This window comes from Oryx dammah, unplaced genomic scaffold, assembly GCF_014754425.2.
Source record: "Oryx dammah isolate SB20612 unplaced genomic scaffold, SCBI_Odam_1.1 HiC_scaffold_28, whole genome shotgun sequence".
Classification (NCBI taxonomy): domain Eukaryota; kingdom Metazoa; phylum Chordata; class Mammalia; order Artiodactyla; family Bovidae; genus Oryx; species Oryx dammah.
The window spans coordinates 12,365,529-12,437,617 of NW_024070212.1; the positions used below are offsets into that span (position 1 = coordinate 12,365,529).

The following is a 72,089-nucleotide window of genomic DNA, read 5'->3' on the forward strand; positions in this document are numbered from 1 at the left end:
TTAAGCTATGATAATATGTAATCAATGCATATATTTTTAAAGAGGAAACTCTAATTTTTTTAATATCTAATGGAGAAGCCATTTAGAAATGAAAGGACTAGAATATATTCATTTAATGAAAAATAAATTTATAAAGGACTTACCCACTCCAGTACTCTTGCCTGGAAAATCCCATGGGCAGAGGAGCCTGGTAGGCTGCAGTCCATGGGGTCTCAAAGAGTCGGACATGACTGAGCGACTTCACTTTCACTTTTCACTTACATGCATTGGAGAAGGAAATGGCAACCCACTTCAGTGTTCTTGCCTGGAGAATCCCAGGGATGGCGAAGCCTGGTGGGCTGCCATCTATGGGGTCGCACAGAGTCGGACACGACTGAAGTGACTTAGCAGCAGCAGCAGGAATTAAAAGTGTTAGTTGCTCAGTCATGTCCAACTCTTTGCAACCCCATGGACAATAGCCCACCAGCCTCCTCTGTCCAAGGGTTTCTCCAAGCAAGAATACTGGAGTGGGTAGCCATTCCCTTCTCCAGGGGATCTTCCTGACCCTGTGATTGAACCTGGGTTTACTGTATTGCAGGCAGATTCTTTACCTTCTGGAAGAATTAAAAAATTAAGAACTGTAAAACACAAAAGGTAAATGCCAGGTGTATTGCATCTATGTCAATAATACTAAGAGTGAATGAATGATGTGGTCCAAACAGGAAGAAGTTTCACCTCATATGAAATAGACAAATCCTGATCTAAGTATGTACTATGTAGAAGAAGCAGAGTGTATTTTTTTATTATATTTTTAATTTGATTTAATTTATTTATTCATTCATTTTCAGCTGTGCTGGCTCTTTATTGCTGAGCATGGGCTTTTTTCTGGTTGTGATGCTTGGTTTTCTCATTTGCAGTGGCTTCTCCTGTTGTGGAGCACAGGCTCTAGAGTGCTGGCTCATTAGTTGCATAGCAAGTCCTCAGTTTCTCTGAGGCATGTGGAATCTTCCTGGACCAGGGACCAAATCTGTGTCTTGTGCTCTGGCAGGCAGATTCTTAACCACTAGGCCACCAGGGAAGTCTAGAAAGCACACTTTAGATGAAAGATACTAAGAGTGAAAGTCCAAGTGTGTGATAGATATACCTGTGAATGACACCAACATGAAAAGAGGCTGTATAAATATTGTGCAAAATGCCCTTGAAAACAAAAAATATTAATAGAGATATTGAGGAATATTATATCATTCCCAAAGTCTCAAATGTTATGGCTTGCATCTGAAGTGAAACCTAAAAAAAAAAGGTGTAGCCTTTTCATGCCTCTGCTAGCAAATGAGGGAGACTGAAAATCAGTACCATATCTATTGACCTTAACAGACTTTAAAGATGACTCACCAAACCTGATTTGAGGAGGAAAGGAAAGAATAAAATTTAAAGTAGAGATGAATGAAATGGGGAGTGGAAAAATCATAGAGAAAAACCAGTGAAATCAAAAGTGAGTTCTATAGAAAAATTAACAAAATTGACAAATCTTAAGCAAGGTTGATCTAGGAAAAAGAGGGAATATTCAAATTTATACAGTCAGGAAGAATGAGGGATATTACTATGGACATTGCAGAAATAGAAAAAGACTATGAAAGAACTCAATGAACAAGTATATGACAAAATCTAAGACGATTTACATGAGACACATAATTTCCCTGAAGGAAACAAATTATTGAAACTATGAAAATAAAACAAAAATAAATAAACCAAAAAACCCAAAATGAAAATGGAACTACAAAAAGTGAAGTGCTTGAGGGACTTCCCTGGTGGTCCAGTGGTTAAGAATCCCTATTCCAATGCAGAGGATAGGGCTTGGATCCTTATTTGGGGAACTGTGATGCCAGTGCCTAAGGGCAACCAAGCCTATACACCACAACTAATACCTGATGCAGCCAAATAAGTATATAAATATATTTTTAAAAGGCGAAGTGTCTGAATCAGTAAACCAGAAAACACCCATAAAATAGACCTAGACCGCACCTCTGAGTAGATGACGTCTATACAAAGTTCTCCAAAAAAGTTTTCAACAATATATATTACTGTTCACAAAGTCTTCTCAAAGGAGACAATACTTCACACTTATTTTGTGCGACTGTTACTACTATAATATGAAAAGTGAAAAGTTAACTACCAAAACAAACAAACAAACAAAAACTCAATCCTCAAAAACAAAAACTATACACCTGAGACTTTCCTGGTGGTCCCATGGCTAAGACTCTGAACTCCCAACGCAGGGGGCCTGGGTTCAATACCTGGTGAGGGAATGAGATCCCATATGCCACAACTAAGAGTTCACAAGCTGCAACTGAGGGTTCTTCTCAAATATGAGTTCTTCATGAACTTTGACCCTCTTTTTAACACTGATAAGGCTTCTCTCCAATGTGAGTCCTTTCATGGATTCAAAGAGACTTATGGTTTCTGAATGCTTTTTCACAGTGTTTACATTGATAGGGTTTCTCTCTGGTGTGAAATCTTTCATATGATTGAAAGCTTTTATGACTGCAAAAAGCTTTTTCCACATTGTTTACATAGGATTTCTCTCCAGTGTGACTCCTTTCATGGAATCAAAGAAAAATGTGGTATCTGTATGATTTCTCACAGTGTTTACATTGAGAAGACAGGGGAAACAGCATTTTGTACTTAGGAAGCGCACAATATATAAGGGTCTTCATTCTACAAGGACAATGTTCTAGATATATCTATGCAACAAGATCTCATGTAAACACTTGTTCAAGCAAAAGTTACCAATGATGGTAAAAGTGGATAGTAAGCTATATGCCAAATCGTTGGTAATGACTTCATGAAACAGAGGGACAGTAAGAGCTGGAGGGCGCAGAGATGGAGTGCAGGAAAGTGAAATAAAAAAGTACCTCGTGGTTTGAAGCTGCATGGAATACTCCAGAAATGGGAAGACGTCTGAGTGTGGCACCAAACCAGAGGAGCAGGACAGGGTAATGGCCAGGAGCATATGTGTTGCGATCAAACAAGACGGATTCAAATAAATGGGTCAAAAATTACATTCTGCCCCTCAGTTCAGTTCAGTTCAGCTCAGTCGCTCAGTCGTGTCTGACTCTTTGTGATCCCGTGGACTGCAGCATGCCAGGACTCCCTGTCCATCACCAGTTCTCCCAGTTTGCTCAAACTCATGCCCATTGAGCCGATGATGCCATCCAACCATCTCATCCTTTGTTGTTCCCTTCTGTTCCTGCCTTCAATCTTTCCCAGCATTAGGGTCTTTTCAAATAAGTCAGTTCTTCTCATCAGGTGGCCAAACTATCGGAGTTTCACTTCAGCATCAGTCCTCCCAATGAATATTCAGGATAGATTTCCTTTAGGATGGACTGGTTGGATCTCCTTGCTGTCCAAAGGACTCTCAAGAACCTTCTCCAACACCGCAGTTTAAAACCATCAGTTCTTCACTGCTCAGCTTTCCTTATGTCCAACTCTCACATCCATACATGGAAAAATTATAGCATTGACCAGACGGACCTTTGTTTGCAGAGTAATATCTCTGGCTTTTTAATATGCTGTCAAAGTTGGTCATAACTTTTCTTCCAAGGAGCAAATGTCTTTTAATTTCATGGCTGCAATCACCATCTGGAGTGATTTTGGAGTCCCCCAAAATAAAGTCTCTCCTTGTTTCCCCATTTATTTGCCACGAAGTGATAGGACTGGATCCCACAATCTTCGTTTCCTGAATGTTGAGCTTTAAGCCAACTTTTTCACTCTCCTCTTTCACTTTCATCAAGAGGTTTTTTAGTTCCTCTTCACTTTCTGCCATAAGGGTGGTGTCATCTGCATATCTGAGGTTTTGATATTTCTCCCGGCAATCTTGATTCCAGCTTGTGCTTCTTCCAGTCCAGTGTTTCTCATGATGTACTCTACATATTAGTTAAATAAGCAGGGTGACAATATACAGCCTTGACGTACTCCTTTTCCAACTTGGAACCAGTCTGTTGTTCCATGTCTGGTTCTCACTGTTGCTTCTTGACCTGCATACAGATTTCTCAAGAGGCAGGTCAGGTGGTCTGGTATTCCCATCTCTTGAAGAATTTTCCACAGTTTGTTGTGATCCACACAGTCAAAGGCTTTTAGTGTAGTCAATAAAGCAGTTTTTTTTTTTTTCTTTCTGGAACTCTCTTGCTTTTTTGATGATCCAGCAGATGTTGGCAATTTGATCTCTGGTTCCTCTGCCTTTTCTAAATCCAGCTTGAACATCTGGAACTTCACAGTTCACCTACTGTTGAAGCCTGGCTTGGAGAATTTTGAGCATCATTTTCCTAGAGTGCAAGATGAGTGCAATTGTGCAGTAGTTTGAACATTCTTTGGCGTTGCCTTTCTTTGGGATTGGAATGAAAACAGTTTTTCCAGTCCTGTGGCCACTGCTAAGTTTTCCAAATGTGCTAGCATATTGAGTGCAGCACTTTAGCAGCAACATCTTTTAGGATTTGAAATAGCTCAACTAGAATTCCATCACCTCCACTAGCTTTGTTCATAGTGATGCTTCCTAAGGCCCACTTGACTTCATATTCCAGGATGTGTGGCTCTAGGCGAGTGATCACACCATCGTGATTACTGGGTTGTGATGATATTTTTTGTATAGCTCTTCTGTATCTGCTTGCCACCTCTTCTTAATATCTTCTGCTTCCGTTAGGCCCATACCATTTCTATCTTTTATTGTGTCCATCTTTGCATGAAATGTTCCCTTTGTATCTCTAATTTTCTTGAAAAGATCTCTAGTCTTTCCCATTCTGTTGTTTTCTCTATTTCGTTGCACTGATCACTGAGGAAGGCTTTCTTATCTCTCCTTCCTATTCTTTGGAACTCTGCATTCAGATGGGTATATGTTTCTTTTTCTCCTTTGCCTTTCACTTCTCTTCTTTTCACAGCTATTTGTAAGGCTTCCTCAGACAAATATTTTGCCTTTTTGCATTTCTCTTTCTTGGGGATGGTCTTGATCACTGCCTCCTGTACAATGTCATGAATCTCCATCCTTAGTTCTTCAGGCACTCTATCAGATCTAGTCCCTTGATTCTGTTTGTCACTTCCACTGTATAACTGTCAGGAATTTGATTTAGGTCATACCTGAATGATCTAGTGGTTTTCCCTACTTTCTTCAATTTAAGTCTCAATTTGGCAATAAAGAGTTCATGATTTGAGCCACAGTCAGCTCCTGGTTATATTTTTGCTGGCTGTATAGAGCTTCTCCATCTTTGGCTGCAAAGAATATAATCAATCTGATATTGGTATTGACCCTTTGGTGATGTCCATGTGTAGAGTCTTCTGCCCTACCAGCTATCAAACAGTTTTTCATCTGTAAAATGGGGATAATCATAGAATTTTCCTCATAGGGGTAGTGACAAGATTACATGAAATAACATAGATGAATATCTACGATATAGAATACACTCAAAAAAGTATTTGTTGTTGTTGTTCGTCATTCAGTTGCTAAGTTGCATTCAATTCTTGTGACCCCATGGACAGTAGCACACCAGGCTCCTCTGTCCCCCACTGTCTCCCACAGTTTGTTCAAACTCATATCCACACTTTGACTATATGGACCTTTGTTGGCGTAGTGATGTCTCTGCTAGCCTAAACAGTTTGTTGTCTGTAAAATAAGGACAATCATCAAACTTTCCTCATATGGATAGTGAATAGATTATATGGAATGATATAGGTTGCATACCTACCATATAGAATACACTCAGAAAAATAATCGCTACTCATATAACAATACAAAATCCATGGTGTCGAGGTTTTCAGAGAATGGCAAATAATCCATTGTTCTGATTATAACACTTAGGTTTGGATTACTTCTCCATCAGCCCCATGTGTACAGAGATAATATCCCTTTTGCTCACTGCTGGATTTCCATTGCCTTGTCCAGTTCCTAGATATGGTTAGACAAATTCCACAAATTCCTGCTGAATGAATGACTCCAGTCTGTTCCTCGTTGGAATGTGTAATCAATGTACAAAACCTGTCAGTTTTGCCTTCTCTGCCTCTTGATTACCCCTTTCTCAAGCCTGCATCCTCTCAAACCAGAATTGAAACAGACACATGTACCCCAGTGTTAATTGCAGCACTGTTTACAATACCTAGGACATGGAGGCAATGTAGATGTCCATCAGCAGATAGATGGATAAAGAAGTTGTGGTACATATATACAATGGAATATTACTCACCTATAAAAGGGTACCCTTTAGAGTCAGTTCTAATGAAGTGGATGAAATTGGAGCTTATTATGCACAGTGAAGTAAGTCAGAAAGAGAAAGACAAATACTATATTTTAATGCATATGTATGGAATTTAGAAAGACAGTACCGACAATACTACATGCAGGGCAACAAAAGAGGCACAGATGGAAAACAAAGGAGAACAGATTTTTGGATTCAGTGGGAGAAGGCGAGGGTGGGATGATTTGAGAGAATAACACTGAAACATCTACATTACCATAAGTAAAATAGATGACCAGTGCAAGTTGGATGCATGAAGCAGGTCACCCAAAGGCAGTGCTCTGGGACAACCCAGAGGGATAGGGAAGAAAGGGAGGAGGGAGGGGTGGTTCAGGATGTGGAGACCACGTGTACCTATGGCCAATTCATGTTGAGGTATGGCAGAAGCCGTCACAATATTGTAAAATAGTTATCCTTCAATTAAAATAAGTAATTTAAAAAACCCATATCCTCTCAAGTAGAGATACTTACTGATTTAGTACTTCTAATTAATTCACTGTTCAATAATCCTTTATAAAACATGTCTGATGAGTTTGGCACTGTTAGAAATTCTGCGTGATGTATGGTGAAAATAAGATGTCCCCACTGTCATACAGATTCTATTGTAGAGAAAGGAAAGTGAACAAACAAACAAGTGAGATGATTTTAGATAAATACTCTGAAGAAGTTTAAGTATCGCTATAGCTTGCTCTGCCTTCTCTCCAGTCCTTCTGCTTTACCTCTTCCAGAGTGCTCCAACAAAGTTATAGCTTTTAATCTTGTCACTCCTCCTCTTGAAACATTTCCGTGGTTCCCTGTTACTTTTATCTTGAAACTGTAGCTGCTTACCACTCATAACTTAGACCCTGTCTGCTTGTCCAATCTGATTTCCCTTAAATTCTCTACCTTCCAGAACCACTCTCCTACCCAGCTGAACACCCAGTGCTATTTCTTCACATCTGGGGCCTTTCTGTCTCAACTGGCCTCTCCATCATCTCTTGCCACATAGAAACACCTTTCCCTGGCTGACTCCTATATTCTCATCCAGTTTTCTCAAGCATCACTTCCTTTGCTACACACTCGCTCCTGCACACTGACCCTACATATTGGGATGGGTGACCCTTCTGCCTTTATGATGCCCCCATGTGTATTTTTAGTATTTACACCCTGTATTATAATACTTTCTTCAGGTTTCTGTTTATCACAACCCCCAAATTAACTTCTTGCTATCAGATACTATTTTAAAAATTCATCTGAATAGTCCAAGCACAATGACCAATATACACAGACATTTGCTAAAAGACTGTTATATTTTTAAAATAAATTTTAACAAAAAAATAATAAGTGAATCAGAATAAAAAACAAGCATTGCTTTTGAAAAGCCAAAGAATCTCTGCTCTGTGCTCATCTCTGGCTCTTTATATTTTTACAGCTCCTGTCGGTGGACAGTTTGGTGAGTTCTCCTTTCGTATATTCTTCAGTGTTGCTGGATAAGAGTGTCTCTCTAATAAATATGAAATACTTGTGACAATTGTCTGAGGATCTCTAATATCTCCTGTTTCTCTTGCTGACATCGACAAGGATGTGAACGTGTTACCCGGTTTGCTGGCATTGCCCTATGGCCTGGATAGCTACACATCCTCAGACCCTCCCCGGAAATGTTCAAGCAGCTACTGGCTGTCACTGGGCCCTGCACTTACTCCTATTGCAAACGAACCTCAGATCACAAGGCAGGACATCTTAACTTCATGTCAAATGTTTAGGACTTGGGATAAGATGTTCTCCAGTCATAAAACCCAAAAAACTGCTCTGAAAACATGACAGTGGGAATGTTTCATTCTCTACAGTTTTCTCTCCAGGAAATGTGTGGAGAATAGAGCATCCAACAGATGGGCCCTTAAAAGGAAGAAATGCACAATAAGAAGAGATTGGGGGAGAAGATAAATTGTCTGTATCCTACATTTTTTAGAGTTCTGACTCTTCATCGACATTTGTTTGGATCAGAGGGTATCCTGGATATTTGAAGACCCATGAATAGCAAGAACTGTCTACAACCTCTCTCCTGTCCAAAATCAGATGCATCACTGTTTCATCCTTATCTAGATCATCTCTGGATTCTAGCTAACACCTTGTCCATTCCTTGCTTTACCATAATTATCTATGATGGACTTTTTATTTATTTATTTATTTTAAATAGTGAAACAGTTAAGTGTTTATTAGGAGGAAAAAGGGTACAGTGCATGTGGATATATACATGGGCAGACTCAGAGAGAATCGTTCCATCACTTACATGGGGCATTTCTTCCTGGTTCCCTTTGGCCAATCATTTTGATTTGCCTGGTTCTGAGTCTGAATTTGGTATATCTAAGGATCCTCCCATGTGTGTGTACACATCTCTTAGCCAAGGTGGATTGTGGTGAAGAGACCTATGTGTAGAGTGAGCATCACTCTTTTTTTTTTTTTTTTCTGATAGGCAAGAAGTAAATTCATTAATATAGGATGCTTGTAAGAGATGCAAACAGACAGATGAGGGAACCCTGTCCCGAGGATTGAGTGGGTTACAGTTTTATAATGAAAAAAAGAGGAGGGGAGAAGACCTCTTCTTCAAGTACATGTAGCTGCAAACATAAGGCATACATCATTAGCTCCTCCCTCATATTTGGCAGAAAATTGTCTGACCCTAGAGGTCAAACTAGGATTATCATATTAGTGGAAGGGTGGTGACAGTTCTTCCATCTAGTGGCCTGGGGCATATCTTGTGGTTTTGTTTATGGTTTTATAATTAAGCAAGCTTGCTTCATTGAACAATGTTCCAATAGCTTTCTTGGGCTATCATTAACTTGCAATGGCCTCCCAAAGTTTCCTAAGTTTCCTTCTCTATCTATAGTCCCCTACTAGGATCATCACTCTCTTTTGACTTTCAAGGAGCTTTCTAGTTGGGAGGGCTTTCTTGACTTTGAGAATGAGAAATATGTGGTCTTATCTTTATCTTTTTCTGTATATCATCTATAAAATGAAAGTGTTAAGCAAGTTAATCTCTCAAGCTTTTGTCAGGGCCAAAATCTTAATATGATTATCCCTTTTTTTGTGCAAAGTGCAAAACTGTGATTTTAATAACTCCTTGTGAAGTTCTTATGAGTTTATGAACATGATAAAGTGGCAGAGGATGACTTTTTCCAGAATCCAATTCTATAACAAATTAACCAATCATTTTTCCGATTGACATTTGGCAGCGAATCTTACTGGTATTGCAATCTTGAAATCTCTTTGCTCACTGCTGTCTCTTCAGCAGTCACTTTCTCCTGGGTGAGAGCTCTGGTTGAAACAAAGCCATGAACAGTGACCTTCCTGGGGGTTTCTTGGGGATCCTCCAAAGTCAAGGCCTCTGGACTGTGCCTCACAAACCACTGTGATGAGAACTGTAAGCCACTCCACCTCAGATTCTTTCTTTTTCCTCCACAGCAACTGAAATAAAATCTGTAATTTCCCTCCATCCTCCATGGACCACTCTCTTCAAAGGAGAGACTGTGACACTGACTTGCAAAGCATTTCCAATCAAAGCACCACAGAAAATAAAATGGTACCATTGGTATCTTCCTGGAGAAAGACAATATATGACAACAGAAAACACCTATGAAGTCCGTGAATCTGGAGGGTACAAATGCCAGGCCCAGGACTCACACTCAAGTGATCGTGTGGACTTAATCTTTTCTGCAGGTGGGAAAGAAATGAAAGAAAAAAAAGTTTAGGAATAATAAAGTGACTCAAAACCCAGCTGCATTTACTAATTCAAAAGCTATAGAAATAGGGCCCAAGAATTTATATATTTTACAAGCTTCTCAGGTAAAAGAAAATTTGAGAAGCAATTTATTTGAATGGTTTCTGAATCTATGTTTAGTTTGAGGCTTATAAAATTTATTTGGAATAAAAATCTATGTGAGGATTTATTAATATTTTATAGATAGGTAGATAGAAGATAGAGAGGGAGTAATTTCCATTTCTGTCCTAAAACCACCTATTTTGAATGAATTTGAGGCAGTATCTTTCTAGTTATAATATAATGCTCTTTAATTTAGGGAACAAGGAACAGTATAGTAGCAAAGAGCTAAGAAAATGTTTAGCCTTTTGACCTGACAATTTTTCTCTTAAGAATTTACCTTGTCTTAAAAATTTACTGAAATAGTCATAGATATATACAACCAAAATTGAAGAATCTTAAATAGTCAAGAAGAGAAAATTCATTAAATAAATTATCTTACTGCCATTGAAGGAAAATGTTGTGGTCATTGAAAACCAGGTTAAGGAGTGATATTGATGACATAGGAAAGTATTCATAGTAAAGTAAGTGAAAAGCAAGCTATCAAGTGGATAAATATTTTAATTTCATAAAAAGAAATATATACAGACTCATATACATGCACATAGATAAAAGAACTGGAAAAATATATGACAAAATCTGGTGAGTTGATAAGGTTAATTTGCATTTCTGTTTTAAGCATTTTCTCAAGCATATGTGTTCCTTTTAAAGCCAGGGAAAAAAAGGGATTTCCCTGGTGGTCCAGTGGTTAGGACTCTGCACTTTCATTTCAGGGAGCATGGATTTGATCCCTGGTTGGGGAACTAAGATCCCACAAGACATGTGGCATGGCCAAAAATAAATAAATTAAATAGATAAAATCAGAAAAAAAGAAATGATGATTACTTTAAGCATCCTTTTCCCTAGTTCCCAGTCTTATAAAATCTTTTAGAATAATAGTGAAAAGAGGGGAGAAACAATCTGAAGAAACAAACAACTCCCTTGCGTTTCCTACAGCCAACCTGATCCTGCAGGCTCCATCTGTTGTGTTTGAAGAAGACTCCGTGGTTCTGAGATGCCAAGCAAAGGCAAACATAGTACTGAATAACATGACATTGTACAAGAACGGGAAAATCCTGAAAATCCTTAACAAAACTTCTGACTTCCATATTCATCAAGCAAGTATGAAGGACAATGGTGAATATTACTGTAGTGGAGTTAAAGATACTCACTCGGTTTCTTCAAACAAAATTAAGATCGTAGTCCAAGGTACAGTGTTCTTTATTTTGTGAAATAGATTAGTCAAAATGAGGACTCCTGAGATTGTAGAGGATAAAAAGGGTGGTCTGAAATACTACTGAATCTCAGGGAGCATTCCTACAAGGAATAGAGAAAGTACTACTGTGCTTTGGAGGATATTAGTAATCAAAGGCAGCATCTTTTCCACCTGCTTTTGTATGTGCTGCTTGCGGCTGCTAAGGATGAACTGTGTTTTTCTCCAAAGCAGTTCCAAGCCTCACTTCCCTGAGAAATATCGTGATCCTTCTCTCTAGAGCTGTTTCCAAGTCCCGTGCTGAGAGCCAGCTCTACCCAGCCCACTGAGGGGCACACAGTGACCTTGACCTGTGAGAGCCAGCTCTCTCTACAGAGGCTAGAAGGCCAGCTCCAGTTCCGCTTCGTCAAACCATCCACGACATCAGAATGGAGAATCTCCCCAGAATTCCAGTTCTCTCCCATACGGAGAGAAAACTCAGGGTCTTACTGGTGTGAGGCACGGAGAATGAATTCCCTTGTCCAGAAACAGAGCCAGGAATTACAGATACAGGTACAAGGTGAGTGCTAGTGGGTTCTGAGATTTTCCAGAATGGGGCTGGGAAGGGCCGGGCAGAATGACACAGCAGTTTGTTTTTCTTTTAGTACTGTGAGACACAACTTGTTCTTTTTCCTCCAAAGTTAGGCTTCCTTGACATCATTTTTTTTTTTTCCTGGTGGGCCTGTAGGCATGGACTTCCCAGGTGGTGCTAGTGGTAAAGAACCTGCCTGCCAGTGCAGGAGACCTACGAGCCCTGGGTTTGATCCCTGGGTGGGGAAGATCCCCTGGAGGAGGGCATGGCAACCCACTCCAGTATTCTTGCCTGGAGAGTTCCATGGACAGAGGAGCCTGGCGGGCTACAGTCCATAGGGTCACAAACAGATGGACACAACTGAAGCGGCTGAGTACACACATGTACACTATAGGCATAAACCACAGAGCCCTTTGATTGAGCTAGATGGATTCTGCTCAGCCAGATGGACAGATTCTTAGAATGCTAGATGCCTGGAGGTGAGCACTTAAGAATAAGAAAACTAAAGGACAAGAGCTTGGGGAGCAAATATCTCTAACTGGATGTATTTAGGGATGATGTTGTTCCCACTGGGCTTCCCTGGTGGCTCAGATGGTAAAGAATCTACCTGCAATGCAGAAGACCTGGGTCCGATCCCTGGGTTGGGAAGATCCCCTGGAGAAGGGAAAAGCTGTCTGCTCCAGTATTCTGGTCTGGAGAAGTCCATGGACTGTACAGTCCATGGGGTCACAAAGAGTTGGACATGACTGAGTGACTTTCACTTTCACTTTGTACCCACTATTGCTTTTTCCTAAGTCTCTGAAACTGTATAGGTCTTCAAGCATGAATGCCACCCAATGGTCAAGTGCCTCTTCGGATTTATTTTGACCTATTGATATCTCATAGGAGCACTAGGACGAATGCAGATCTGGGGTGCATGCTCTCGTGAGTGAGGAAATAGTGAAAGTGGTTAGCATTCTCCATCAGTTTGCTCCCATTTCCAAGCAAAAGAGATGGTTTCATGTTTCTTCCAAACTGTCTGAAATTGAAAATGTTAGTTGCTCAGCCCTGTCCAGCTCTTTGCGACCCCATGGACTGCAGCCCACCAGGCTCCTCTGTCCATGGAATTCCCCAGGCAAGGATACTGGAGTGGGTAGTCATTCCCTTCTCCAGGGGATCTTCCCAACCCGGGGATCAAACCCAGGTCCCCCACATTGCAGGCAGATTCTTTACCATCTGAGCCACCAGGGAAGTCCTTGAAACTGTCTAGATATTAGGTATATGGTTTGGACTGGACAACTGAGAGGAAGCGGAGAGGTTGTCACTCAACAGTTGCAACACAGCGATTTCTAACATAGGATCTCCCTTCGTGTTACTGATGGAACCCAGACCCCAATCCTACTCCTTATCTGTTCCCAGGTATCTTCCCTTGTTCTTCAAGCCTCCAGGATGACTCAAAACAGCATTGCCCTTAGCCAATATCCTAGTGTAAAACCATAACCACCTGGAGTGTAGAACACTTTCATCCCAGATCTTCCTATTTTAGGAGGACTGTCACAGGTCCACCTCCTCTGACCATCTAACTGACAGGCAGAGGTGTTAAGACGTGCTTACTCCAGGGCAAGCTTGCTGTATATGTCAATGATTGATTTCCAGCAAAGCACCAAAGTTGTCCCAGCTTCAGAACAAGTACCTCCAGTGCCAAGTCTTCCTGTCCTTTGCCATCCTCACCACTTCAGTGTTGGGCACTGGGTGTAATTTCCAGGATGACTGGCCCACGTTCTGTCAGGTAGGGCATGAGGAGAGGCTGGGCATTTTATTCCCTGTGGAATAAATGGTTCCTGGTGGCTCAGATGGTAAAGAATCTGCCTGCAGTGTGGGAGACCCGGGTTTGATCCCTGGGTTGGGAAGATCCCCTGGAGAAGGGAATGACTACCCGCTCCAGTATTCTTGCCTGCGGAATTCCATGGACAGAGGAGTCTGGTGGACTCTAGTCCATGGAGTCACAAAGAGTTAGACAGGACTGAGCAACTAACACTTTCAATTTCAGGAACTGGCTCCACCAGTTCATTAGGAATTGAAGTTCTCTCAAACCATTGCCTCTCCAGCACTTTCTCCCTCTTTCCAAGCAGAAATCTCAATTCCACCCCAGGTCAACTTCCCATCAGGTCAGCAGACTTAGCCCTTCCCATTCTGTGACTCTTCTGTGTCTCATTCTGTGACACTCCTATGCCAAGAATCCCACATGTCATTTTTATTCACTTAGAAATTGTTCCTGATATCCGAATACACTCCCATTCAGAGTTCGTGTTTGAAGGTCAGGAGATGGTTCTCATCTGCTCAGTAAATGGATTTCCAAGGCCCACCACAGTCTCTTGGTACAAAAAACAACACAGACTGCGGAAGGACAGAGAGCTTCAAACTTCCTCAAAAACAGAATTCAAGGTCCCTGTGGTGCAAAACAGCGATGCTGGAGAGTATTACTGTATTGTCAGAAACGGTCGCTTTTCCGTTAAGAGCAACTCAGTGATCATCAGTGTGAAAGGTGTGTCTGCCAACTATCATTTGCAGAACAGCTTTTAAGATTTTGTAAAGACCATGATGTGGTTGAGTGGGAGTGGGTGTTGATTGTTGCCAATAATTTACTGCTATGAATAATCTGCCAGAAGTTAGACTAACAGCAGGGGGATTTAGGGGTAGAATGGGTTGTGGGAGCTTTTGGAAGCTCCTAGAAATGGAGGACAGAGAAAGTATTCAATGACTGGCATATGTGTGGGATCTTCATATTTAAAAATTTCTTTTTAAATGAAATGGTTCCTGAACAAATAGAATTTTAGAGCTGGAATGATCTGGGACCATGTCTCTTGATAAGAGGGCCCTCTTTCTCTTGTAGTAGGTCACATTCTCTCTGTGTCCTCACATAACCTTTCCTCTCTGTCCTTGAAGAGAGAGAGGTCTCTGGTATCTTCCTCTCCTATCTGTAAGGATGCCAGTCCTATCTGATTAGGGGATCAATCTTCTCTTATGACCTCATTTAACCTTTGTTGTTGTTCAGTCTCTAAGTTGTGTCTGACTCTTTGCAACCCCATGGACTGCAGCACGCCAGGTTCCCCTATGCTTCACTGTCTTCCAGAGTTAGTTCAAATTCATATCCAAAGAGTCAGTGATGCTATCTAACCATCTCATCCTCTGCCACCCCCTTTTCCTCTTGCCTTCAATCTTTCCCAGCATCAGGGTCCTTTCCAATGAGTTGGCTCTTCGCATCAGGTCGCCAAAGTATTGGAGCTTTAGCTTCAGCATCAGTCCTTCCAGTGAATATTCAGGATTGATTTTTCTTTAGAACTGACTGGTTTGATTTCCTTGCAGTCCAAAGGACTCTCAAGAGTCTTCTCCAGCACAACAATTTGAAAACATCAATTCTTCAGCACTCAGTCTTCTTTATGGTCCAGTTCTCACATCCGTACCTGGCTGACTACTGGAAAAGCTATATCACTGATGACTCTACAGACGTTTGTCAGTAAAGTGATATTTCTGCTGTTTAATATGCTGTCTTTTAGGTTTGTCATAGCTTTCCTTCCAAGGAAGGAAAGTAAGCGTGTTTTAATTTCACGGCTGCAGTTACCATCTGCAGTGATTTTGGAGCCCAAGAAAAGAAAATCTGTCACTGCTTCCACTTTTTCCCCCTTCTATTTGCCATGATCTTCATTTATTGAATGTTGAATTTCAAGCCAGCTTTTTCACTCTCCTCTTTCACCCTTTCATCAAGAGGCTCTTTAGCTCCTCTTTACTTTCTGCCATTAGAGTGGTGTCATCTGCATATCTGAGGTTGTTGATACTTCTCCTGGCAATCTTGATTTCAGCTTGTAATTCATCCAGTCTTGCATTTCACATGATGTGCTCTGCATATAAGTTAAATAAGCAGGGTGACAATATACAGTCTTGTTGTACTCTTTTCCCAATTTTGAACTAGTCCATTGTTCCATGTCTGGTTGTAACTGTTGCTTCTTGACCTGCATACAGGTCCCTCAGGAGACAGGTAAGGTGGTCTGATATTTCCATTTATTTCTTAAAAAAAAAAGTTTTATTTATTTATGGCTACACTGGGTCTTTGTTGCTGCATCTGGGCTTTCTCTAGTTGCAGTAGGGGCTACTCTTCATTGAAATGAGGGCTACTGTTTGTTGCAGCAGTAGCAGCCTTCTCATTGCAGTGGCTTCTTTTGTTAGGGAGTATGGGATCTAGGTGCTTGGGCTCAGTAGTTATGGCAAACAGGCCTAGTTGCTCCATGGCATGTGGGAATCTTCCTGGACCAGGGATCAAATCTGTATCCCCTGCATTGCAAGGCAGATTCTTAACCACTGGACCACCAGTAAAATCTGATATTCCCAGCTCTTTAAGAATTTTCCACATTTTGTTGTGAACTTCCATCCATCATTCTTCAGGCACTCTACCTACCAGATCTATTCATCACCTTCACTGTATAACCATGAGGGATTTGATTTAGGTCATACCTGAATGGTCTAGTGGTTTCCCTTACTTTCTTCAATTTAAGTCTGAATTTTGCAATAAGGAGCTCATGATCTGAACCATGGTCAGCTTAAGGTCTTGTTTTTGCTCACTGTATAGAGCTTTACAATCTTCAGCTGCCAAGAATATAGTCAATCATTTAACCTTAATTATTTCCTTAAAGGCTCTATCTCCAAATACAGCCACATTGGAGGTTATGACTTCAATATATGTATTAAAGAGGGACACAGTTCACTCCATAACACTGTCCCCATTGGCTTTGAATAAGTGTCTCTATCTTCTGGGCCTCATCCTTCAACCAGTTCAGATACTATCATACCCCTTAATATGTCTGCAACATCTCTTTCTCTCCTTTCTTGAACTCAGCATCTGTAGAACTCACCATTTTTCTCTTTTCTTTCTTTATCTGTTGAAATCCCATATGCTTGAGTTTCCAATCAATCATAGTAGTTCTCAAATAATTCCTCTATCCCAGGGTTATGGAGATATCTGTTGTTCCAATCAACAGTTAATTATTTTCAATAACCAATGTGCAAATCCATGTAGGATACAGCAACAGGTAGTAACATCAGTTACTCCAACCATGTAACTATGGTTACTACACCACCCCAAACTACCCTACCTCCTTTACCAGTATCTAACATCATCTTACCCTCAGTACTGTTAAGGTAGTTGTGGTAGTGACAGGAAAATAGCTTCAATAGAACCCTGTGCTGTTCCCTTCATTGGTGACAAGCTCCAGTTCCCCTTTTAAGGAGTCGATGTTATTTAACTTTGGAACAGGAGTCAGGAGACAGACTTAGGTCCTGTCTGGCCCTGAAAACATCCTGATGAGTTACCACAGACAGCTCTCTTAACCTCTTCCTGACTCAGTTTTCTCACCTATAAATAGAGAGTGTCGGGCTGGATACAGGGAGAGTGTAGGAACGGAGGAGATTCTAGAAGAGTATGTGAATGTAGTACAGAAAAGAGAAAGGGGCAGAGGCCTGAGGCCAATCCCAGCAAAGGGAAAAAGCAAGGGCTGACAGGAAGACCAAGAGTGGCTTGGGCACGTGAGGGGACGAATCTTCCAAGTCATATGGTAGAGAGAAGGAGCAAGGTAAATGTGTCAGTCTGACGGTAGCAAACTCAGGGATTTCTTCCCCAAGAACATCATTTCCCCTGGAAAATGGGAGTCAGGTCACCTAACTAGGGGAGATAGGAGAGAAGGGCCAGGTCTGATGGAGAAGGCGAAGACAACATGGAGAAGAGGAAAGAGCTGGGGAGCAAAGTCGGGAGACGGTGGGCTGCCCTGAAAGCCAGTGGACATGAGACTGGACATTTCATTAGCCGCTGATTGACAGCTTCAGGAAGTGCCGGGGGCAACTGTTAACTAAGTTTTTCTCTCCCTCAGTCCCTGTGTCTCAACCTGTCCTCACTCCCAGACCTCCTGGGACCTGGACTCTCGTGAGAGAGATGAGCCTTCAGTGTGAAGTTCAGAGAGGTTCTCTGCCCATCTGGTACCAGTTTTTTCATGAAGACGTGTTGCTTAAGGAGATAAAATCCAATTCAGAGAGAAAAATGTTCCACAGATTGTCGCCGACTGAAAAGCCCTTTGGAAACTACTACTGTGCAGCTGACAATGGCCTTGGCCCTCAGAGGAGTGCGGCTGTGAGTAAGTAAGCCTCCCTATCATTAGTAAGCCCAGGGTCTGCTAGAGACCTATACTAGGCCTCTATCCCTGACTGCCCCAGAAATGTGTTCCCACCTTCAGTGTCCCCTCCTTTTTCATCTGGCCAAACCAATGTTCTTCTCAACACCCAAGCTCACTGAGACAGCTACCTGCTGCTTTTGAGCCTGGTTCCTTCAGAAGCCCATGTGCCCCTGTGCCACTGTGCCCCTGTGCCACTGTGCCCCTGGCTGCCTGCACAGCAGCTCTGTCTTTCCTGGACCCCAATCTCTGAGGAGTCAAGTGCTTCTCTCTTTTTGTCCTCTTGTCTTGTGAACCGCACCCCCCAGCCCACCCAGATTCCTGAGTTCATCCATTACACTGTCCCCTGTAGCCACAAAATCAGTTCTCCCTGAGGCACAGATTTGTCTCTTGTCCCTTTCATATCAGATACTGATCATTTACAGTGTACAAAACCAGGTAAGATGTAAAGACAAGGAGCATGATCATAGTTACTCCAAATATGACCCTCTTTTTAAGAAAATGTTTATCGGAGTGTAGTTGAATTACAGTGTTTTATGTTAGTTTCAAGTGTACCGCAAAGTGGATCAGTCATACATAAATATATACACATTCATTTTTAGATTCTTTTCCAATATAGGTCATTACAGAATATTGAGTTAAGTTCCCTGTGCTTTACAGTAGTCTTTATTAGTTATCCCTTTTATATATAGTAGTAATCTATATGTCGGTCCCGATCACCCAGTCTATTCTCTCCGTCACTTCTTTACCCCCTGGTAACCACAAGTTTACCATAAGTAAACCATAAGTTTAATTCAACATAACCACATTGAGTAAGCTCTTTTAGAGTTGGTTAGGTAGCAATGTGAGAGGGGCCCAAATGGGGAAGGGCTGGCAGCAGATCAAGGGATAACCACTGTGAGCCAAGAGGAACTCACCTCTGCTTGCCTGATTTAAGGCCCTAAAGGTGAATGTCAGCTCAAAATCAAGTTAGATAGGTTTCAGTTGAGCCCTGAATCTCAGTTTTGTGTCGTCTATGTGTGGCCAAAGTCCAAGCCCAATTTAAGGGAGCAGTGTGATTTGGGTTTGTACAGATGGTAGAGTCCAGTCCTGGCTGGTCCTGGAAGCAAACTATTTTCTCTTCTGTTTGGAAAAATAGGAAACAAGCAGAGAAAGGCTGGAGATAAGCCAGAATGCAGCTCCTCCCACAATAGATATACAAAAGGTTTTAAAGGAAAGGATCAGGGAACCCTGGAAGGAGACATCAAATGAAAGAGACAGAGAAGCTGTGCTCCTGACATCCACAGACCCAAGGAATCTGGAGGCAGGATGTCATCATCAGATGCTCTCAGAGATGCACAAAGTTCTATGGAATGGCTCCTTTATCCACCTCCTAAGTAATTACTTCATATATTCAGTATGCCAGACTATACTGACATCTAAGGATACAGAGACTAGACCAACACTGTAGGAGTGTTTAACAAAGTAAAACCAAGTGAGGGAGAGTTTTAAGCAAAAGACAGTAGAGGCCAAGTCAGAGAAGGCAGAGCTGATATATGATGAAAGATAAGAATTGAGTCACATCCCGTGAATTTAGCCACAAAGCACTGAAAAGGAAAGCGGAAGAATACAGATGAGAACCTGCTTTGATAGCTGGGTTTGATGGGTGCCTCACCACGTACTAGCTATGCAGTTTAACCCCAGTGGGCCTCAGTTTCCTCATCTGTGAAATAAAGACAGTGATAATAGCTTCTCAGGATTTTTTTGATCATTAAATTAGTGTTTGCCTACATATGTTTACAAATAATATATGATAAACGCACACCAGACACATAGTTAAAAACATTATATTATATCATGTGAGTGAGTGAGTGAAGTCACTCAGTCATGTCCAACTCTATGCAACCCCATGGACTGTAGCCTACCAGGCTCCTCCATCCATAGAATTTTCTAGGCAAGAGTACTGGAGTGGGTTGCCATTTCCTTCTCCCATATTATATCATAAGTATCTATTATTATCACCATTATCATTATAATGACAAGCATGAAAAATCAACTTTAGTATGTTGGTGGGGATAAAAACAAGATTGTATTGAGCAAAAGATCAGAGTGAGAAAAAAGTAGAGACAATGTTTCTTCTATGAGTCTTTCCACAGAAAAGAAACAAACATTGAACATTAAATGCAAATAGGGTTTTGTTTTGCTGTTTTACTAAAGGGGAGAGGATTAAACACATCTAAGTGGTGTTTGGAGGAAGTGAATAGATGCAGAGAATTTATATCTGGGACACATGGAGGTGAGCTCAGGGTCAAGAAAGAGCAGGATCCTCCTTGAGTTGGTGGAGGGGCAGCTTTTCCAAGGTCACCAGACAGGGGAGAAGCAAGGGGCTGATGCAGGTAAACGGTGTGAGTCTGGTGGCAGCAAAATAAGGGACTTCCTTAATAACATCAACTCCTCTGAAAAATGGGAGTGAGGTGACCTTAACAAGGGGAGACAGGAGAGGAGAAGGGCTAGTCTAACGGGAAAGGAGAAGACCAACAAGGAGAACAGGAGACAGCTAGAGAGAAAAGCCAGGGAGGCTCTGAGGTGCCCTGACGGCCAGTGTACATGAGCCTGAACATTTCACCAGCCGCTGATTGACAGCTTCCAAAAGTGGCAGAAGCAACTGCTGACTAAGGTTTTTCTCTCCCTCAGTCCCTGTGTCTAAACCTGTCCTCACCTTCAGCTCTCCTGGGACCAGGACTTTTGTGGGAGAAGAGATGAGCCTTCAGTGTGAAGTTCAGAGAGGTTCTCTGCCCATCTGGTTCCAGTTCTTCCGTGAAGGTGTCTTGCTCCAAAAGAGAGAAGCCGTTTCAGGGATAACAGTGTCCTATAGCTTCTTTCTGATCGCAGAGCATTCTGGGAACTACTACTGTACAGCTGACAATGGCTTTGGCCCTCAGAGCAGTGAGACCATGAGCCTCTCTGTCACCGGTAAGCCCTAGGTTCCGTTGGTGACCCATCCCTGGCCTCCATCCTTGTGAAAGTGAAAGTCGCTCAGTCGTGTCCAGCTCTTTGTGACCCCATGGACTGACTATACAGTGCATGGAATTCTCCAGGCCAGAATACTGGAGTGGGTAGCCTTTCCCTTCTCTGGAGTATCTTCCCAACCCAAGGATCAAACCCAGGTCTTCCACACTGCAGGCAGATTCTTTCCCAGCCCAGCCACAAGGGAAGGCTGGCCGGTATCCTTGACCCCTCCAGAAATGTGTTCCCACCTCCAAGTTTCCCCTGCTTCTTCCTCTGGCCATTCTCAATACCTAGGTTCTCTTGAGACAGCTGTCTGTTGCTTTTGAGCCTTGTACTGTGAGCAACTCAGATGTTATCACACCCCTAGCTTCCTGCAGAGCAGCTCTCTCTCTCCTGGACCCCAACTCTGAGGAGCCAAATGCTTCTCTTTTTCTGTTCTCTTGCCCTACTAATCCACAGATTCATGATTTTCATTAATTACATTGTTTCCCATAGCTACAAAATCAGTTCCCAGGGTCACTGAGTTGCCACTTGTCCCTTTCCTATCAGATACTCCTAGATGGTTCAGTGGTAAAGAATCCACCTGCCAAAGCAGGAGATACAGGAGGTGCTATTTTGATTCCTGGGTTGGGAAGATAGTCTGGAGTAGGAAATGGTAACCCTCTCCAGTATTCTTGCCTGAAAATATGCCATGGACAGAGGAGCCTGGTAGGCTGCAGTCCATGTGGTCTGCAGTCCATGTGGGCCTGACTGAGCAACTGAGCATGCAAGCACTGATCATTTACAGATACAAAACCATAAAAGATACAAAGACAGGGAGCAGGATCATAGTGATACCAAAGATGTCCTTCTTGAGTAAGCACTTTTAGAGTTGGTTAGGCAGCAGTGTGAGAGGACACAGAGGGGAGGGGCTGGAAGCAGGGCAAGGGGCATCCATTCTGAGTCAAGAGGAATTCACCTCTGCTTGCTTGGCTTAAGGTCCCAAAGTCCATGAAGGTGACTATCAGCTCAGTATGGAGTTAAAATGGTTTCTGTTGAGCCTTGAATCTCAGGTGTTTTTTTTTTTTTTGCCATCTGTGTATGGCCAAACTCCAAGCCCAATTTTAGGGGGCAGTGTGATTTGTGCTCTCCTGAGGGCCAGTGAACAGAAGACTGGATATTTCACTAGTCACTGATTAGCAGCTCTAGGCAGTGGCAGAAGCAACTGTTGACTAAGGTTTTCTCTCCCTCAGTGCCCGTGTCTCAACCTGTCCTTACGCTCAGCCCTCCTGGAACCCGGACTCTTGAGGGAAATGAGGTGAGACTGCAGTGTGAAGTTCAGAGAGGGTCTTCGCCCATCTGGTACCAGTTTTTTCATGAAGATGTGTTGCTCACAAAGATAGAAGCTACTTCATGGAGAACAAAGTCCTATAGCTTCTCTGTGACTGCAGAGCATTCTGGGAACTACTACTGCACAGCTGATAATGGCCTTGGCCCTCAGAGCAGTGAGACCATGAGCCTCTCTGTCATTGGTAAGCTCTGGATTCCTGCTAGTGACCCATCCCTGACCCAGATCCTTGTCATGCCAACTCCTTTCAGAGATGTTCATGGACCTTCCAGTTCCCTACCCCATCAACTTAATGCCCATCTTGTTTCCCTTCTCAAAGAACCATCTATCTGTGGGCTTCACTCCTCATTCAGCCCTCACTCAACCAGGCCCCTAAGATAGCTCAACACATGCCCCCACTTTTACCAAATGAATTTATTTTCTCAAAAGTCCCTGGTGGCTCAGATGGTAAAGAATATGCCTGCAATGCAGAAGACCCAGTTTCCAGCCCTGGGTCAGGAAGATACCCTGGAGTAGGGAATGGCAACCCAGTCCAGTATTCTTGCCTGGAAAATTCCATGGACAGAGGAGCCTGGCTGGTTACAGGCCATGGGATCACAAAGAGTTGGACATGACTGAGAGACTAACACTTTCGTATTCTCAAATTATATTTTCAGGGCCTGTTTGTTCAGTCTCCAAGCCAATTTCTCTTAACTGGATGCACAGAAGCATCTCATATCTCCCCACTAATACCTACATATTAATTTAGCTACAAGTTCAGACATATGGACATATAGTGGGCAAGAGCTTACTTTCTCCAAAGGGTTCTGAAGTAGTTTAGACTCTTGCTGCTGCTGCTGCTGCTGTTAAGTCGCTTCAGTCATGTCAGACTCTGTGTGACCCCATAGACAGCAGCCCACCAGGCTCCCACGTCCCTGGGATTCTCCAGGCTGGAGTGGGTTGCCATTTCCTTCTCTAGTGCATGAAAGTGAAAAGTGAAAGTGAAATCGCTCAGTCGTGGGTTGTGGGTTCTCCACACAGGAGTGGGTTGCCATTTCCTTCCCCAGTGCATGAAAGTGAAAAGTGAAAGTGAATAGTGAAAGTGAAGTCGCTCAGTCGTGTCTGACTCTTAGCGACCCCACGGACTACAGCCTACCAGGCTCCTCCATCCATGGGATTTTCCACTGGAGTAGGGAAGGCCAGTGCCTTTTCCACTGGAAGGCCATTGCCTTCTCCAGTTCAGACTCTTACAGTAGGTTTAAAGAGGGCTGAAAGTGAAAGGAAGGGAGGAAATGGTTTCCTGGAAGCCAACTCACTGGTTTTTCTGGGGTTTCTGGAATCTTTTGACTTAACCCAGTAATAACACAAGTGTCATTTCTTTGTATTATGTTCTCTACAGTTTTGTTGCAGTATGACATACATTTGTAAATGTATATGAATCATCAGTGTACAGTTCATGGTTGCCTATAGAACCATGAAAAATTGTCATTTTAGGAGCAAAATTGCTTCCATTTACTCTTGGAATTTTCATGTAGAAGAGAGTGAACGTTCAGTTTTCTTTTCAGAGAAGCAGAAAGAAAGACAGAGAAATCTTGAGTCAGATGTATAAGATCATTTTAGATAAGAAATAAAAAGACCTTGATGCCCCTGAGGGGTGAGGGTTTGCTAAGTAAATCCAGGGAATTGAAAAAAAAAAAAAAAAAGGAAGACAACATATCCAGATTCACAGAATAAGAACTGAGAGGTTTCTCAGAATTCAACTTATTTCTTAAAAACAGGTTGTATTGATGCTTGATGAACTAGATGCTTTCATTATTATCTACTTCTAGCCCTGTCATCTGTTTTCTTTCTCTGTCTTTCTGCCCCATTTTTCGTGTTGCTCCGAAGTACTTTCCATTCTCATTCTTAAGACTCTATCTTATGACTTATCTTGCCTCAGACCTCCTGCAAATTTCATCATTGACTGTCTTAGACTTTGGAATAGGACATCCTGCTCTGTATTTCAACGTCTGCCCCAACTGCCAGTGCTGTATGGCTTGCTACCAAAGCAGTGCTTCTAACAAGTCTAATTAGCCAAGTAGCCTTACTCTAAGACACCTCGCAAGCCACAGGGAAGTCTATATATGAAATGTTCTTAAACCAACTGCCCACCTCCAGTTCAACAAGTGGTGGCAGAGGGAGCAGGGTCAATTGGGACAATATAACATATAACGAACTACATTGAGGAAAATAGTTTTTCTAGGAATGATATACACAGCAGGACTTCTGAGGTTTCCTAGAAAGAGCCAGTGTACATGTAAAACATCTTGCTTGAGTTGCATGATATCAGTGTGGATGAGAGTATCTGAATTCTAGCCCTAGTTGTGAAAATAGCTAGTTCATAATTTAGGCAAAATTTTAAAATATTCTTTGTCTTACTGTTTTCACTTTCTCTTGAAAGTTAGATAAGACAGTAATTACTGTCTCTTAAAGCCCCAGAATTTTGTGATTTGAGTTGGAATAAGAACCCAAAGGTAATGAATTCACGATTCTCTGAAAGAAATGAGGTGAGGGTCCGTGGGTGTCCCTTTTTTTACCTGGAAAAGCAAAGGAGAGCATCACTTTGACAGAGTCTCATCATCCTTCAAGGTGGTGGGGAGGAGTTAGGGGAGTCACTTTCAGGGTTTGAGAAACAGGAATTAGTCAGAGTATGATGGTTAACTACAAGCGTGGTCTGGTCAGAACTTTAAATTAGGCAAGTTCCTGTTATGGTATGTGGTCTTAGGAATGCATGAGTCCATCTGGAGTCCTTATTACTGCGATCCTATCTTGAAACTGATCAGTCTGAACGATCACTTGCTCCTTGACAGTTCTTGTTTCAGATCATAGTAAAACATGACCAAAGGAAGACACTGCCCTTATATAAATTGCTGAGTAGAGAGATTATTTATGAAATGTAAATGCTCTGAGATTCAAACTCTAAAGCCTGAAGCTGAGCTATCGAGGAAAGTCCCAAGTCCTAAAGACATCCTCTTCCTCATGATCGTTTTATTTTCTTCTCAAACTGAATGTTATCTAAATCCCTTTTACTTCTTGTTTCATGTGTATCTTCCTCAATACCAGAGTGTAAGCTTCAAGAAAATGGAACCTTTTTAATTTTGGTCTGCTCTGCATCCCTGTGCTTACTCGGTGTCTGGCACAAAGTAGGTCTTCAGTGAGTATTTGTAATTCCATGAACAAAAAGTCTTTTCAGATGAGATGAGGAAGAAAAGATGAGGGAGAGAACACTGGTCTTCACATCTGCTTATACCAACTGAACAGAAATAAATGAGCCTTAAATTAACACACAAATTGAGCAGCTTCACACTGAGCCATGCAGACTTTCTGACAAAATAATTTGTTTTGTGTGTTTTTTTTTTCTTTTTGAGGGAATATACACCAAAGAGAAGACATGGAAATTTCGTGGGAATATAAACTGATAAGATATGCCCATTTTGAATCTATCCACACACACATACACAGAGCATTCTCAAGCAAATACAAGAGTCTGAATATAATTTTATTCATTGAACTATAAGCCATAAACATAAGAAGTCTAATGTGGGAATTTTTGCTTCGATGCATCTAAAACTGTATCAGGGAGAGAAAAGCCACAAAATTCCTAATACCTTTAAGAACAAGAATTTTTTTAGAAATAAAAAAGTTTTCTGGATATTCTTAATACAATTAAAGAAAATATGGACTTATGGACTCCAGGGGGAGAAAAATACAATGGGGAAATTAATGACATTAAAGAAGAGACAAATCTTATCAGAAAAGAAAAGAAAAACAAGAATATATATATATATATATATATATATATCAGAGTTCAGGAGAAAAAACAAAGAAAACAATAAAGTTACTTTAGAAATAAAATCCAAATTTGAAGGAGAAGGAATAAAATGCATACTTCTGAAATCTGTTAATGGAATGGAGTTGGTATGAGAAAATAATATGGAACCCAAGGTAGAAAGACACAGAAAAAGGCAAAAGGAAAAAGAAATTAAAATATGGAGATCAGACAATGAAGACCACAAGTGCCAATAATTAAGTGTCTAAAGAGAGAAACAAAACTCAAAGATTTAATTAAAAATTTCTTGACTTGAAGAAAACTTGAGTATATAGATTAAAAGACATATCTTGATGAGGTTATTGATTTTCAAGGCTAAAAATATATACGTGCATATGTGTGAGTATGTGTGTGTGTGTGTGATCATGGTGAAAAAAAAAAACAAAAATGAGTCATCTCAGAAAGAAAAATATTAATTGGTCTTAGATTTTACATAGAAGTCAATACTAAAAGAGAGAAACAATGTTCAGACTCACAGTTTCAGAGGAGAAATGAGAATTGGGAATTTTATCAATAACCCCAGATATACAGATGACACCACCCTTATGGCAGAAACTGAAGAAGAACTAAAGAGCCTCTTGAAAGTGAAAGAGGAGAGTGAACAAGTTGGCTTAAAGCTCAGGGCAAGGACAGGATGATATGAGAGAATGGCATTGAAACATGTAAAATATCATATGTGAAACGAATTGCCAGTCCAGGTTTGATGCATGATATAGGGTGCTCGGGGCTGGTGCACTGGGATGACCCAGAGGGATGGGATGGGGAGAACATGTATACTCATGGCGGATTCAAGTCAATGTGTGGCAAAACCAATACAATACTGTAAGGCAAAATAAATAAATTAATTAAATAAAAAAAAAAAAACCCTCAACATTCAAAAAACAAAGATCATGGCATCCGGTCCCATCACTTCATGGTAAATAGATGGGGAAATAGTGGAAACAGTGAGAGATTTTATTTTTCTGGGCTCCAAAATCACTGCAGATGGTGACTGCAGCCATGAAATTAAAAGACACTTACTCCTTGGCAGGAAAGTTATGACCAACCTAGATAGCATATTCAAAAGCAGAGACATTATTTTGTCAACAAAGGTCCATCTAGTCAAGGCTATAGTTTTTCCAGTAGTCATGTATGGATGTGAGAGTTGGACTGTAAAGAAAGCTGAGCGCAGAAGAGTTGATGCTTTTGAACTGTGGTGTTGGAGAAGACTCTTGAGAGTCCCTTGGACAGCAAGGAGATCCAACCAGTCCATCCTAAATGAGATCAGTCCTGGGTGTTCATTGGAAGGACTGATGCTGAAGTTGAAACTCCAATACTTTGGCCACCACATGCGAAGAGTTGACTCATTTGAAAAGACCCTGATGCTGGGAAAGATTGAGGGCAGGAGGAGAAGGGGAAGAGGTAGGATGAGATGGTTGGATGGCATCACCAACACAATGGACATGGGTTTGGGTAGACTCTGGAAGTTGGTGATGGACAGGGAGGCCTGGTGTGCTGCAGTTCATGGGGTCGCAAAGAGTCAGACATGACTGAGCAACTGAACTGAACTGAACTGAACTGATATCAAATCAAAAAGACATTTTCAAATGTGCAAGGATTTAAAGAACTTAGTACTCATTAACCCCTCTTGAAAAATTATTTGATGACAAACACTAGCCCAGCAGAGATAAGAATCAATATAAAAGACTCAAAATGAAGAAACCATGATATGAAAAGTGAATACTGAATCTATTCACATCAGTACGTCTCAGCCTTGGCTGCGTATGAGATTGATGTTGATGTATGGAAGAACCATCACAATATTATAAAGTAATTATCTTCCAATTAAAAATTAAATTAAATTAAAAAAGAGTCACCTAGGAATATTGAAAAAGATATTTTACTAAGCTCTCTCCAGACCAGTTTAGTTCAGAATCTTTCAGATGAGGCCTCATAATCCTTTTTTTTAAAAAAACACATCCTCAGTTGACAATATTGTACAAATAGGGTTGAAAATCACTGATTAAGACATAAAAATAAAGGTTAGGCAATATAAGAGTTATGGCTACAGAATAGAAAGCAACTATTATAAATGCTAGAACAGTAAAAGGTGACAAAGGTCCAGCTAGTCAAAGCTGTTTTCTCCAGTAGTTGCGTATGAATGTGAGTTGGACCATAACGAAAGCTGAGCACCAAAGAATTGATGCTTTTGTACTGTGATGTTGGGGAAAACTCTTGAGAGTCCCTTGGACTGCAAGGAGATCCAGCCAGTCAATCCTAAAGGAAATCAGTCCTGAATATTCATTGGAAGGACTGACCCTGAAGCTGAAACTCTAGTACTTTGGCCACCTGATATGAAGAACTGACTCCATTGGAAAAGACTCTGATGCTGGGAAAGATTGAAGGCAGGAGGAGAAGGGGACAACAGAGGATGGGATGGTTGGATGGCATCACTGACTCAATGGACATGAGTTTGAGCAAGTTCCGGGAGTTGGCGATGGACAGGGAAACCTGGTGTGCTGAAGTCCATAGGGTCACAAAGAAGTGGACACAACGGAGTGAATGAACTTAACTGAACTAAAAACAGTTAAAAAAAAAAACATGTAACAAAGAAAAATCAGTCAGAGGGAATAGAGGAGATAAAAAAACAAACAATTTTCTTCTTGTTTCATAACGGAGGACAAAAATTCATGTGGTAATTTAGAAAAATTAATGACAGATTCAAGAATTTTCACTTTGCAAATAATTTCTGAATACTTTTATAGACTGCAACTCATCATTAATGGATTATAATTCACTAGCAGTCCATAAAAAATCAGTAAAGTGTAAGGTTCCCATAGGATAGAATAAGTAAATTCTTCAGACAAACAACTGTAAAGTTTAAGACTAGGAAAAGAGAAATAATAGGGAAAATAAGTCTGTGTGTTTATGTGACTGCAATTGATCAGAGAGTGGGGAAAGGAGACTCTTATAAACCATGAGTGTAAGTGCAAATTGGTTGGAACTTTTTGAAGAGCACATAGCGTTATATATCATTATTTGAATGCTTATATCGCAGTTCCAGAAATCCCAGTTGTAAGAATTTATCCTAAGAAATGTATTGACAAAGCACAATGATATATATACAGAATTGTGTATAGAGCCTTATTCAAAATTAGAAAATGATAGCAACCTAAAGTTCCATAAAGGGGAATTGCTTAAATGTGTTACAGTAAATTCATACTGTGGGATGCTTTGTGGTTGTTAAAAATAACCAAACAATATTTACCCTAAAATATCAAATTTTAAATTTAAAAGAGTTGCTTTTATGCATGTAAATTATACCTCAATAAAACTTATTTTTTAAGTGAGTGAGATAGATCCTTAAGTGATAACATAGAATGATGGTCATGATATTTTGCTAATTGGAAAAATCAGCTGGTAGACCAGTATGTATCTTGTGCTCCCATGCATATATGTGGGTTTTTTACGTGTTTATTTGTGTTGATAAGACTGAGTGTTCCTACACATAGAAAAGATCTAGAAATTGTCACCAAATTATCAACAGAGGTAACCTCTGGAAAATAAAAATAGAGGAAATGGGAAAAGATACTGATATCAACTAACTCTTTTTTGCTTTCAGTTCCAGTATCTCGCCCTGTTCTCATGCTCAGGGCTCCCAGGGCCCAGGCTGTGGTGGGAGACGTGGTGCAGCTTCACTGTGAGGCCCAGAGGGGCTCTCCCCCGATCCTGTACCAGTTTTATCATGAGGATGTCACCCTTGGGAGCATCTCAAGTCCCTCTGGAGGGGGTGTTTCCTTCAACCTCATTCTGAAGACAGAGCATTCTGGGAACTACTTCTGTGAGGCCAACAATGGCCAGGGGGTCCAGCGCAGTTACACAGTGTCACTCAGCGTCAAAGGTAAGTAGACCCAACTGCAGCACAACCAGAGACAGACCATCTCCCCCACCTTTCCCAGTAGCCGAGATTGGAGGTACCCCAGGGACACTTGCTGTGGGACATCATTGCTAGCCTGCTGTCTACACAGCCTCCATCTAAGAGTTCTGTATTCTACATTTTTAGGAACTTGAGCCTTCCTTTTGCTTGCTTTGCCTCTCCTGGTAGCAACACTGCAGCCATTGTGACCCAACGTATCCTAATGTAGGAATAAAGGCTTTTCAAATGCAAGTTGCATTCTGGCCAACAATGATCAGCAAAAAATGTTTAAAAGAAATTATAAAGTTCAACCTGTCTCAGTTCAGTTCAGTCACTCAGTCGTGTCTGACTCTTTGCGACCCCATGGATCGCAGCACGCCAGGCCTCTGTGTCCATCACCAACTCCCGGAGTTCACTCAGACTCACGTCCATCGAGTCAGTGATGCCATCCAGCCATCTCATCCTCTGTTGTCCCCTTCTCCTCCTGCCCCCAATCCCTCCCAGCCTCAGAGTCTTTTCCAGTGAGTCAACTCTTTGCATGAGGTGGACAAAATACTGGAGTTTCAGCTTTAGCATCATTCCTTCCAAAGAAATCTCAGGGCTGATCTCCTTCAGAATGGACTGGTTGGATCTCCTTGCAGTCCAAGGGACTCTCAAGAGTCTTCTCCAACACCACAGTTCAAAAGCATCAATTCTTCGGTGCTCAGCCTTCTTCACAGTTCAACTCTCACACCCATACATGACCACAGGAAAAACCATAGCCTTGACTAGATGGACCTTTGTTGGCAAAGTAATATCTCTGCTTTTCAATATGCTATCTAGGTTGGTCATAACTTTCCTTCCAAGGAGTAAGCACCTTTTAATTTCATGGCTGCAGTCAGAAGAGATTAGTTGGGGTTTCCTCTGTCTGTCACACCCCACTCCAGTACTCTTGCCTGGAAAATCCCACGGATGGAGGAGCCTGGTAGGCTGCAGACCATGCGGTCGCTAAGATTCGGAAACAACTGAGCGACTTCACTTTCACTTTTCACTTTCATGCATTGGAGAAGTAAATGGCAACCCACTCCAGTGTTCTTGCCTGGAAAATCCCAGGGACAGAGAAGCTTGATGGGCTGCCGTCTATGGGGTCTCGCAGAGGTGGACACGACTGAAGTGACTTAGCAGCAGCAGCAGCAACTATCTGTCAATCAATAATAAAGCCAACTCATTCTTTCACAGGCCCATAAATTTTGATCTAGCCTTTCCTGCCACTGTCCTAGGGCAGCTCAGATCCTCACCCTGAACTCCTGCTAAAAGGCTTCTCAACACCATTCTCCTGAATTCTCTCTTACCTGTCATTCAGCAGTAGCACTCTCTCCCACCTGCCATTATGGGCTGGCCTCCTAGTCGTGCCCACTTTCAGTGCAAGCTTGACACCACTCTCATAGTCTTCCACTCTACACTCTGTCATCATTCTATCACTGTAATATCCACATGGATGACCCACTCAACACCATGGCTTGTCATCCTTCCCACAACTCTCATCCACTCCCCGTACACACACTGCTCCAATTACCTGACCACAGCCTTCTATCCTTCCGCTTGTTTCTTCAACTCCTCTAATTACTATTGTCCTCCGACCTCAACAGAACTCCCAGTTCATTAACACCTTTACTTCTTCCCAGACAATCACACCCTTGGCTCCCAACCACCCTATTGGGTGTTTGTCTTTGTATCCATCCAGTAACTTATCCTTCCTCTTCCTAAGGCACAGAATAGAAGACTGCTTCCTATAAAAGGTGAAAATCTCCATCTCATTTCTATAATAGCATCTTTGCTTGCATTCTCAGACAATTTGAACAACTTTCTCTCTTATGTCCCTTAACACCTACTCTATAGGATCCTTCTTATTGAGTTTAACATGCTATATCTCCCCCATGTCTAAGGGGGGAAAACCCCATTTGATTTCATTTGTGCCTCCAGTTGGGCTTCCCAGGTGGTAAAGAATCTGCCTGCTGATGCAAGAGACACAAAAGACATGACTTTGGTCCCTGGGTCAGGAAGATCCTCTATAGTAGGAAATGGCAACTCATTCCAGCATTCTTGCCTGGGAAATTCTATGTACAGAGAAACCTGGCAGGCTACAGTCCATGGGACCACAGAGCTGGACATGACTGAGCAACCGAGTACACATCCCTCCAGCCACTGTTCTCGTCTGACTAAATTTCCAAAAGAAGAGTCAGTTGCACAGGTTGCCTCCATTTCCTTTTTACCCGCTAGGATTAAACCTTGGTTTCTTCTGAACTTTATACCAAAATTATTCTTACAAAAGTCACCAATGACCCCCATGGCTTTAAATCCAATGGCCATTTTCCAATCCTCACCTTACTTGATCTCTCAGAAACGGTCCATGTTGTCTATCTTTCTATTCTTCTGGGAACCATCCCTTCCTTGTCTTCAGTGACTTCACTGTCTCCCAGATCTCCTCTCTCTGCCGCTCCCTCTCAGTCTCCTTTACTAGCTCCTCACCTTATAGATGAACTAAGCATTGGTGTGTTCCACAACTTTGTCTGGCATGTATCCTCTTGTCTTATATATTAATATGTTCTTTCTCTGGGTGATCCTGGCTAGGTCATCTATATAAGTGATTCTTAAACTTTTAACTACAAAACCTCCCATGTGAGTACATGCTGATGCCATATCTCTTAAAAGTTCATGACCTGAAACACCTCTAAAATACATGGAATTCCCCCCAGACCTGGTCCTCCTTCAAGTATACCCACTTCTGTGAAAGATACCTCCATTCATTCAGATACACAAGGCAAAAATCCAGGAGTCTTCCTTGACGTTTCTCTCCCTTGCTCTCCATAGCCAGTTAATCATTAAATAAATATTTATAAATATTTCTCAGATCTTTTTTTTTCTATCTTTACTGCTACTATCATAGTTATTTCTACCGTCATTTCAATTATTGCAATGCCACTACTCCAGTCTACTTCTAATAACTTTTCCACTCCAATGTTGTGCCATTACGATCTATTTTACACACTGAGATCAGAATTGTCTTTTTTTTTTTTTTTAAAGACAGGTTTGATCATCTCATGCCTCTGTAGAGAGACACTTATAGATTTCCCATTGCTCTGTGAAGAAGGATCAAAATCCATACCATGGCTTGTGAACTCTTCAAATGCTTCCCATAGCGCTGTTGTTACCTTATTTCAATAACACAAAAGCTCCAACGTTCTTACCATCTCAGGGCCTTTGCACATACAGCTTCCCCATCTGTGCAGTCTTCAGTCTCTTCTCCCCCTGATTAATTCAAATGTCACTTTGTGAGGAACCATCCCTGACTAACCATACTAGATCAACCCTCAGTACTATACATTTCATAGCATCCTATTCTTTATATCAATAAAATAAAAATATTTGTATTTTTATTTAACTGCTCCTTAACATCTCATCTAGATTGTAGTCTTCATGAGAGGAGGGCCTGTGTCTTTCTTACTATTGAATCCCCAGTATACTGTCCTGTTCCTAAGGCTTATTATTTGCTTAATTAATTTCTGATAGATGAATAAATATAAAAATGAGCCAATAATTTGATCAATATCTATTCTCTTTGGGGTCTTATTTTTGATGCAGCCAAGGCTCAGTTACATCCCTGGCTATGTAAGCAAGTCTTCCTCATTCCTCATTTTCTATTGAACCGATTACTTCTTTTGACTACTCTGATACTTGAGTTTTAATTTAATCTTTATTTTCAGATTGCACAAACATTTTTGAGATTGTGTATTAAGTACTCCCTGCTATTTTTTGGAAGTCTGCATTCAGTATTAAGTACTCCCTGCTATTCTTTGGAAGTCTGCATTCAGCTGGATATATCTTTCCTTTTCTCCTTTGTCTTTCACTTCTCTTCTTTTCTCAGCTATTTGTAAGGCCTCCTCAGACAATCATTTTGCCTTTTTCATTTCTTTTTCTTGGGGATGGTTTCAATCACCACTTCCTATACAATATTATGAACCTCTGTCCATAGTTCTTCAGGCACTCTTTCTATCAGATCTAATCCCTTGAATCTATTTGTCACTTCCACTGTGTAATCGTAAGGGATTTGATTTAGGTCATACCTGAATGGTCTAGTGATTTTCCTTTACTTTCTTCAATTTAAATTTGAATTTTGCAATAAGGAGTTCATGATCTGAGGCACAGTCCACTCCTGGTCTGGTTTCTGCTGACTGTATAGAGCTTCTTCATCTTCGGTTGCAAAGAATATAATCAACCTGATTTCAGTATTGACCATCTGGTGATGTCCATGTATAGAGTTGTCTCTTATATTTTGGAAGAGGGTGTTTGCTATGATAGTGTGAAATATCAATAACTTTAGATATGCAGATGACCCCACCCTTATGGCAGAAAATGAAGAGGAACTAAAGAGCCTCTTGATGAAAGTGAAAGGGGAGAATGAAAAAGCTGGTTTAAAACTCAACATTCAAAAAACTAAGATCACGGCATCTGGTCCCATCACTTCATGGCAAATAGATGGGGAAACAATGGAAACAGTGAGAGACTTTATTTTTTCAGGCTCCAAGATCACTGCAGATGGTGACTGCAGCCATGAAATTAAAAGACATTTGCTCCTTGGAAGAAAAACTATGACAAACCTAGACAGCATATTAAAAAGCAGGACATTACTTTGCCAACAAAGGTCTGTCTAGTCAAAGTTATAGTGTTTCCAGTGTTCATGTATGGATGTGAGAGTTGGACTATAAAGAAAGCTGAACACTGAAAAATGGATGCTTTTGAACTGTGGAGTTGGAGAAGATGTTTGAGAATCCCTTGGACTTCAAGGAGATCCAACCAGTCCACCCTAAAGGAAATCAGTCCTGAATACTCATTGGAAGGACTGATGCTGAGGCTGAAACTCCAATACTTTGGCCACCTGATATGAATAACTGACTCATTGGAAAAGACCCTGATGCTAGGCAAGACTGAAGGCAGGAGGAGAAGGGGATGACAGAGGATGAGATGGTTGGATGGCCTCACTGACTCGATGGACATGAGTTTGAGTAAGCTCCAGGAGTTGGTGACAGACAGGGAAGCTTGGTGTGCCACAGTCCACAGGGCTGCAAAGAGTTAGACACAACTGAGCGACTGAACTGATTAAGTATTCCAAAATATATAACACTATACATATATATATATGTGTGTGTGTGTGTGTGTGTTTGTAAAACACTACACAAATGATACTATTTCTTCAGATTTGAAGAAATTATAGCTCAGTTCTTAGTGATATCACAAGGTCATTAAAAACTGAGAAAGATATTTTTCTGTTTGAAATGTCTTTTCTATGGTGGAACACATTTAAACAATAGGAAGTGATGGTTACCCCTTTTTCTTCCCTCAGTTCCAGTGTCTCATCCTGTCCTCACCCTCAGGACTCCCAGGGTCCAGGCTGTGGTGGGGGACATACTGGAAATTCACTGTGAGACCCAGAGAGGCTCTCCCCCCATCCAGTACCAGTTTTATCGAGAGAATGTCGCCCTGGGGAGCTGCTCGAGCCTCTCTGGAGGAGGAACATCCTTCAACCTCTCCCTGACCACAGAACATTCTGGAAACTACTTCTGTGAGGCTGACAATGGCTTGGGGGTCCAGCGTAGTGAGGCAGTGTTACTCAACGTCAAAGGTGAGTTGGTCCTGCCCACAAGCATCACAACCAAGGACTGACTGTCTTCTCTCCCTGGCCTCCGAAACAGAGCTCCAGGACTACTGTTTGTTGGGTAACAGCCCAGTGTACTTCCTGCCCACAGAACCTCTAACTGAAGTCTGGGGTCCTTACTGTGGTTACTGTTTAGGAGCCTTGACTTTCCCACAGCACAGTTAAAGAAGTCTTCTTGAGTGTCATTAAAAAAAAAAAAAAAACCCTCAGTAAAAATGCAAAGGTTTTTAAGAACATAGACTGAATTTTGATCTATGAATATGATACAAAAAGGAAACTAAAGAATTCTAAGTATAGGTTTCTCTGCTCCAAAAATGTTGGGCCAGGTTTTTTTTTCATTGACTTTCAAAGAACCTCTACTCTTGAGCTTCTTTCACTACCAGGGATAAATATGCCTCACACATCTCCTTTAATCTTTAAGGTGAAGAACTGAGTTATAAATGAGATCATTTTTTATCTTCACTTTGCAGGAGAGGAAACTTAAGCTTAGAGAGGGGAAGTAATTAGCTTACAGACACACTTAACAATGGTAAAGCCATGTTGAAAAACAAGCCTATCCAACTCTTAAAGTAAATCTACATTATGACACCTCTCATCCCTTTGATGCAATCTCATGCTTTAACAAGACTTTTTAATAATTTATTATTTGAAAGAATACATAAACCTTCATGATAAAAAGAAATCAAATTGTACAAAAGGGACAATATGAAAAATAAAGTTCTCTTTCTACCTGCATGTACACACTTTCATACCTACATGTTTCCAAGACATAACCGCTGTCAGTACTTGCAGGTGTATTTTTCTAGAAATATTAAAATTTATTATAAAGGCATAGAAATTTTACAAGTAGAATCATATTACATGTATAGTTACACAGCTTGCATTTTTTACTTAAAAATTTATTTTGGGTATCTTTCATGTTTTATAAGTGAGTTGATTAGATTGTCTCTAGTTTTTAGCAATTGCAAAATATCTACAACAAAAGTATTTGTGCAGATATACTTGCAAATCCTTTTGTAAAATTACTTGTTTATTTATGTATATTTGGCTGTGCTGGGTCGTTGCTTCTGTGTGTGGGCTCTAGTTGCAGCAAGCAGGGGCTACTCTCTAGTTGTGGGAGCTCTCGTTGTGGTGACCTGTCCTTTTGCAGAGCACAGGCTCTATCTAGAGCACGCAGGCTTCAGAAGTTGTGGTCCACAGGCTCACTCACCCCACGGCATGTGGAACCTCTCCCAGCCAGGGATCAAACCCGCATCCTCTATGTTAGCAGACAGATTCTCAACTACTGTCATCACCAGGGAATCTCTCCCTTTTTAAACTGAAGTATAGTTATTTTACAGTGATGTGTTACTCATTTTTTTTTAAATTTATTTTTTGATTGATGGATAGTTGCTTTACAGAATTTTCTTGTTTTCTGTCAAACCTCAACATGAATCAGCCAGAGGTATACATATATCCCCTCCCTTTTGAACCTCCCTCCCACCTCCCTCCCCACCCCACCCCTCTAGGTTGATGCAGAGCCCCTGTTTGAGTTTCCTGAGCCATACATCAAATTCCTGTTGGCTATCTATTTTACATATGGTAATGTAAGTTTCCATGTTATTCTTTCCATTCATCTCACCCTCTCCTCCCCTCTCCCCATGTCCATAAGTCTATTCTCTATGTCTGTTTCTCCATTGCTGCCCTGTAAATAAATTCTTCAGTACCGTTTTTCTAGATTATGTATATATGCATTAGAATAAGATATTTATCTTTCTCTGTCTGACTTACTTCACTCTGTATAATAGGTTCTAGGTTCATCCACCTCATTAGAAATGACTCAAATGCATTCCTTTTTATGACTAATATTCCATTGTGTATATGTACCACAATTTCTTTATCCATTCATCTGTTCATGGACATCTAGGTTGCTTCCATGTTCTAGCTATTGTAAATAGTGCTGCAATGAACAATGGGAGACATGTGTCTTTTTCAATTTTGATTTCCTCAGAGTATATGCCTAGGAGTGGGATTGCTGGGTCATATGGTTGTTTTATTCCTAGTTTTTTAAGGAACCTCCATACTGTCTTCCATAGTGGCTGTATCAATTTACATTCCCACCAACAGTGCAAGAGCATTCCCTTTTCTCCATAGCCTCTCCAGCATTTATTGTTTGTAGACTTTTGGAGGATGGCCATTCTGACTGGTGTGAGGTGATATCTCATTGTAGTTTTGATTTGCATTTCTCTAATAGTAAGCAATACTAAACATCTTTTCATGTGTTTGTTAGCCATCTGTATGTCTTTGGAGAAATGTCTGTTTAGGTTTTTTTCCCACATTTTAATTGGGTTGGTTGTTTTTCTGGTATTGAGTTGTATGAACTGCTTATATATTTTGAAAATTAATCCTTTGTCAGTTGTTTCAGTTGCCATTATTTTCTCCCATTCTGAAAGTTGTCTTTTCACCTTGCTTATAGTTTCCTTTGCTTTGCAAAACTTTTCAGTTTAATCAGGTCCCACTTGTTTAATTTTATTTTTATTTACATTACTCTAGGAGGTGGGTCATAGAGGATCTTGCTTTGATTTATGTCACTGAGTGTTCTGCCTATGTTTTTCTCTAAGAGTTTTATAGTTTATGGTCTTACATTTAGGTCTGTAATCCATTTTGAGTTTGTCTTTGTGTATGGTGTTAGGAAATGTTCTAATTTCATTCTTTTACATGTAGTTGTCCAGTTTTCCCATGAAGAGGCTGTCTTTGCCTCATTGTATATTCTTGCCTCCTTTGTCAAAAATAAGGTACCCTTAGGTGCATGGGTTTATTTCTAGGCTTTCTATCTTGTTCCATTAGTCTATATATTTTTTGTGCCAGTACCATATTATCTTGATGACTGTAGCTTTGTAGTATAATCTGAAGTCAGGAAGTTTGATTCCTCCAGCTCCATTCTTCTTTCTCAAGACTGTTTTGACTATTTGGGGTCTTTTGTGTTTCCATATGAATTGTGAAATTGTTTGTTCTAGCTCTGTGAAAAAAAGCCTTTGGTAATTTAATAGGGATCTTATTGAACCTGTAGATTGTGTTTGGTAGTATAGTCATTTTCACAATATTGATTCTTCCTACCCAGGTACATGGAATATCTCTCCATCTAGTTATGCCATATTTGATTTCTTTCATTCAGTTCAGTTCAGTTCAGTTGCTCAGTCGTGTCCGACTCTTTGCGACCCCATGAATCACAGCACACCAGGCTTCCCTGTCCATTACCAACTCCCCGAGTTCACTCAGACTCACGTCCATCGAGTCCATGATGCCATCCAGCCATCTCATCCTCGGTCATCCCCTTCTCCTCCTGCCCACAATCCCTCCCAGCATCAGAGTCTTTTCCAATGAGTCAACTCTTCTCATGAGGTGGCCAAAGTACTGGAGTTTCAGCTTTAGCATCATTCCCTCCAAAGAAATCCCAGGGCTGATCTTCAGAATGGATTGGTTGGATCTCCTTGCAGCCCAAGGGACTCTCAAGAGTCTTCTCCAACACCACAGTTCAAAAGCATCAGTTCTTTGGCTCTCAGCTTTCTTCACAGTCCAACTCTCACATCCATACATGACTACTGGAAAAACCATAGCCTTGACTAGATGGACCTTTGTTGGCAAAGTAATGTCTCTGCTTTATAATATGCTGTCTAGGTTAGTCATAACTTTCCTTCCAAGGAGTAAGCATCTTAATTTCATGGCTGTAATCACCATCTGCAGTGATTTTGGAGCCCCCCAAAATAAAGTCAGCCACTGTTTTGCCATCTATTTCCCATGAAGTGATGGGACTGGATGCCATGATCTTCGTTTTCTGAATGTTGAGCTTTAAGCCAACTTTTCCCCTCTCGTCTTTCACTTTCATCAATAGGCTCTTTAGTTCCTCTTCACTTTCTGCCATAAGGGTGGTGTCATCTGCATATCTGAGGTGATTGATATTTCTCCCAGCAATCTTGATTCCAGCTTGTGCTTCCTCCAGCCCAGCGTTTCTCATGATGTACTCTGCATATAAGTTAAATAAGCAGGGTGACTACATACAGCCTCAACGTACTCCTTTTCTTTCATTAGTGTCTTATAATTTTCTGTGTACAGTTCTTTTGTCTCCTTAGGTAAGTTTATTCCTAGATTTTTCATTCTTTTTGTTGCAGTGCTGAATGGGATTGATTTCTTAATTTCTTTTTCTGACTTTTCATTGTTAGCATATAGAAACACAAGTGGTTTCTGTGTGTTGATTTTGTATCCTGAAACTTTGTGAAATTTACTGATTAGCTCTAGTAATTTTCTAATACTATCCTTAGGGTTTTCTATGTACAGTATCATGTCATCTGCAAACAGTGAGAGCTTTACTTCCTCTTTTCTGATCTAGATTCCTTTTATTTCTTTTTCTTCTTTGATTGCTGTAGCTAGGACTTCTAGAACTATTTTGAATAATAGTGGTGAAAGTGAACACTCTTGTCTTGTTCCTGATCTAGGGAGAATGCTTTCAGTTTTTCACCACTGAGAATAATGTTTGCTGTAGGCTTATCATATATGGCCTTTACTGAGGTAGATTTTTTCTATGCCCATTTTTTGAAGAATTTTAATCATATACAGGGGCTGAATTTTGTCAAAGGCTTTTTCTGCCTCTATTGAGATTATCATTTGGTTTTTATTTTTTCAGTTTGTTAATATGGTGCATCACATTGACTGATTTCTGTATATTGAAGAATCCTTGCATCCTTGGAATAAACCCAACTTGATTATGGTGTATGAGCTTTTTGATGTGTTGCTGAATTCTGTTTGCTAAAATTTTACTGAGGAGTTTTGCATCTATATTCATCAGTGATATTGGCCTGTAGTTTTCTTTTTTGTGTGTTGTCTTTATCTGGTTTTGGTATCAGGGTGATGGTGGCCTCGTAGAGTGAGTTTGGAAGTGTTCCTTCCTCTGCAAGATTTTGAAAGAGTTTTAGAAGGATAGGCATTAGCCCTTTTCTAAATGTTAGAATTCTCCTGTGATGCCATCTGGTCCTGGGCTTTTGGGAGATTTTTGATTACAGCTCCAATTTCAATGCTTGTAATTGGGTTGTTCATAATTTCTACTTCTTCCTGATTCAGTCTTGGAAGATTGAACTTTTCTAAGAATCTGTCCATTTCTCCCAGGCTATCCATTTTACTGCCATATGACTGTTCATAATTGTCTCTTATAATCCTTTGTATTTCTGCATTCTCTGTTGTAACTTCTATTTTTTCATTTCTAATTTTGTTGATTTGATTCTCCTCTCTTTTTTCCTGATGAGTCTGGCTAAAGATTTGTCAATTTTGTTTATCTTCTCAAAGAAGCAGCTTTTAGTTTTATTAATCTTTACTGTTGTTTCTTTCATTTCTTTTTCATTTATTTCAGCTCAGATCTTTATAATTTCTTTCCTTATACTAATTTTGGGGTTTCTTTGTTCTTCATTTTACAGTTGCTTTAGGTGTAAAGTTAGGTTTTCTATTTGATGTTTTTCTTGTTTCTTGAGGCAGGACTGTATTGCTATAAACTTCCCTCTTAGAATGGCTTTTGCTGCATCCCATATGTTTTGAGTTGTTGTGTTTTCATTGTCATTTATTTCTAGAAATTTTTTGACTTTCCTTTAGATTTCTCCAGTAACCTGTTGGTTATTTAGAAATGTACTGTTTAATCTCCATGTGTTTGTGTTTTTTACACTTTTTTTTTCTTGTAATTGAGACCTAGTCCCATAGTGTTGTGGTCAGAGAAGATACTTGATACGATTTCAATTTTCTTAAATTTACTGAAGTTTGACTTGTGACCCAAGATGTAGTCTATCCTGGAGAATGTTCCATGTGCACTTGAGAAGAATGTGTATTCTTCTGCATTTGGGTGTAATGTGCTGAAGACATCAAGGAAACCCATCTCATCTAACGTATCATTTAAGACGTGTTTCCTTTTTAATTTTCTGTTTTGATGATCTGTCCATTGGTGTGAGTGGTATGTTAAAATCTCCTAGTATTATTGTGTTACTGTCAATTTCTCCTTTTATGTATTTTAGCATTTATCTAATGTATTGAGGTGCTCCTATATTGGGTGCACAGATATTTAAAATTGTTATGTCTTCCTCTTGGATCGATCCCTTGATCATTAAGTAGTGTCCTTCCTTATCTCTTATAATCTTCTTTATTTTAAAATCTATTTTGTCTGATATGAGGATTGCTACTCCAGCTTTCTTTTGCTTCCCATTTTCATGTAATATATTTTTCCATCTTCTCACTTTCAGTCTGTAAGTGTCTTTAGGTCTGAAGTGGGTTTCTTGTAGACAGCATATATATGGGTCTTATTTATTTTATCCATTCAGCCAGTCTGTGTCTTTTGGTGGGAGCATTTATTCCATTAACATTCAAAGTAATTTTTGATATATATGTTCCTATTGCCATTTTCTTAATTGTTTGGGGTTGATTTTGTAGATCTTTTTCTTCTCACCTCCCTAGGATGCCCTCCAACACTGTGCTGGTCTCTGGACCTGCTGTGGGGGCAGCTAAGATTCTAATCTGGTCCTACTCCTATGTGTTCTTGCCTCCAATGTCCACACCTATCAGAACTAGTGCGTTTTCTTTTGTGGGTGCTCTCAATGTCCTTTCATAGGACACAGAGTCTGCCTAGCTGATCATATGGATTTAATCTGCAGCTTGTACAGCTGGTGGGAAGGTTTTGGGTCTTCTTCCTTAGCCACACTGCCCCTGGGTTTCAATTGCAGCTTTATTTCCACTTCTGATATGGGTCGTCCACTGGGGTTTGTTCCTGAGGCTGCCCTGGAGGACTTGGGCCTGCCCCAGCGAGGACTAGATGTGGAGGTGGTGCAGCTGCTTGGGTCGCAGGGGTTCTGGCAGCACCAGGTACTCAGGGGAGTTGATGGCTATGGCAGAAGGAAATACAGTGCTCTAGAAGGGTATGGCAACCAGTATTGACCAATACGTTCCAGTATTCTTGCCTGGAGAACACCCTGACAGAGAAGAGTTGGACACAACTGAAGCAACCCTGCGTGCATAGATGCAAGAATTTTTTTTCCCCCTATGGCAGCTCTGCCCCAGTGAGGGTTGAGTGTGAAGGTGGTGCAGCTGCTTGACTTGTGGGGACACTGGCAGCACCAAGTGTGTAGGGGACATGGACTGCCTCCATCACGGGAGTTATGGCCCTATCAGAGTCTTTTTTCAGGCCTCTTGTAGATGGCAGTCAGAAGGCCTCTTTGACTAGTCTTTCTCCATAGCTCTGCCTGTTCAGGCACTTAGAGGGCTCCCTTGCCTGGGGTCCTTCTCTGTTGCTTGGTGTGTCTGACACATAGAGGACCCCCCCCCCCCTTGACTGGGTTCCTACTCTGTAGATCAGGGTATCAGGCACTTTAAGGGGCACCCTGGGTGGGGTCCTACTCTAGTTCAGTTCATCAGGCATTTGATGGGCCAGCCTCTCTATTGTTTAGCTGCAGATGCTGGCATGTAGGGAGAGAAAGGGTATGGTGATGACTCCACCCCCTACGTGTGACTCAGCAGTATCGCCTTGCTTCTATGGCTGTCCGGCTTTCCTCCGCAGGAATTTCCCACCACAATCTCCTCCCTCATATCCCCTCGATCCGTTTCTCCACAGTCAACAGCAGCCCTCACCCTGGGATTGCTTCACAATCCCCACACTTCAGCTCCCAGCTACTGTACCTTCCAGAGGACCTGTGTCCCTGTCCAGGGTATATATGGCTGTGGCAAGGACTCTCTGATTCTCATTCCATTTAGGCTGCCATAGATCAGCTGTTTCCCTCTCAGCCTTAAATGTTTCTCCTCCGACTCAGACATTGCCTCAGTGTGGGAACTGGACCCCTGTTTCAGTTCCCCCACCTAGGAGGGCAGGTCCAATCCTAGTAACACTCCTGTTTTCCCCCCTAGTTCCCTCATCCTACCAAGTTTTGTGTCCTCTCTCAGCTGGTGTTTTGCGTGTACTTCTGTGTCTGAAGTGTATTCCTGATGTATCCATGGAGAGAGATGTATTCCATGTCCACCTACTCCTCTGCCATCTTGTTCTCCCATGTTAGTCATGTTAGTAGCCCTAAAGAAAATAGTCTTATAAGTAGATTTGCTGGGTCAAAATTTAAGTGCATTTTCAATTTGGTCAATATTGCCACAGCTCCATTCAAGAAAGTGACTCAAATATGCATTCCCACCAAGAGCTTATCAAGGTGCCTGTTAATCCACAACTCCGTCATAATTATCTGCCTGTGTTAATCTTTGCTGGACAAGATTGTCCACATTCTGGACAAGGAGTGTCCTTAAATACCCAATCTGATGGGTATTTTGTTTGTAAACAGTTAATAAGTAATGAGGAAGATAATATTTTTATATATTTATTGGCTATTTGAAGTTTCTAGTGGCTCATAGCCTTTTCACAGTTTCCTGTTGTACATTTTGGTGCATTGAAAGCTGTTTGTGGATTCAGGTCACTAGCTTTGTCTGTCATGCATGTTTTCAACCCATTTTCCTAGGTTGCAAACTGACTTTTATTATATGTTTACATTATTTTTTGTTCCTTTATAAATATGTTGGTAATAGGACCTTCTATTGACTTTTTGTTTTCCCCCAGTTCCAGTGTCTCGCCCTGTCCTCACCCTCAGGACCGCCAGGGCCCAGGTTGTGGTGGGTGATGTATTAGAACTTCGTTGTGAGGCCCAGAGAGGCTCTCCCCCGATCCTGTACTGGTTTTATCACAATAATGTCACCCTGGAGACCAGCACGTCTCACTCTGGACAAGGAGTGTCCTTAAACCTCTCGCTGACTGCAGATCATTCTGGGACCTACTCCTGTGAGGCCGACAATGGCCTGGGTCCCCAGCGCAGTGAGGCAGTGACACTTTCTGTCATGGGTAAGTTTTCCATGCCCAGACCACAGGGCATGAAAGACAAAAAATGTCCTCCAAGGATGCTCTGAGTGCCCTCTCGATAGTTGACTAGGGTGGTGCCTCTCAGGAACAAGTATACAAAGCTGGAAGCATTCCAAGTTGTTATTTTCAGGAGTGTTTCTGAAAGCATGTAATTTGGATGGGAAAGGAGAGCCAAAGCGGACCACTGAATTTACTGTTTATCAGTTACTATCATCCATCCTGACTCTCAACCCTCTCATCAGCCACAGATAAAATCTTCCCCACAAAGAGAAGAGCCATTTCCTGTGCCACATCTATACCTGCTAACCTCAAGAGCCCTTGGTTCATCCTCTCTCCCAGGCATCAGCTTCAGGGGTCAGGCAGTTCAAAACCACAAGCCTCTACCTCTGGCTCACGCCTGGCGTCTCCCCCTCAGGGCTGACCGGGAGCAAAAGCAGCCTTATTGCCACCAGTGTCACCGGGGGACTGCTCAGCATGATGGCCATCGCTGCCGTGGCACTGCTGTTCTACTGCTGGCTCCTGAGAAAAGCAGGTGGGTGACTCCCTGGCTAACCTTCGCTTGAGTCCTTGTCCTTCCCATCTCTGTTCCTTTAGGCTCATGCTGCCTTCAGGACCACCCCCAAGCTCTCAACAGCTCCTTTCTGCACAATTCCACAGCTCCTACCTTCCCCTCTAGATCCTCCAGTCTTCTTCAAATGCCAAGTTGCCGAAACAGCCCTTTTGGGTGGAAGTTGCTTTTACAAGATGTAGTTTATCCAACGTGACAAATTGCAGTATATCTCCATCTCTACCCTTGAAAGACTCCCAAGGAACAGGAATAGAAGAAGAAAAACTCTGAGAAATAGGAGCAAGAACAGAAATCAAATGAAATTTTGATAACATTAATTTTGTAAATGTATGGTACTTTCATAGTAGATAAGTCTCTTTTCCCACATCCAGCTATTGACCATTGTTCTTCACAAACTCCAGGTTAAACAATTATGGATTGTGGGCTACTCTTTTGCATTATAACTATAAACTTCTGGAAGCCAGGATCAGTAGTTTTTGCTCAATCTGCCACCTCCATTGTGAATATCAAAGCAGGGTTCACATTTTAGTGACAGTGACTTCTGGTAGGTTCTAGATGAGCCTCTTATGAGCTCTGCTCATAGGAAGACTTGTGAAGTCTTCCTTTTCCTGGACTTAATGCTTCTCTGCTTTCCTTTCAGGAGGAAAGCCTACATTTGACTCCTCAAGGTAAGGCCTGGCTGTATTCCCATATGGTTAATGAAATGCCCACAGGATATAAAAATGAAATTGAATCTGGCTACTGCTAAGAATGGGGATTTCTTGGTGGCTCAAATGGTAAAGAATCTGCCCTCAGTGTGGGAGACCTGGTTTTGATTCCTGGGTTGGGAAGATCCCCTGGAGAAGGAAATAGTTACCCACTCCAGTATTCTTGCCTGGAGAATTCCAAGGACAGAGGAGCCTGGCGGGCTATAGCCCATGGGGTCTTAAAGAATGGGACACGACAGAGGGACTAACACTTTCACTTTTACTACCGAGAGCACAGTCACTGCTTCATATCACTGAGAAGGGTTATGCCAATTTCATGTTGCCACCTTCCTTGGATTATCTCAAGGCAATTCCCCAGACTTTCTCACCCACCAACTTAGCTAAACAGGTCTTTTTTTCTTTTATGCCTGTATGCTCAGTTGTGTCTGACTCTTTGCAACCCCATGGACTGTAACCGTCCAGGCTCCTCTGTCCATGGACTTCTCCAGGCAAGAATACTGCCATTTCTTTCTCCATTTTTTTTTCTTTCAGCAAGTAATTGCTTTTTATTTATAAACTTACATCCTTGGTCCACTGTTGCCTAGTTTGTGTGAGTGATCACCATGACCACAGAATCCATCCATTTCCTAACATGCTGTAAGGTTAATAAGCCTGGAAAGCTCTGATTAGGTCATGGCCAACTCAGCTAACCAATATCTGTTGTGATGACAGCCAAGAAGATGAAGTCACACAACTTGGCCATCCAGAGACACCTCTCTGCTAATAGGAGGTGGGGCCTGTGAAGAAGGTGCTGCCATCTTGGATTCCCAAGGTTGACTTTAGGAGCCACACCACAGCTATTCCTGAGCAAGCTCATGGTAGCAACATTCAAACCATCCCGAGTTGCTCTGAGCCTTTCTAATTATGGATTTCTCTGAGATACCAATCTTTCTTAAAGTATAGACTTTGGAGCCAGGTTTGAATCTTGGCTCTTTCCTTTTCTAGTTACATAGTCTTCAGCAAGTCATCTGTTAGAACCTCCCATTTTTTTTTTCCATCTATAAAATAGAGAAAAAAACAGAATCAACTTAATATTGTTATAGGTACTAGCACAGTGATTGGTACATACCAGATACATACCATAAAGTCTGGATTAATATTATGATTTATAATTTAATAGTCCCTAATAATAGACTGTTTATTATACACTCATCTATGTTTCCAGGCTTGACAACTATCCTGTGATAAAGACTTGTTAACAGGAAATGATCCTTAGAACTACTTTTTCAGGATTTCTGGGAAACATCAGTGTTTCTGTTTCATAGGAATCCTTCAGCCCCAGATCCCCAAGAGTCCACCTACCACAATGTACCAGGCTGGATAGAACTGCAACCAGTATACAGCAATGGTGAGGACTGAAGACCCTCCATTTGGGCAGGGACCCCAGGGTTGGTCTGGGAAGGGGTGGGACAGCAAATGCAGAAGGGGCAGTGCAGAGGCTCAGAGGGCTCTGCTCCCTCTAGAGAATAAGCTATGACTGGGGAACAAAAATGTAGCAAGACAAGGAGGCAAGAATCTTAGAATCCTCTCAAGTGTCATCTTCTCTCCAAGTAAATCCTAACAGAGGAGAGGTGGTGTACTCGGAAGTCTGGAGTGTGAAGAAGGAGAACAGACTCACAGGTAAGACCCAAGGACCCTTGATTTTGGTGGTTGATTGCTGCGTCTGGCTCAGTCTCCACCCCTTCAGTGAGTCTGGGCCAACCAGACATAGATGTGTCCCTTGCGCTGGGTCACTGGACTTCTTGAGTTATGCCCAGCTATATTACTGAGATTAACTCAAGCTTATTGTGCAGAACTGCTTTCTCCGTTCTCTATGGATGGCCTAAGTATCATCTGAGTAATGAAGCCATTGCCCTGGGCAGTCACTTAATCCCTCAGAGCTTCCACGTCCTGTCTGTGAAATAAGACAGGACTGTTTTCAATGCCTGTATCTATTTTTTTACTGCTGCTTTGGCAAACAACCACTAGGGCTTAAACAACACTAGTTAATTATCTTACTGTGCTGTAAAATCAGACATCTAACTCCAGTCTCACTGGGCTAAAATAAGTGTCTACAGAGTTCCTTCCTGGAAGCTCCAGGGAAGAATATATTTCCTTGCTTTTTCCAGCTTCTAAAGGATACCCCTTTCCATGGCTCATGGTCCCATCCCTCTGTCTTGAAAGCCAGCAATGTGGCACCTATCTAACCATTCCTTCCATAGTCAGTGTTGCCTCTGGTCACAGCTAGGAAAGGTTCTCAGATTTTAAACTTCTCCTTAAAGTCCCCCCTGGATAATCTAGGAAAATCCCTCCATTTCAAGGTCCTTAATCTTAATCACATGTGCAAAAATCCCTTTCTCCATCTAGGATCACATATTCACAGGTTCTAGGGGTCAGGATGTGGACATCTTTGTGGGAGACGTTATTCAGCTAAGCACACTCTCTCATAGGGTTATTGTAAGGACCAGATGAGGAAGCAGATATAGATATGCTATAGCAGCAACAGAATCTGAGCACCTTTTATGATGAGTCTATGCTGGTTGTCTGGCTGTGTCATTATTTCTCCCTCCTGGTAGATGGTCTGCAGTGAACAATCCCAGCCTGGCTTCCTCCTGCAGGCAAAGGAAAGAACAACCTTTGGGGCTGTTCTAATTCTATTCTGAAAAAATCTGCCATGTGATTTTAGCTATTCTGCTTCCCCGCCCCCTTTTTATGATTCCTTTTATATAAAATCAAATGACAAATGAACTGTATTTTTTGTTCTATTCTTGGTTCAGTGGCCTCTTGACCTCTGAACTCATTCAGACTTATAATCCCCTTTGATGAGAGTATTGCTATTATCCCCACTTCTTAGATGAGGGAATGGAGGCAGAGAGACCTTAAGTGACCAGCCTGACGTCACAGAACAGTTTGTCTCCAGAATCCAAGTGTTGGGCCAAGCTCTGCTTCTCAGGACAGTTCCGGGAAGCCTTAGAATTCACTCCAAGCTAAAAGGCAAAGTCCTGCTTGATGAACGCCATATTTCATTCCATCTTTAAGAAAATATAGTAATAATAACAGCAACTTCTAGTATCATATCAACATGTGTTGAGCAGTTCTTATGTGCCTGGTACAGTTCTGAGTACTATAAATAGATGTTAAATTGTATATGCCTTAAATATGTACATACATATTTATAGCTTGTTTGTTAATAGCCTTCAGAACTGTACCCTCACATTGGAATTGCTCAATGTATAACAGATATTAGAAATCACATGGACACACAACCCTATAGATAGATATTCTTATTCCCATCATACAGATGAGACAACTAAACAGGAGATACTGTGTGACTTGTCTAAGGCCACAGAGGTGGTACAGCTGTCCCGGAGCTCAGTTTAGGTGGTCTGGATCTGGAATCTGCTCCAAGCCAGCTGCTTCTCCATAACGTGCATGCATGCTCAGTCAGTGTCTGACTTAGTGATCCTGTGGTCTGTAACCCACCAGGCTCCTCTGTCCATGGGGCTCTCATGGCAAGAATACTGGAGTGGGTTGCCACTTCCTCCTCCAGGGGATCTTCTTGACCCAGGGATCGAACCCACATCTATGCTGGCAGGTGGCTTCCTTACCACTGAGCCACATGGGAAGCCCCTCTCCATAATATCCACTATTAATCTATGATCAAAGCATAAACAAGACAAAAGGAGATTTCTTCCTTTTGAGAGCCCCCAGGGGAGCTCCACATGGGGAACAAAGAGTGTAGTGATGCTGTGGAGATAGCTGGTGGAAGCTGTGAGGCTGAGGGTCTTAGCAAAGGTTCAGTGGCTGTGCGGGCCCCATGGAGAAGGCTGTGGCTGGGCTGATGGCTTGGATACAAGTGGAGAATTGAGTTCACAGTTGAATGCTTCCCTTCTTTCCACAGCGGCCTCTGAACCAGAGCCTTTTAAGAACACGGTGAGTCCCATGCCCTGTGCACCCTCCCATCTCAGGCCCACTGATCTCTGGCCCTCACCTGTGTGCTCTTTCTCCCAGGATTCCTGTGTCATCTACTCCCAGGTGAAGGGAGCTTCCACTGCAGCCTCTAAGCCCCAGTTCTTGGATCCACTGACTCCTCACAGATGAGTCCACATAGCTCCAGACTGCTGCCTTAACCTCTGCACTCCAGAGCCATTCTTGTGGGGTGGGGGAAGGGACATCGAAGTGGGAAGATCTAAGCCACCCCAGGCCGCACCCAGCAGCCAGTGCCTCCAGTGCCCACACTCTCGTCTGAACAAAACACAGGGCCCCAAGGGACTCCTGTCTACTTCCAAATTGACAGCCCTGCCACATATCCCAAACAGCATATTGTTCTCAACCCAGGGCCCATGATGTTGCCTGGCTTCCTTATTGTGCTTGAGCTTCAGACATATGCCCACTATCCTTCCATGAGGATGACACCCGAGCTCTGCCATGAATACAACCTGCTCTCAGTCAATGCTTTTCTCAGTTGCCATCAGTCTGGTATGGCTATGCACACACCCATGAGATGTGTACACTGGATTTGTTATAGACCTCTCCATGGTGGGACTGCATTCCATACTCACCTGTGTGTCTGAAACTCTAAGCTCAGCATCTGACACCAGGATAACTTCTCTCCTGCCCATGTAACAATATCTTCCTGTCCAAGTATGTGGATTTCACACACTAGGACCTAGATCCTTCCCATCCTGCCAGAAGGAACCTAGCACAGTCATGGCCAGGAGGACCAGAGATGCAGATAGGATGCACATTGAAATATAGGAGGTGCTTTATTACTACTTGAATGAATGAATGAATAAATGAGGAAGATATTATGGATCATTATGATGTATTCTTACCCTCAAACTGGTATCTGATACAGTGTGCTTCCTAGGAAATTAAGGAAATAGGAAATAAATTCAGAGAAGGAGTTTGAGTGAGGAGAGATCTGTTCAGAAAGCAAGAAGGCTTCTCAAACTTCAAAGTGCTTATGGGTAACCTGGGGATCACAGAGTCTTATTCAGTCGGTCTGGGTGGAGGCTAAGACCCTGTATCTATAACAAGCTCCCATGTGACGCTGATGCTACTAATCCTAGGAGTCTACCAAGTACCCAGACCTTGTAGGTTTTGGCAGAGGTTCATGCAGAAGCAGTGAAGGCTCTGTCTGTCCATTGCCCAACTCCATGGGGGCCACTGATACAGCTCACATGATTCCTGCACTGTTCTTCCACCAGAACACCATCAGCTGCTGTTGCTAAAAGAACTTCTCTTCTATACGCTGGGATGCATCAGTCACCCTGGGTCTGGGAAAAAGTAGCTGCCACTATCTTTGTTTCCTCACCTCGGGCCTCATATTTTTTCCATAAAGGGATTGACTACACTGTGAATAAATACACCCCGTAGCTTTCTCCATTCAATGTTGATCTGTCTCATCTCTGAGCCATGGGATGCTTTGTTCCATTTTGATGATGCCCATCACACCTTATCTTGATCTCCATCCTCCAGTGGATTGTACAGAGGGAATCATTTCCAAGCCCCATTGCCTAGAATAAAACCCTTCGCAAGGAGTTCATGATCCTTCTCCACCCAGTGCTGCCCACTTCCCTCTCCAGGCTTCCCCACAGTTGTTGTTCTCCACACACTATTCTCAGTCACAGGGTGATCTTCCCCATTTTCTAATATAGACTGTTTGTACTTCCTCCATAGAAGGGCTTTCCCATTATTTGCATATCCTGGAATCCTGTTCATTCACCAAGCCCCAAGTCAAATGTCAGCCCTTCCTAGGATTGACCTGTCTTTGGGATCTCATAGCATTTTTTTTTTTTTGGCCACTTTGTTTTTTTAACTGAATGATATTTGCTTCACAGAATTTTGTGGTTTTCTGTCATACATCAACAAAAATCAGTCATAGGTACACCCAACTCCCCTCCCTCCTGAACCTCCCTCCCATCTCCCTCCCCACCCCACCCTTCTGGATTGTCACAGAGCCCCTGTTTGAGTTCCCTGAGTCATACCTAGAGCCTATTATAAAGAGTGAGGTAAGTCAGAAAGAGAAATATAAGTATGATATACTGATGCACATACCTGGAATCTAAAAAGATGGTACTGATGAATTTATTTTCAGGGCAGCAACGGAGAAACAGACATAGAAAACAGACCTCAGGACACAACAGGAAGGGAGGAGGGAGAGGGTGGGATGTATGGAAATGGTAACATGGAAATTTATAATATCATATGTGAGACAGCCAGGAGGGATTTGCTGTGTGACTCAGAGAACCTATAGCACTTTTATACAATGAGACTTGGGATCACTAATGGTTGATGTTTGGAGGGAACATAGTTTAATCTAAACCACTTCTCTAACTTTGTGGTTGGAAGTTGAGAACCAGAGAGGAAGTGTAACTAGCTGAAAATTAAGCAACCAGTTAGTGGCAAAGCACACACTAAACTAAACCCAGGAGAGTGCTCTTTCCTCTACATGGTTCCTCTGCTACATGTGCATTTTTGTGCCATCAACAAGACTGAGTTCCTTAAAAGCAAAGCCCAGGTGGCTAGCATGGTGCCTGGTATTCAACTGATGCTCAATGAATGGTTGTCAAATTGGATGTCTATCAAATCCCCTGACAAATAAATATCACCTCCACAAATCCATTTATACCCTAGAGAAGTGCATACATGTCCTTCAATCTCAGAGCTTTTTTAATTTATATGTATAATCTCAGTAAAAATCATTGTTATGAGATCCATCTACCAGTTTGAGATGAACGCTGTGTTTTGTTCAAAACCTGGGTGACCTGCAGGTATCTCAACCATGACATAAAACCCAGTCTGTTGTCCCTATGAAATCTGCTCTCCTTCCTGTGTTCTCTTTCCTCCTTCCTTCCCTCCTCTCTTCCTTTTCTTCCTTCTCTCCTTCCCTATCTCTTCCTCCCTGCTCCTCCTTTTCCCTTCTTCTTCTCCTCCCTTCCCCCTTCTTCTGCTTTTCCTTTGTCTTCTCTCTGCCCCTCTGCCCCCCTCTCTCTCTGTTTTCCATCGTCTTCTTTTCCTAGCTGTAGATAGCACTCTATCTAATCACCCAAGACAGAAGATGCATAGCCTTCTCTGAGTCTCTACATCGAATTGGTCACCCAAGCCAGTTCAGTCAACTATCTTTCCTTGGACACACCACACAGCATGCAGGATCCTAGGCCCCTGATGAGGAATCAGATCCGGGGGGCCGTGCAATAGAAGCACGGAGTCTTAATCACTGGACCACCATGGAACTCCTGGTCAACTTTATTTTTGAACTGTCTCCCAAGTCACACCTTCCGTTAGTGTCCACCCCTACTGCCTTAGTACACGCCCTTGTCACCTGCCACCAGGACTGCATAGTATTCTCACAAGTGCTTTCTCCACTTCCAGATTCCCTCCTTACACAGCCACTCCCAACAGATGTGCCAGGATGCCCTCCCAACAGAGTTACTAGTATGATCTTTCTAAAACCCAGCTCCACTTATTACTCTGCTTGCAATCCTTCAGTTATTCAGAGTTCAGGCTCCATCATGGGGTATAAGGCTCTTCCTGACCTCATCCAACTTACATTTACAGCCCTATCTCCCAATATCTCCTTTAACAGACAAGAACACTTACCATGTATTCCTGCCACACAAACTTCTTTCCATTTCCTACACACACCACCTTCTTTCAAGTAGCCATGACTTTTTTTCCTTTGTTGTTCTATCAAAATCACTCATCCTTCAACACCTAATTCAAATGTCACCACTCAGTGAGGCCTCATTTCTCTCAATGGGTTTCCATAACCTATGTTTCTTATACTTCTTACAAAAGTGTGTGTGTGTGTGTGTGTGTGTGTGTGCACGCGTATGCATATACTTCTCTCCCTAGACTACTTAAAGCCTATCTAGAGTTGAGTGTTACAGCTAGTTCTAGTTTATAACCCTCCCATCATCATCATATCAGCCTCAGCACACAACACAGGGCCTGGTGAATCATAGAAACTCAATTTATAGTGAATAAATGAATGTGCAACAGTATTGAATTGACTTTCCCTATTTTCCTCAGAATAACACCTAAAGCCTCAAAGCTCAGCTCAAAAGTTGTTAGCAACTCACATGTGCTGCAGAGGAACTTTTTGACACAATCCCACAGGATTGACTCGGAAGTGGCTGCATGACTCTTGAGCACCTCCCTGGCTTCTCACACCTCCTCTATCAGCTGTTGGTCAGAGTTCCTTGAAATGGGTGATGGGGGAGGAGATGGTGGTTGGTGAGGAGTAATGGGCATTTTACTTTCCCTCCCCACTCCATCCAGGAGAAGACAGAACTCCACCCCTCACCTCACCACTCAAGGAGAACTGTTGATCCTTAGGCAGAGAGCAGAGCCCAATGAGAGAGCGTTTAAGAGATCTTGGCATGAGTTCCTGGGGCTTGGGGATGTTAGAGAGCACACTTTATTTCCCACTCTTGTAGTTTCCTCTCATGGGAGGAGAATTTTATTAGCATCACACTTCTGGCCTCCAGTAGTTTTAGAAGGAGAGCATAGTCCAGCCCCTCTTTTTTCATGGCCAAGAGCAACCCAAAGGATTGCATATTCCTCTCTGTTCTAAATTCTAAAGGGTCTGCCTCTACAATGGGATACTGACAGTTTCAGAGGCATAACCCTGACCTCAGTGTTCTGCACAGGAAGCTTCAAACCTTGAGAAGCAAAATAGAGAATTCAGGGGAGCCAAATGCACAGCAAGAGATGAGGTTTCTGTTCCAGGCAGGGCAGACAGCTCTATGCTTTGGTGGTATTTACCAGATATAGACCATGTGGGTTTCTTTTACTGTTTTTTTTTTTTTTTTTAATGACAATGTTTGGAGCTGAGTTGGCTTTTGGGGGCTGAACTTGAGAGAGGAGCTCTAAGCCTCAGACTGCATTGTTTGGTGGCAGGTCACTAGAACTTGGGCAAATTTTGACCAAGGGCTGTAGGGTTGGGGATGTGCACATTGACCATTAAGCTATGGTGAGCAAGTGCACAGACTCTTCTGGTTGCACTGGCTCCAGACATAGCTTGCACTGTTCCTGTGGTTGTGAATTCAGGCAGCTGCTTCTGCTGGTCAAAGGTTCCAGTTTCTTCTGGCACTCGGGGGCAGAACCTCTCTCATACACATGTGCTTTCCCTCTATAGTCTAGGGCTCCCAACCAGGCTGAAGTGCAAATGTGCAGAGAAGTTGATTCTGACGATGGCATATTGGAAGCAATGGAAATATTTTGCTCTTTTTCTCCTCTCCACAGTCCCCTGCCTAAATGCACCACTCAGAGATGCAAAGCTTTATTTACATAACTTCTTTAAGGGCTCCTTGAGTGAAAAAGCAATTGATTTGTTGCAAAACTGTGGCAGGTTTGGGGTGCATGCATGCCAAGCTGCTTCAGTCGTATGCAATTCTTTGCCACCCTATGGACTGTAGCCAGCCAGGCTCCTCTGTATATGGGATTCTCCAGGCAAGAGTACTAAAGTGGGTTGCCATGCCCTTCTTCAGGGGATCTTCCCAACCTAAGGATCGAACCTGTCCCTTAGGTCTGCATTGGCAAGCCGGTTTTGTTTTTGAGTTTTTTAAACCCACTAGCGCCACCTAGTGGCACCTCTGAGCCACAAGGGGAGCCCCAAGTTAAGGCTGCTGCTGCTGCTGCTGCTAAGTCGCTTCAGTCGTGTCCGACTCTGTGAGACCCCATAGACGGCAGCCCACCAGGCTCCCCCATTCCTGGGATTCTCCAGGCAAGAACACTGGAGTGGGTTGCCATTTCCTTCTCCAATGCATGGAAGTGAAAAGTGAAAGTGAAGTCGCTCAGTCGTGTCCAACTCTTAGCGACCCCATGGACTGCAGCCCACCGGCTCCTCCGTCCATGAGATTTGCTACACAATCTTAAATGTGTTCTTTCCCAGTCTCTCTTCTATCCCTTCTCCCTCTTGCTTCTCTGAGATTATACTCACCCATAGTGTGTTAGCTCACGAGCTTCTGCTTCAGGCTATCTTCTAGATGAAAGTCAAGGGTCCAGCAAAGCTAGCAGCCTGGAAAAGGGGCTCATTTTTCCTTCAACAGAACGGCTTTTCTGAACAGCTATGGCTGTGGCCAAGCTTCAGCCATAAAACAGAATATGTTCATTCAGGGCCTTTGGTGTACTGAAAGCCAGGGCAGTCTTTTCTGCTTTCAATGCAATGGCAGCTATTTCCATGTGTGTCACAGAGCTTTGCAAGCTGTTCATCATTAGGGCCTTGCCAAGATAGGCAGGGCTGGGTCTGCTGATCTAACCGCAGATTAGCATTTTGACAAGGACACCAAACACTAGAGACATGAGCCTGAACTGCAGCCCTGTGCTGCCTTACAGAGCACAAGGGAGGACACTTGTCTCTACTACAGGACTTCAACTGATACAAAGACAGGACAAGGGGAATGCATCCCTGGGAGCCAGGGTTTTAGGCCCGGCTGCAAATTGAGAGACGACAACAGCAAGAACAACTCAGGACTAAAGGAAAAGATCTGCTCAGTGTCTCTGATTTTGGGGCCACAGACCCAACAAAGTTCATACTCTGTGCAGCTCTGAGAAGGTGGTGCTACCAGGCTCTAAAAAGGAAATTTTAAAATTCTTCAGTGGAAAAGAAAGATGTCTCCTAGGTGAATTTCTACCCCTTTCCCAGGATGGTAAATTCATAGTTGCAAACAAATCTTAAGATTTCTTCCATTTTAGTTTTGTGGTAGGTCACAAATTATAGACTCTAAACTTTATAGAGATTTAATTCTGGTGAATCTTTTCCATCTACCCTCCATGATTCAGACACGTCTCTTTGGCAATGCTAAAAGCTAGACTAGACTCTTGGGACCCAATTATGTTGGGATAAATGTTTTAGGACCTTGATATTAGCTTCTTTTCTAAAGTCAGTAAGTGTAGGGTCAGTGCTATGATATTCTGACATGTCCTGTTAACTCTCTGGATTCTTTTAAATAGTGTATTTGTCCACTCTGGCTGCTATAACAAAAATTCCATAGACAGTAGCTTATGAACAGCAGAAATTTATTTCTTAGGGTGCTAGAATCTGTGAAATCCACAGTCAAGGTGCTGGCAGATTTAGTATCTGGTGAATGTTTGCTTTTTGGTACTTAAATATGTCTTCACATGGCAGAAAGGGTAAAAAGAGCTCCCTGGGGTCTTTTCATAAGGGCATTAATCCCCTTCATCAGGGTCTTTGCCTGCATGACCTACTCACCTACCAAAGGCCCTCACCTCCTAATACTATTATATTGAGGATTAGGTTTCAACATATAAATTTGAAGGGGTCACAAGCATTCAGTATATAGCAAATTGTAAGGTACATAATCTATGAGTTTGCCTTTGGATAATTGGAGCATGAAAAATAATATTAGTAGCAATAAGTGATAACACATTAAGCTTTAAAAGAATATATGAGATAATTATTCTCAAAGGAAAAAAAGAGCAGGCAAAAGTTCTTATTTATAGAAGACAACAAATAAATGTAGAAAAAATGCTGACATTAGGAAATCACCACTTTGCAATCCCATGGTAACAATAGACTCAGGCAAGGATCACCCATGGATGTTAAAATCATTGGATGAGAGGTTGTTAGGAAAAAAGAGATCCACATGGTCTCAATTCATTTCTATCCACAGTACTTGCTAATCAAAAGGGGAATTTTACCTTTCCAATGGAGAGATCTTGTAGGGCCAGTCTTCACTAAGGGATCAAATGTGGCATCACTAGTAATGGGTGACCCTGGGTGATCTCTAATGTGGTGCAATGGGAAGTCCAGTCTCCCTTTCACAGAGCTGTTATCAAAGAAGCTGACCGAGAACCTAGGTGAGGAGACAAATTCAGAACGTGGGCCATTCTGAGGGAGATTCCTCAAAACTGCCAGCGTCACAAAAGATGAAAACAAAATAGCAGTGAGACCAAGGGAGACTGGAGAGACATGACAACCTCATAGGAACGTTGATTGGATTCCGGATCCCCAAAAAGCCGTCGGAGAAATTAGGGGAAATTGAATGCGGGCTATATATTATTGATAATATTGAATCAATAACCTAGTATTATTGTATAAATATTTTAAAATATATTTTGAATGCTTTCAAATGATTCATGTGAAAGAAAGAAAGAGCACAAATGTGGCAAAAAACTTAGTTGGTGAATGCAGGGAGGGCATACAGATTTGCATTGTACTAGTCCAGCTTTTCTGAGGTTTGAAAACTTTTTAAATAAATCAGGTTGGGGAGAAGCACTTCAGACACTTGGCATCAAACTGATAGGTGCCCTGAGGTGCTGAGAGAACTCACCCAGCCCTGTGTGCCATCATTTCCCACTACTGGGGTTGTGAGAATCCTGTTTGGCTCAGGTACTGAGACACGTTGGCCAAGGATAAAGGCACATAGGTCACCAGGGACGATGACTGAGGCTTTTCATTTAAAATATTTTACTTTAGAATCCTTGAGAATTTAATTTTTGAACTGCCTTTCTTTCTTGAACATTTCCTAATGGGGTGGAGTTTGTTTTCAATATCAGAGTATCTTTGTGTTGGCATGTTATGATTGGAGAAGTAAATATCACCAGACTTCACTGCAGAACCTCTGATAGATGGTTAGGAAATATAGATGAAATAACTTGTGATGGGTAATAGAGAAGAAACTCTCAGCTTCAGGGGCACTGTGCGCTGGAGTGGACTTTTGTTAGTCACTGTTCTGACCCATTTTGGAGCTCTCTATAAAACCCCCAACTTCCCAGCTCTGTTCCCAGGAGTCTACACAGAGATGGAATATTTGGTTTGGGGGTACAGTCTCACATAGATGGGATCAGTAGATATTTTTTCTGTTGCCCACACCTGTAACTAACCACAGGCTTAATAGATAACAACAGTGAGCTGAACAAAAATCTAGGGAGCTTTAAGATTTTCTCTAAACACTCCCTATTCTTCCCCAGTTAGTGGATGATGGCCACTTGTCCACACGTCTTCACTGACAAGTCTATTCTATCCAAATTCTAGGCATGGGATTTGTTCCCTATTTTATTCCTCTCTACCCAGGACCAGTGTGAGCCTGTAATCTAGGTAAGAGTGTCTCTTCTGAGGGCAGAAACTTTCCTTCAGGTGGCCTGTCTCAAGTTCCAGCCTAGGGAGAGGTAGTGAGCCTCCCCATTTGGTTCTCATGCTTCAGCTTTATTAATAATTGCATTAAGATTCTCCAGAGAAACAGAGCTGGTAGTAGATCTACTATCTATCTATCTATCTATCTATCTATCTAGAAGAGGGATTGATTTATTATAAGGAGCTGGCTCATGCAATCATGGAGGCTGACAAGTCCCCAGTTTGCCAAATGCAAATCTGGGGAACAAGAAGAGCTGATGGTGTAATTCCAGTCCCAACACCAAAAGGTTAGAGACCTAGGAAGAGCCAATATTTCAATTTGAGTCCAAAATTGGAGAAAAGTGGATGTCCCTGCTAGTCAGGCAGGAGAAATTCTCGCTCACTTGGAAGAGGGCCAGCCTTTTTTGTTCTTTCCAGCTTTCAACTGATTGATGAGGTCCACCCATATTAAGAAGGGCAGTCTGCTTTACTCAGGTGGCCAATTCAAATGCTAATCTCATTCAAAAACCCCTTCACAGACATACCTAGAACAGTATTTGTACAACTGTCTAGGCACCACATGGCCCAAACAATTTGTATATAAAATTTATCATCACCAACATAAAAGCGATCTACAGCCTACAATGCAAGTTTTGGTTTTCTTCTTAATTGGTTCAAAACTCTGACAGGGAAGAGTAGTGTTTCTTTGGGGGTGGGGTGTGGGGATATCCTCAAAGAGGAGAGGTAGCTGCCTGGCCTCCCTCACTTTGGTGATTAAAAGAATGCTAAGCATTTCAAAGATTCACTGGCTTTCTCTTTCTGTTTTTGTCCTTTGTCCTTTCTCGAGGTCCATCTTTCTCTTTGACATCTGGCTGACACACAAAATCTCCTGATTTAACTTCTATGTCAACTAGACAACCTTGCTGTCTTTCCCCTCTTCTGATCTCCTCTTATCAATACTACCAACTCAGCAGAGATCTAACTCATAAGAATAGTTGCAATTTATTGAAGAATTAATAAATATAAGGCAGCATGCTAGCACATTATGCTAGATATGGAAGCAACCTAGATGTCCACGGATAAACTTGAGACACGTATATACAATGGAATACTAGTCAGACACAATAAGGATGAAATAATGCCATTTACAGTAACATGGATGGTCCTAGAGATTATCATACTAAGTGAAGTCAGTCAGACAAAGACAAATATATGATATCATGCTTATGTGGAATCTAAAAAAAAAAAAATGACACAAATAAAATTAAGTACAAAACAGAAATAGATGCACAGACATAGAAAACAAACTTATGGTTCAGTTCAGTTCAGTTCAGTTCAGTCGCTCAGTCATGTCCAACTCTCTGCGACCCCATGAATCGCAACACGCCAGGCCTCCCTGTCCATCACCATCTCCCGGAGTTCACTCAGACTCACGTCCATCGAGTCCGTGATGCCATCCAGCCATCTCAACCTCGGTTGTCCCCTTCTCCTCCTGCCCCCAATCCCTCCCAGCATCAAAGTTTTTTCCAATGAGTCAACTCTTCTCATGAGGTGGCCAAAGTACTGGAGTTTCAGCTTTAGCATCATTCCTTCCAAAGAAATCCCAGGGCTGATCTCCTTCAGGATGGACTGGTTGGATCTCCTTGCAGTCCAAGGGACTCTCAAGAGTCTTCTCCAACACCACAGTTCAAACGCATCAATTCTTCGGCGCTCAGCTTTCTTCACAGTCCAACTCTCACATCCATACATGACCACAGGAAAAACCATAGCCTTGACTAGATGGACCTTAGTCGGCAAAGTAATGTCTCTGCTTTTGAATATACTCTCTAGGTTGGTCATAACTTTTCTTCCAAGGAGTAAGCGTCTTTTAATTTCATGGCTGCAGTCACCATCTGCAGTGATTTTGGAGCCCCCCAAAATAAAGTCTGACACTGTTTCCACTGTTTCCCCATCTATTTCCCATGAAGTGATGGGACCGGATGCCATGGTAACTTATGGTTACCAAAGGGGAAAGGGCGTGGGGGAAGGATAAATTAGGAAATTGGAATAAACCTATACATACTACTATATATAAAATAGATAACCAACAAGGATCTACTATACAGCACAGGAAAATATATTCAATATTTTGTACTAAGCTACAAGGGAAAACAATCTGAAAAAGAATATATATGTATGACTGAATGGATCCTCCAGACATGAATACTGGAGTGAGTTGCCATGCCCTCCTCCAGGGGATCTTCCCAACCCAAGGATCACTTTGCTGTACACCTGAAACTAATACAACATTGTACATCAACTATACTTCAATTACATTTTTAAAATAAATAAATAGATAAATACATTTTAGTCATAAAAAGAAAAGAGCACACACTAGTAAGTTGGAGCTAGCAGCTTCATAACTCTTCAGTGCATACTCTTCGCCTCTTCACCCAGGGTCCTTAGAGGGCTTCATGAATCAGTAGTAGAGGGCTTCATGAATCATGACACCTGGAGTCAGAGGCCTGGCTCCTGTGTGGTCTCCTACTGCTAACTATCGAGCCTCTCCAAGCTCTGTTTCCCTCACCTATAAAACAGAAAAAATAACAACAGCTGCTTGGCTGTGTTATTTATTGAAAGAGACAATGTTTGTATAAACATCGTGCAGGTGTTCTCAGAGCAGGTGGTGAGGTACCTGTGTTCATTACAAAGTTTGTATTGCTATCTGTTTGCTGTTATTGGTCCCTACTCCATCATTACAGTGAAGCAGCTGCTGAACTGCCAAAAAGACACTCCAGAAGAAGAGAGTGGAAAAAATTTGTTAGCCCTTTTAATGTGAAAGGAATGGGATAATTAGATGGGAGGAGTCAGAATATGTGCCTTTAATATTTCAGGGACTGACCTATGTAATTTGGGTTTTATCTGATCATTTAGCACAGAAATAAAAGCAAGGGGGTGATTTTGCTAGATATACTCTCCCAGGTCTCTTAGTGACAAAATGTCATGTTGTTTGCTCACAAAAGAGCTTTGAATAAATTCTAATTCCTTGGCCAGGGCCCAGAATATCCTGTAGCTCTAGGTTTGCTGGTACCAGGTAGCTGAAGAGATCAAAGGCTGGTATGAAAGAAAGAAAATGAGAGTGCTTGGGTTGATGGGTATTTCAAGGCTTTTTATCCATGCTCCAGCTCTCAGCTTCCCTTTCTTCCTGACCATTACCATTCTCACTCACATCTCTCCTGTGCTTGTTCCACACTTCTGAGCCTGCATGTTCTCTTAAATCTTCAAGTGGAGAGTCACAGTGCAAGCCCAATGGATAGGTCTGGTCCAGAGTTGACCATGTGACCATGTCAATGAGACTGGGTGAGAATTAGAAGAAGAGATGAAAGAATAAGGCTGAAAGGAAGATATCCCTCACTCACCCTCCTTCTATTGGTCCAGGCGACCCTCTCTCCATCAAGGACACTTTACAGTGCTTGGCAAAAATAGAATAAGTTCTATATGTGGGGGCAGGAGGAGGAGAACTTCTGTGCCCATAACCATGGAGTAACAGGGGTGTAGAGAAGGTCAGGGAATGGCTTGGGGGACCCAGCAGGACCAGGGATTCCAGGGCTGTGACTCAGGATTTGAGGAATGTGAGAGACCAGGGGGAGGTCAGTCTAATTATCAAATCTTATATTTAGAGGAGAACTTGAAGGTCATCCACTATTAATACTTTTCTCATGCTTGATTCCCTCCACATTATCCTTCCTGAGACACCATCCAGCCTATGATGGACTATATCAAGGTACAGGAAGCTCAGCACTTCACATGGTCTGAAATTACAGATGGTTGGAGGTGGAGGGAAGCCTTGAAACCAACTGGACCAGTGAATGTTGTGGTGGAAAATCCTTATGCTGCCTGTTAACCTTGCACTCTGGAAGCCACCTTCCTGTAACTGTCACGTTTAAGGAGATTCTGCTCCTTGGACTTATTAACTAGATTGCTTCCTCCAGGAGTCACCTTCAAACAGCTGGGCTGGTGGATCACACCAGTGTGGGAGAACCCCAGTTCTCCTCATTGCCATTCTTTCACTAGTTTGCCAAATTTAATTTTGTGCCTACAACTGAGTCTGGCAGCACCCTAGGCACTTGGAATACATCAGTGAACACAATAGATCAAGACTCTGCCTTCAAGAAGCTGACAACCTAGCTGAGGAAAAGATATGAAACAATAAACATGATAATAAATAACAGATGTAGTAATTTAGAGGGTGGCATGTGCCTTGGAGAAAGAAGATGTAGAGCAGATTAAGGAGGATCAGGAGTGGCCAGCAGGCCGCAGTTTTAAGTAGGGTGGTCAAGGAAGTCCTCACTGAAAAGGTGAAATCTGAACAAAGGCAGGATAGGTTCACTGGACAGCTAATAGGCCTTCAAGGTAGGAGGATCCTTGGAAAAGGGCATAGGCTGCAAGGCAGTATTATATCTGACAAGTGTGAGAATAGATGGCAGGGAACAATGGTGGAGGTGGGGAGACCAGTTAGGAGGCTGCTTCATGGTCCAGGTGAGAGGTGATGGCTCAGACAAGGAGGGGGGGTGATCAGAAGGGGTGGGGTACTGGATATATTTTGGACTCAGAGTACACAGGATTTCCTGATAGTGTTCAGTTCAGTTCAGTTCAGTCGCTCAGTCGTGTCCGACTCTTTGCGACCCCATGAATCGCAGCACACCAGGCCTCCCTATTCATCACCATCTCCTGGAGTTCACTCAGACTCACGTCCATCGAGTCAGTGGTGCCATCCAGCCATCTCATCCTCTGTCGTCCCCTTCTCCTCCTGCCCCCAATCCCTCCCAGCATCAGAGTCTTTTCCAATGAGTCAACCCTTCACATGAGGTGGCCAAAGTACTGGAGTTTCAGCTTTAGCATCATTCCTTCCAGAGATCCCAGGGTTGATCTCCTTCAGAATGGACTGGTTGGATCTCCTTGCAGTCCAAGGGACTCTCAAGAGTCTTCTCCAACACCACAGTTGAAAAGCATGTAGAATATGAAAGAGAAAAAAAACATCAACATGACTCTGAAATAGTTGACCTGAGCAACAAGCAGGATGACAACTCAGTCCTGAGCTGGAGAATGGTGGAAGTGAAACAAGCTTGGGGGAAAAGATCAGGAGTTTAGTTTGAACAAGTTGCATTTGAGATGTGTATTGGATGTGTAAGTGGAGATGTCAAATAGACAGTCAAGGGTGGAAGTCTGGGATGGAAAGAGAGGTCTGGAGACAGACATGTGGGAGTCATTGGCATAAAGACAGCACAAGACCATCAAGGGAGTGCCCAGTGGCAGGGAGCTCCTTCATGACCACTTCAGAAATTCACTTGGGTGGCCTGCCATGTTTTAGGATGGTCAAATGCTCAATGAGCACAATTTACTCCTCTCTTTCTCTAAATCCACCAAAATATTAATCTTTATCATTTACTGGTGACTGTCCTAAAGGTTTGCATGTATTATCTTCAGTTCAGTCGCCCAGTCATGTCCAACTCTTTGCACACCCATGGACTACAGCATACCAGGCTTCCCTGTCTATCACCAACTCCTGGAGCTTATTCAAACTCATGTCCATTGAGTCGGTGATCTCATACAACAATATCATCCTCTGTCGTCCTGTTCTCCTCCTGCCTTCAATGTTTCCCAGCATCAGGGTCTTTTCCAATGGAGTCAGTTCTTCACATCAGGTAGCCAAAGTATTGGAGCTTCATCTTCAATGCCAGTCCTTCCAATGAACATTAAGGACTGATTTCCTTTAGGATTGACTGGTTTGATCTCCTTGCAGTTCAAGGGACTCTCAAGAGTCTTCTCCAGGGGGTAGCCTAAGATAGTGGAGGATTAGGATGGGGAGACCAATTTCTCCCCCCCAAATTCATCAAAAGAACATTTAAACGCTGAGTAAATTCTACAAAACAACTTCTGAATGCCAGCAGAGGACATCAGGCACCCAGAAAAGCAGCCCATTGTCTTTGAAAGGAGGTAGGAAAAAATATAAAAGACAAAAAAAGAGACAAAAGAGGTAGGGATGGAGCTCCATCCCAGGAACGGAGTCTTAAAAAGAGAGAAGTTTCCAAACACCAGGAAACACTCTCACTGCTGAGTCTGTGGCTAGCCTTGGAAGCACAGAGGGCAACATAACAGGGAGGAAAAATAAATAAATAGTTAAAACCCACAGATTATGAGCCCAATGGTAACTCCCCCAGCGGAGAAGCAGCGCAGATGCCTGCATCTGCCACTAACAAGCGGGGGCTGGGCAGGGAGGCGTGGGCTGCATTGCTTAGAGTAAGGACCGGGCCTGAATGACCCAAAGGCAATCAGAGTGAACTAGTTGGGCTAGCAAACCAGACTGTGGGATAGCTACTAGGCGAAAAGCCCTAACCTAAGATACCACCAGGACCGCACACAGAACAAAGGACTGAACAGAACTAGCCGGCTGCAGACCATACCCCTCCAGTGACAAGCAGCCAGAGCTGGAAGGGGGCAATCGCAGCCCCAGAGAGACATTATCTACCAAACTGCAAGCAGGCTTCTTTGCTAACTAAGACTTCTTGGGGTTCTGGACAGTCAACATCCGCCTGAGAAGGTGCGCTGGTTGTACACCCAGAAAACTGAGCAGCAGAGATGGGGGAAGTGATAAGTCACAGCGACCGCACTCGCCAAACACCTCATCACTTGAGCTGCTCAGACATGGGAAGGGCACAAAACGCAGGCCCAGTGGAGTCTGCGCCTCTGAGGACTACCCGAGTGCCTGAACCTGAGTGGCTTAGACCTGGGAGGTGCATCAGCCCAGGGACAGCCTCAGACGGTTCCCGGCAGAGCAACCTAGAGCCTGAGCAGTGTGGGCAGGGAAGGCACATGTGCCGTGAGTGAGGGCAGGCCCAGTGTGGCTGAGACACTGTGAGCACATGCCAGTGTTATTTGTTTGCAGCATCCTTCCGTCCCCACAGTGCGACTGAACAAGTGAGCCTAAAAAAAGTGTCCACCACTGCCCACTTTGTGTCAGGGCAGAAATCAGACACTGAAGAGACCAGCAAACAGAAGAAGCTAAAACAGAGGGAATCGTCTTGGAAGTGACAGGTACAACAGACTAAAACCCTGTAGTTAGTACCGGCTACTTAGGAAGGGGCCTAGAGATCTTGAGAAATACAAGCCAGACCAAGGAATTATCCAAAAATGAACTGACCCCACACTGCCCACAACAACACCAGAGAAAGTCCTAGATATATTTTTTTACTATTTTTAGGATCATTCTTTTTTTAAAATTTTTTTAAAATTTTAAGTCCTCTATTACTCCTTTAATTTTCATTTTTATAACCTACTATTACTTTTCAAAAAAAGACCCTATTTTTTAAAGCAAACTTCATATATTTATATATTTAATAATTTTGTGACTTTTTTTTCTTCTTTTCTTTAATATTGCATTTTTGAAAATCCAGCCTCGACTCTAGATTTTTAATCTTTGCTTTTTGGTATTTGTTATCAATTTTGTACCTTTAAGAACCCAATCTTCAGAACCCATTTTTACTTGGGAGCGAGATTACTGGCTTGACTGCTCTCTCCCCCTTTGGACTCTCCTTTTTTTTCTCCACCAGGTAGCCTCTGTCTCCTCCCTCCCTCTTCTCTGCCCAACTTTGTGAATCTCTGTGTGTTCCAGAACACTTAGGGAACTGATTACTGACTGGATCTGTCTCTCTCCTTTTGATTCCCCTCTTTGTTCTCCTGGCCACTTCTGTCTCCTTCCTCCCTCTTCTCTTCTCTGTATAATTCCATGAACATCTCTGAGAGGTCCAGACTGTGGAGTGCACATAACGAAGTGATTACTGGCTAGCTTGCTCTCTCCTCTTTTGATTCCACCCCATCTCATTCAGGTTACCTCTAACTCCCTCCTCCCTTTTCTCTTCTCCATGTAACTCTGTGAACCTCTCTGGGTGTCCCTCACTGTGGAAAAACTTTTCATCTTTAATCTAGATGTTTTATCAATGGTGCTGTATAGAAGAGAAGTCTTGAGATTAGTGTAAAAATAAGATGGAAAACCAGAAGTAGGAGGCTTAAGTCCAAATCCTGAGAACACCAGAGAACTCCTGACTCCAGGGAACATTAATCGATAGGAGCTCCTCAAACACCTCCATACCTACAGTGAAACCAAGCACCACCCAAGGGAAAACAGGTTCCAGGGCAAGACATATCATGCAAATTCTCCAGCAACACAGGAACACAGCCCTGAGCTTGAATATACAGGCTGCCCAAAGTTACTCCAAAACCAATGACATCTCATAACTCATTACTGGATACTTCATTGCACTCCAGAGAGAAGAAATCCAGCTCCACCCCCCAGAACACTGACACAAGGTTTCCTAACCAAGAAACCTTGACAAGCTACCCTTACAACCCCACCCACAGCTAGGAAGCTCCACAATAAAGAGAACTCCACAAACTGCCAGAATACAGAAAGGACACCCCAAATTCAGCAATATAAACAAGATGAAGAGATAGAGGAATATCCAGCAGGTAAAGGAACAGGATAAATGCCCATCAAACCAAACAAAAGAGGAAGAGATAAGGAGTCTACCTGATAAAGAATTCCCAATAATGATAGTGAAAATGATCCAAAATCTTGAAAAGAAAATGGAATCACAGATAAATAGCCTGGAGACAAGAATTGAGAAGATGCAAGAAAGTTTTAACAAGGACCTAGAAGAAATAAAAAAGAATCAGTATATAATGAATAATGCAATAAATGAGATCAAAAATACTCTGAAGGAAACAAATAGTAGAATAACGGAGGCAGAAGATAGGATTAGTGAAGTAGAAGATAGAATGGTAGAAATAAATGAATCAGAGAGGAAAAAAGAAAAACGAATTAAAAGAAATGGGGACAATCTCAGAGACCTCCAGGACAATGTTAAACGCCCCAACATTCGAATCATAGGAGTCCCAAAAGAAGACAAAAAGAAAGACCATGAGAAAATACTTGAGATAATAGTTGAAAACTTCCCTAAAATGGGGAAGGAAATAATCACCCAAGTCCAAGAAACCCAGAGAGTCCCAAACAGGATAAACCCAAGGCAAAACACCCCAAGACATATATTAATCAAATTAACAAAGATCAAACACAAAGAACAAATATTAAAAGCAGGAAGAGAAAAACAACAAATAACACATAAGGGGATTCCCATAAGGATAACAGCTGATCTTTCAATAGAAACTCTTCAGGCCAGGAGGGAATGGCAAGACATACTTAAAGTGATGAAAGAAAATAACCTACAGCCCAGATTAATGTACCCAGCAAGGATCTCATTCAAATATGAAGGAGAAATAAAAAGCTCTACAGGCAAGCAAAAGCTGAGAGAATTTAGCACCACCGAACCAGCTCTCCAATAAATGCTAAAGGATATTCTCTAGACAGGAAACACAAAAGGGTGTATAAACTCAAACCCAAAACAATAAAGTAAATGGCAACAGGATCATACTTATCAATAATTACCTTAAACGTAAATGGGTTGAATGCCCCAACCAAAAGACAAAGACTCGCTGAATGGATACAAAAACAAGACCCTTATATATGTTGTCTACAAGAGACCCACCTCAAAACAGGGGACACATATAGATTGAAAGTGAAGGGCTGGGAAAAGATATTCCATGCAAATAGAGACCAAAAGAAAGCAGGAGTAGCAATACTCATATCAGATAAAATAGACTTTAAAACAAAGGCTGTGAAAAGAGACAAAGAAGGACACTACATAATGATCAAAGGATCAATCCAAGAAGATATAACAATTATAAATATATATGCACCCAACATAGGAGCACCGCAATAGGTAAGACAAATGCTAACAAGTATGAAAGGGGAAATTAATAATAACACAATAATAGTGGGAGACTTTAATACCCCACTCACAGCTATAGATAGATCAACTAAACAGAAAATTAACAAGGAAACACAAACTTTAAATGATACAATAGACCAGTTAGACCTAATTGATATCTATAGGACATTTCACTCCAAAACAATGAATTTCACCTTTTTCTCAAGCGCACATGGAACCTTCTCCAGGATAGATCACATCCTGGGCCACAAATCTAGCCTTGGTAAATTCAGAAAAATTGAAATCATTCCAAGCATCTCTTCTGACCACAATGCAGTAAGATTAGATCTCAATTACAGGAGAAGAACTATTAAAAATTCCAACATATGGAAGCTGAACCACACTCTGCTGAATAACCAACAAATCACAGAAGAAATCAAAAAGAAATCAAAATATGAATAGAAATGAATGAAAATGAAAACACAACAACCCAAAACCTGTGGGACACTGTAAAAGCAGTGCTAAGGGGAAAGTTAATAGAAATACAGGCATACCTCAAGAAACAAGAAAAAAGTCAAACAAATAACCTAACTCTACACCTAAAGCAACTAGAAAAGGAAGAAATGAAGAACCCCAGGGTTAGTAGAAGGAAAGAAATCTTAAAAATTAAGGAAGAAATAAATACAAAAGAAACAAAAGAGACCATAGCAAAAATCAACAAAGCCAAAAACTGGTTCTTTGAAAGGATAAATAAAACTGACAAACCATTAGCCAGACTCATCAAGAAACAAAGGGAGAAAAATCAAATCAATAAAATTAGAAATGAAATTGGAGAGATCACAACAGACAACACAGAAATACAAAGGATCATAAGAGACTAGTATCAGCAATTATATGCCAATAAAATGGACAAAGTGGAAGAAATGGACAAATTCTTAGAAAAGTACAACTTTCCAAAACTGAACCAGGAAGAAATAGAAAATCTTAACAGACCCATCACAAGCACAGAAATTGAAACTGTAATCAGAAATCTTCCAGCAAGCCAAAGCCCAAGTCCAGATGGCTTCACAGCTGAATTCTACCAAAAATTTAGAGAAGAGTGAACACCTATCCTACTCAAACTCTTCCAGAAAATTGCAGAGGAAGGTAAACTTCCAAACTCATTCTATGAGGCCACCATCACCCGAATACCAAAACCTGACAAGATGCCACACACAAAATAAAGAAAACTACAGGCCAATAACACTGATGAACATAGATGCAAAAATCCTTAACAAAATTCTAGCAATCAGAATCCACCAACACATTAAAAAGATCATACACCATGACAAAGTGGGCTTTACCCCAGGGGTGCAAGGATTCTTCAATATCCCCAAATCAATCAATGTTATACACCACATTAATAAATTGAAAAATAAAAGCCATATGATTATCTCAATAGATGCAGAGAAAGCCTTTGACAAAATTCAACATCCATTTATGATAAAAACTCTCCAGAAAGCAGGCATAGAAGGAACATACCTCAACATAATAAAAGCTATATATGACAAACCCACAGCAAACATTATCCTCAATGGTGAAAAATTGAAAACATTTCCCCTAACGTCAGGAACAAGACAAGGGTGCCCACTTTCACTACTACTATTCAACATAGTTCTGGAAGTTTTGGCCACAGCAATCGGAGCAGAAAAAGAAATAAAAAGAATCCAAATTGGAAAAGAAGAAGTAAAACTCTCCTGTTTGCAGATGACATGATCCTCTATATAGAAAACCCTAAAGACTCCACCAGAAAATTACTAGAGCTAATCAATGAATATAGTAAAGTTGCAGGATATAAAATCAACACACAGAAATCCCTTGCATTCCTACACACTAATAATGAGAAAGTAGAAAAACAAATGAAGGAAACAATTTCATTCACCATTGCAACGAAAAGAATAAAATACTTAGGAATATATCTACATAAAGAAACTAAAGATCTATATATAGAAAACTATAAAACACTGATGAAAGAAATCAAAGAGGACACTAATAGATGGAGAAATATACCTTGCTCATGGATCAGAAGAATCAGTATAGTGAAAAAGAGAATACTACCCAAAGCAATCTACAGATTCAATGCAATCCTTATTAAGCTACCAGCGGTATTTTTCACAGAGCTAGAACAAATAATTTCACAGTTTGTATGCAAATACAAAAACCCTCGAATAGTCAAAGCAATCTTGTGAGAGAAGAATGGAACTGGAGGAATCAACTTGCCTGACTTCAGGCTCTACTACAAAGCCACAGTCATCAAGACAGTATGATACTGGCACAAAGACAGAAATATAGATCAAAGGAACAAAATAGAAAGCCCAGAGATAAATCCATGTACCTATGGACACCTTATCTTTGACAAAGGAGGCAAGAATATACAATGGAGAAAAGACAATCTCTTTAACAAGTGGAGCTGGGAAAACTGGTCAACCACTTGTAAAAGAATGAAACTAGAACACTTTCTAACACCATTCACAAAAATAAACTCAAAATGGATTAAAGATCTAAATGGAAGACCAGAAACTATAAAAATCCTAGAGGATAACATAGACAAAACACTCTCCGACATAAATCACAGCAGGATCCTCTATGACCGACCTCCCAGAATATTGGAAATAAAAGCAAAAATAAACAAATGGGACCTAATTAAACGTAAAAGCTTCTGCACAACAAAGGAAAGTTAAGCAAGGTGAAAAGACAGCCTTCAGAATGGGAGAAAATAGTAGCAAATGAAGCAACTGACAAACAACTAATCTCAAAAATATACAAGCAACTCCTCCAGCTCAATTCCAGAAAAATAAACGACCCAATCAAAAAATGGGCCAAAGAACTAAATAGACATTTCTCCAAAGAAGACATACAGATGGCTAACAAACACATTAAAAGGTGCTCAACATCACTCATTATCAGAGAAATGCAAATCAAAACCACAATGAGGTACCATTTCATGCCAGTCAGAATGGCTGCGATCCAAAAGTCTACAAGCAATAAATGCTGGAGAGGGTGTGGAGAAAAGGGAACCCTCTTACATTGTCAGTGGGAATGCAAACTAGTATGGCCACTATGGAGAACAGTATGGAGATTCCTTTAAAAACTGGAAATAGAACTGCCTTATGACCCGGCAATCCCACTGCTGGGCATACACACCGAGGAAACCAGAA

At 41.8% G+C, this 72,089-nt stretch overlaps 1 protein-coding gene across 1 annotated transcript; it reads left to right on the top strand.

The window, feature by feature from the left end:
* Positions 1-9,850: 9,850 nt before the first annotated feature.
* FCRL5 (Fc receptor like 5) lies at positions 9,851-51,398 on the top strand. The gene is made up of 16 exons (XM_040229912.1): positions 9,851-9,953; positions 10,945-11,301; positions 11,586-11,864; positions 14,158-14,400; positions 17,774-18,034; positions 20,744-21,022; positions 22,291-22,569; positions 29,834-30,112; positions 35,508-35,786; positions 44,416-44,694; positions 45,128-45,244; positions 45,921-45,948; positions 47,292-47,374; positions 47,578-47,646; positions 49,907-49,938; positions 50,017-51,398. The coding sequence occupies exons 1-16, from the start codon at positions 9,851-9,853 to the stop codon at positions 50,104-50,106; spliced, it is 3,057 nt and encodes a 1,018-aa protein (XP_040085846.1). The 3' UTR covers positions 50,107-51,398.
* Positions 51,399-72,089: the final 20,691 nt, after the last annotated feature.

Coding starts and splice junctions, on each gene's coding strand:
- FCRL5 (XM_040229912.1), top strand. CDS start 9,851: ATGACAACAGAAAACACCTATGAAGTCCGTGAATCTGGAGGGTACAAA. Junction 9,954..10,944: donor GGACTTAATCTTTTCTGCAG/GTGGGAAAGAAA, acceptor GATTACTTTAAG/CATCCTTTTCCCTAGTTCCC. Junction 14,401..17,773: donor AGTGATCATCAGTGTGAAAG/GTGTGTCTGCCA, acceptor TCTCTCCCTCAG/TCCCTGTGTCTCAACCTGTC.